Genomic DNA, 72,089 nt, shown 5'->3' on the forward strand with positions numbered 1-72,089 from the left:
CATGCTGACTTTGTCTGATGATTTCACCTCTTTCCAAATGTGCTGTTATCACATCTTTGATAACCGACTCTAGCATTTTCCGCACCACCAATGTCAAACTAACCAGTCTATAATACAGAACAGTAACTTTAATAATAAACTGCAAAACAAAAAGTGATGAGAGGCCACAAAACAAGAAAGAACAGAGACTAAACACCACAGATAACAAGGTAAATGAAGACTAGGAGCAACTGATGGAGGCTGACTAGTTTGATGGGTGAACAATGGCTGTGGATGAGAGCTGGGTTTAAATAGGCTGCAGGTGATAAGTTGGTAACAAATAGTAGGTGATCCGTTTTAGCTGGGTGAAAATTGGGACGTGCCTACCTGTACAGGCCTGACACATCCAGAGTTAATAAATGAATACATGAAAATGTAAGAAACAGGAATAGATGACATATACTCACGTGCGGCAAAACAACTAAGGACAAAGCAGGACTCAAGTCTCAGCAGATGCCTTCTGTAATCGTTCCAAGTATTGCAGAGCAGCAGTAAGAGAGATTGGATAAAAACAGTTATAGAGAAGATAATCAGCAAATTGTGTTATGTCATCAGACTAAGCCTTGAATACTGATCTGATCACCAAGACAAGGGAGATTTACCGATAGTAGAGCAAATATGGAGAAGACTAGCGTGGTATTGGAGGTCCAGGTTGTGAATAAAGAGTGGAGAAACATACCTTTCAACTAAGATGCATTTGTCAGAGAGTTGAGTTCAGAATATGTCCTTTTTGTTCAGTTAAGATGTTTCTATTCTACTAAATGATATTATTGTACACTTGGAGTGAAAGTTTTGAAAAGTTGAATCCATGGAATTAATTGCCATGTACATTGAAGAATGAATGTGACTATGTTAAAATGCAGATCTTTTTGCATTTAGCAAGCAATGAAGTGTAGTAACTGCCACAATCATAGAAAGGAATCTGCCAGGTATCCAATAACCCATTTATTTTACTGGGTTTAGTTGGTTTAATACAAAACAGCTCACTGTGAAATCAGGTGAACCTGCCCAGTCTTTTGGTCAATGAAGAATATGAAGAGACACAAAATCACTCTGGCCAATTCAATGCAGCCACCTCTTTGTCAGGAGTTTGCCAACTAGGAAAGTGGTGGAGCTGTTTATAAACCACGAAGTATAGCTTTGAAATGAACTGATAACACAAACATTCTCTGTCCTCTCAATTGAACATAATATTTGTCAAACAAGAGCGGGGAAATATTTTAACTTTATGGGCAACATTAATCAATGAAGTGGATTTTATAATCTTATAGGTGTTTTTTAAATAATATAGTACGGAAATTGACCGCAGCGTTTCAATGCATTTTGTCATTGTAACAGTGCATAATTTGCAATGAGAACCTTTGGAATTTATAAGTAAGTACGGTATACAAAAGGTATAGCTTATATTTTCTTACAACAGTGATAGGGGTCACAGAACAGTTCCATCAAACCAATTCCCTCACTTATTCCCATGTAGCCTATTCACTCCTCCCTCCTACAACCCCATCAACTTCACCCTAATTCTCCTACCACACTCCTACACTAAGGAACAATTTACAATGCCAATTAAGGTACCAACCAGCCTGTCTTTGGGATGTAGGAGGAAACCAGAATACTCCAGTCACCTGGGGGTCACTCACAGAGTTACAGTAAGAACATGGAAACTCCACACAGAGAGGTTAAGTTCACAATGTTTTCTGACTTACAATCCCACCTCCTCCTAGCCTTTGTCCTTTCAGGAACCCTAGTGCAGCCAGAGCAGGTAGCTGGGGCAGAAAATAGGCAGTGATGACAAAGACAAGTTGTTGCATAATTCCATGATCATAGCTGCTGTCACTAGGTAGAATGAGACAACTTCTGCACTCACTGAGGCATCAGGCTGGCGGCTTTCAGGCATGGCAGGTACAATGAACAGGCAGCCTGCTGTAGCAGCAGTTTGAGTGCCAGAGTGCAAGCTCAGAGCACTGACTTGAAAACATGGATCTACATCACCCAAGGACTTGCTGTCATACAGTTTTGGATTCCAGCACTTTTCAATATGCCAACTGTTGTGTAGTATCGCAACAACCCATAGATCTGTCCTCCAAAAGTTTAGGACTTCTGAGCCACCGGCAGTAGCTCCATGGAGCTTTGATTTGCAGTCCTGTCAGGAAACAGCATTTATCTTTCTATAATGACACACAAAGTGCTGGAGGAACACAACAGTTTAGGTAGCAGTGCCCTGCCCAGCACCTGGCAGTCAAGTTTGCACAAGCTATTACAGCCAAAGCTGAGATCAGATAAAGCCCCAGGTTCTCCAGGCTTGAGGCTGCTTAAAATCATATTCCAGCACTATTCCATCTCAGAAATATCAAAGCAGAGGAGAAACTAGGCTCTAGCAATGGTCAAAGGAATTGTTGGTTTTAGAAAGGTTAAGATGGAGTGACCATCATTCTTGCAAAGTGACAGGCGGAAGGAAAGCCATAAAACTTGGTGATTGGGGGATTGTCAGTCAGTAGATATCTTCATGAGCAGTCTGAGTGACTGTTTGGGTTGCTATCTCTTTCCCCTCCTCTTTTTGCACCTCCATCTCATATATTATTCACTGTAAAGCAAATGGCAAGAACTCTTCTGCCAGATAGTGAGTTGGTGTAGTGCACAGAAGGTGATCTCAGCTGATTTATTTAAGCCTTCATTCACATTAGGCCCAATGGACATTGGAAACAATTAAGAGCACAAAACAATAGCAGGAGTCAGAAAAGAAATTTATCAGCAGTTAATTGCAAGTAGTAGACGATCATTTTAAACAGATTTGAGGATTTAGCTAAAACCAGACATTCGTTAGAGGGAGGAGCTGCAGTGTTGACATTAAATCAGCAAGCAGCCCAAAATGGCTACCGTTCTGCATACTTCAAGGGGAATGTTTTTGTGTGCACACCAACTCCATTATTAAATGGTGTCTGTCTCCAGTACTACAGGTGACATTTTGGTGCTTTAATTAGCTTTGAAGGGCCTACAGAAACAGGCACTGACATGAGTATTTAGTTTAGTAAAATGTTTGATGAGAGGTAGTATTTTTGGGTGTAATTACATTAGACCAGAAGATATAGGAGCCCCTCAAGTCCACTCCACCATTCCATCATGGCTGATCCCGGATCCCATTCAACCCCATACACCTGCCCTCTCACCATATCCCTTGATGCATCCACAAATCTGGAATCTATCAAATTCCGCTTTGAATATGCTAACAGCGGTAGCCTCAACCACTCTGTGGCAAAGCTTTCCACAGAGTCACAATTCTTTGGCTAAGAAAATTCCTCCTTACTCCTAAAAGGTCACCCCTCAGTCTTGAGACAGTGCCCTCTAGTTCTGGATATCTCCACAGATATCCAGAGGAAACATCCTCCTTATCTAGTCCTTTCATCATTTGGTAGGCACCATTACTATGATGACTGACTCACACTACCTCAAGGTGTCAGAGAAACAACTGATGAGAAAGAGAATTGGTGCAATGGCTGAAACTTATTTCTTAAAGGGAGCCTAATGGTGATTGGATTAGGTGTCAGAATTCCTGAGGGTACAATGCAACTATTCTGTGGCTGAGGAAAGAGAAGGTACAAAAGACAGAGCTACTTCTGGGGCTGGAGAAGGAGAGTGAAGATAGGGAAGAATAGAATGTGATTTAAAAAAAAATCCCTTCAATGGGAACTATTGAAAGTAGTCACTGCAATCTTCTTAGGAGCTATATTGGATTTTCTGCAGTAAGCTCAACAGCACAGCACTGAAACATAATGATAATATTAGTTGCTAAAAATTAAATTAGAAGAAATTAATTTGATTCTAGCTTGGCTGCAGTATTATCAAAAAAGTTAACATAGTTGATACACATTTTTTTTACAGGCAAGGAATTACTTCACAGTCCGTTGAATGTAAAAATTTTTATTACATATTCTTTATATAATGTACATGTTAAAGTCTTAGCAATACAAAACTGTCACGTAAAAAATTACAGTATACAAAGAGCATTACCAGTGTACCCTTGTAATGTAAACAAATATATATTGTGACGATTGTGTACACTGTATAGAAAAAGATGCATTCACCAGGCACCTGTCAATAGCCATAAAAAGTCTTTTGGCACACACCTGTCAATAGTCAGGCATTTATCTAAGCCCTGCATTGTAGCATGTGACAACTGCTTGCCATTAGTTACACTTCCACTGAAAAGCAGTTGTTAAGGTTCATATTAACAGGTGCTTCAGCACACAGCTTGCCCGTAAACAGGAATTTTGTTTCAAATAGCAAGCCATGTCTGTTAAACCCATTGCACAAATCTTTACACATTGCAGGGCTTCATTGTTCCACTGAGAACATTTTATGTCAGCAGCCCTCATTTACCATTTTATTGCATAGTTACACCATAAAAAAATCTCCCTGTTTGGTGGTTTATACTGAATCAAATACTGAAATGATTGAGACACCTTAGCCAGTCTGTTCTGTCCTCCCTCCAAAAAAGGCGATAGCTGCGATTTACAAAAGTGGAATGTTAATATTCATGTTCTAATCACAAAATAAATAAAAACCAGCATTAGTCCAACATAAAAAGATTCAGTCTGTACCAACGGGCTGAAATGCACACAGAAGTTGAATGACCGTCTTTCTCAGCGAGCTGCACAGCAACCTGTTTCTTCGTGCTTGTGAAGAAGAGACATTCTGGAGAAAGTCTTGGAGCAGTTTTTGCACTGGTACTTTTTCACATCAGAATGAGTCTGAAGATGGGCTCTGAGGTTGGACCGATCTGCAAATGCTCTGTTGCAATGAGGACAGGAAAAAGGCTTCTCTCCTGAAAGAGCAGAGGAAAAAAAGCTGGGTGAATTTTCATAGGAAATTAGTGTTTTCAAGTCTCTCCTATTTTTATAACAACATACTTTAAAGACTCATTTACTTTAATTACATCTTAGCTCTATTTATTGATTATAATCAAGTTTTTATTCAAATAGAAAAGGCTGAAAGATGAAACAAGTTAAAACAAATTAATTAAGCTTTGAAATGCTGTTAAATCCTATATGATCAGTGTAGCCACACAATTAAAGGAAACAAGTAAATAATGGAATATATTCACACTTTAAAAAAAACACAGAACAGGGATTTAAAGTGCCCTGTTCTCAGTACATGCTAGATTGTGTGAAATACTAGATGGTTTTGCAAAGAAAGTTTAACAGCATTTTGGTGAACCAGCTATCAGATGAAACAATGTTAGGTTTGCTGCACATGGAAGTCTGAGGTCTTCAACCACAGGTGAAGGTGAAAACGTTGGAGCTAAATTTTAAGAAAACAATTTCCAAAGCAACTGTGATTAAGAAACAACTTACAATCAAAAATTTTAAAAAAATGTATTTAATTAATTCCTTTGAGAGCATTTGCGTACTTAAGAAGGTGTGAAATCAACAACAAAGTCAGAACTAACCCATGCCAAAGGCTGGTAAATAGATCTGGAGAGGCGGCATTGTGAAAAGTGATAATTGTTGTATTTAAAACTGATGGCCCAAAAGGTGACAGCTGGAGCCTATAGCTGTGCCTGCAGTGCACTGTAACAGGTGCACTGTACAAATTGCACTGCTACATCAATGCACCTGCCCCATGTCTGTCAGTCATTCACATACATGGCCCTTCGCAGGACAACACCACCACTCAGAAAGAATTAAATGCAATAGTGGTGAAACGAAGAATCACAACAGGGTCTTTTTGTTTCCCACTAAGAACATCCTCTTTTAGCTGGTGGAGACAATGTACGGAACAAAAACGCAGTCTGGAAAGCCACCAACAATGTTTTGGCTGAAAGGTGGCTTTATTGCACCATGTGTCCCTTTTGTACCGATTCAATAGAGAATAACTTGTATATCAGAATGTGATAAATGTTATGCACATAAACATTCAGGAAGAGCGAGTTACCTTCACGTTTTAGAACGACTATGTAGAACAAAAGTAAAGTAGGAATGGTAAATATTCTCTCAACTACATGTTAAAATTGGGAACTGTGGGCAGATTTTTCGGCTCCAATGCGCTTAACCGTACATTTCTTTAAAACGGCGGTAAATATCCCGGAATGGGACTTTAGAAGACAAGGCTAGAAAGGTTACCAGGCACATAATTCAACTGTAACGTGGTCTAATATCGAGTAGGCGAGTCGCTTCCACATTTATTATTTGGGGAGGAGCAGGATTTAGAAAATTCCACTTGGGCTGAAGACCCACGGAATAAAAGTCTATGAACAGAGAAGGTCCCCTCTACTCACCAGTGTGTGTGCGGATGTGCCCCTGCAGCAGCCAGGGTCTGGAGAAAGCCTTGCCACAGATTTTGCAAACACAAGGAAGCGTGTGGCTCCTGATGTGCATCTTCAGGGCTCCCAAACTCACATACTCCTTCTCACAGTACTTGCAGTTAAAGGATTTCCTGGCCTGGACCTCGCAGTGTAGCTGTTTGTGCTTGGACAGTCCGGCGAAGGTGGAGTAAGACTTGGTGCACTGACTGCACTGAAATTTCTCTGCTTCTGTCGCTGAGGAGTCGGGACTGGGAGGGTCCGATGTCTTCCCGTCCTCTTCCTCGCTCGATAAGGATGCGAGGTCGTGAGATTTGCGTCGTTTCACGTTGTCCGCTGTTGGCGAATCGATTTTCTTGCTGGAAAGGTTGGTTTCGATATCAGCCGAGCAGAAGCTGGAGATCAGCCCTGTGTCCCAGACGATGGTGGGGTAATAGGCGGCCGAGCTGAGGATTTCAGGCTGAGGGATGGCGGGGACTGGGTACTTCTCATAAATAAACGGGGAGATGATCACTGAAAGATAGAGCGAAATATCCATGAACATTTCGGGGCCGTTCGTGGAAAAGCCATCTCACATCAATTCATCTAACGTCTGTCCTACATTTATCCCGTACACATTACCAGCAAAAATACCGCTTAATTTATCGGAAACCGCAAACACGTGCAAATAGTATCGATACTACTAACGCCCTGAAGCTAAGTCTTAGTGACTCTTTTACAAATCCTGACTTTGATAATTATCCTTCCCATCTCGTCACAGTCATGGACACCCTTAATACAGGGGAAACCTCTTCCCTTACCTGTCTGACTGTCCAGTTCACCGTAATTGGGTTTCTTATTGGTTGAGAAATGCTTCTTAATAAGAAAAGACCTAGGCATCTTGAGATTCCGGGCTGCCTGTAGACTCCCAAGTCCAGTTTAAGCAACGACTGCCTTGACGAAAACTACCACGTCCTCCCTTTTAATGCAGGGAGTTCACTTGTGGAAAATGTGCGCGAACTGGTGTAAATATTGGGTTCTGGAGCCGGCTGGAGGAGGAGAGAGAACACACATTTGTCCCACTGTTGTCCAATAGGATAGAGGCAACAGGGGAAGCGAGAGACGAGGAGGGGCTTCAGCGTCAGGATTTGCTTCCAACAGGTGTCTGTACAAAGCTCTAAAACCTCAGGATCTCACTATACAGACTGCCCGAGAAAGACCGATCGAAGCCCATTGTTGTGCACCAGGGCAACGGTTCACAGCCGTTTAGGAGTAAATGAGTTTCAAATTGCTGCTCACACCACAATGTATTTATAGATAAGCACTTCAATAAGTCTCAGCACACTAAAGCGATGTGCATCAGGAGCAAATGATGCAAAGAAGAGCTGAAAATACTTTTAAAACATTCTTGAGGGATCTCACCGATTAATTTAAACCTTGGAGTCAAAGGGACAAGTAGTCTGTCTTTTAACCGCCCTTCTGCCTTGGCTAAATGTTGAATTTGGAGCGGAACTGCCAGTTCTGTGAATGTTGTCAGTTTTGTCAAATATACTCTTCATTCTAGCGCCATTAACTTGTCGGGCTGAGAATAGTGCCTTCGCGGCCCGTGCAAACTAAGCGCTGGTACTGTACTCCGCCGAGAGTTGGGTAACCGCACCTTCACCCCTCCCTCCCTCAGTCTGGCATCTGTACAAAGTTACAGATCTAAAGGAAAGATGCCTAGGTTAGGCAGGAGAACTCAAGTGCGAATCCTGATGCATAACTGGGCTTCACTCGAATATAAATAAATATCCCCTGTTAAATGTAACATTCTCAGGTACTTGTTGGTTATTCCGTTTTGAAACGCATCTCAAACACTCGCTAAATGTTTCAACTACTTGATGCTTAACGGTTGGAAACAGAGTTACAAACTTTATCACAGTTAATATAAAGACAGATGAAAGACCTTTCTTTATTTTAAGGCTGATGAAGCCTCGTTCGTGAAAACCTAATGCTTAAGTTTATTTCACGTGATACTTTGTAAAATTTAAGGGGTCACTTTCCGGAAAACATGGAATCGAAATTCTGAACTCATTCTATCGTGTCTTGTGGATTTGCAGCGCGCAAAGATCAAAATGCGCACAATACCATGGATGCCATACAAGTCACATCTTGCTTGTTTAAAGACAGTTTGATTCTTATTTGGAGTCATTGGCACGTAGAACAAAATCCACGCAAACAAAACATTGGCTTGTGACTCAGATTTCCTCAGACATTGTCCCCTCAGGCTTCGAGCCACGTGTCGGGACAGGATGCACCTGCCTGGCGTTCCGCTGTTGATGTCATTCAGGTGTGAGGCAGGTACGGCAGACGTCCCAGTACAGGTGCAGACTGCGAAGAGTCGGGGGCACTTGGACGGGAGTCGATACAAGTGCAGAGGAAGTCCCTGCCTCCGGGACAGATGGTTGAAGAGATTGCGCACTGATTCATCGAATCAGCAACGCAAAAATATTTGAGAAGCTCTTTGTTTTCCATGCGGCTAATGCCAGAGTTTGACGCTATGGTAGCATAAAGCAAAACATGTTTAAAAGGCATGCGTCTGCAGACACCTTTGGCGACACTTTCGAGGCATGTTGCCCATATTTGGAAATCGGGCAATATTAATATAGAGCAAGGCATCGATTTTTTAATTGTGTGGTTAGAATAACATTCGTATTGAGCAACAACACTTTTTCAAACATCGTCTTGGGTTACAGCAGTTTAACGATTTTCCCCTCACGATTCTCGACTTATGGTCGAAGTAGTTTTCAAAAATAAAATTAAAACACTGAAAAGACCAAGGTAATTGTGTATTTTGCATTTGTTAACAGAATTAGTTGCAGTATTTAGTCTAGAATAGAATCAGCCCTTGAAGGTCAACGCACCAGCGCAATGCTATCGAGGCTCATCTTTTGCCATCAACGGTCGTCTTTAACTTCACATGACTATTTTCGTTTCATATCTAAACTAAACCTGTTATCAGATTTAAATTAACCTAGTATAATTGCGGAAGGAAGTTCTAAACTTTTACCTGCACCTCAGGATCAACTTCTGTAAGACTTGCCTTGATTTCCCCTTTACCTCAATTCCTCAATCAATGGAAGTTGTTTCTGTCTACCAATATTATTGGTTCTCTTTAATACAGTATCTTGGAAAACTTTGATGAATTCACTGCACAGCTTCTTAAATTCCAGAAAACTCATTCCTAATTCATGGAATCTTTCCTCATGGTCTTTTGGCCTCAGGTATAAAGCTATGCTATACTTCCTTCAAGGCCATTATGCTGTTATCTGGTGCGAGGCTAAGAAATGTGTGCAGTATTGTACTGTAGCCTAGCAAGGAGATTTGTATAGCTCTGAAATTTAATCCTCTCCCTCTCTCTCAGTCTCTCTCTCTATATATCTATATCTCTCTCTATATATATATCTCCATACACACACAGCTGGGCAGTATGCTGGTGTAGTGGTTAGCTGGTTAGTACAAAGGTACAATGTTTTACAGTATCAGTGATGCAGGTTCAATTCCTGCTGCCTTTGTATGTCCTCTGCGTGACTCTGTGGGTTTCCTCCGGGTGCTCTGGTTTCCTCCCACAGTCCAAAGATGTACTGGTTGGTTGGTTAATTGGTCATTATAAGTTGCCCTGTGATTAAATCAGGGTTAAATCTAGGGCCTATTTTGGACTGTATCTTAATAATTGAATATCAATCCAACATGTTTTTTACTTTTCCATGATATTTTAATGATCTAAGCACTTTTCGTGTCTCTCTTGGGCAACCCTTCCTAGTTTCACCAATTCATAAGTACATCCGTACATTCCTCTAACTGTTCTCAATTCAATGTGGATGAGTTTATTTGTTTGTATTGAAATACGCTTGCAATGAATTTGTCATTTCACTAAATCTATTAATATTTTGTCATTAAATGTTTCCCTCTGCACAGCTTTCTTTATCATGTCTCTTTACTGTTTGTTTCAAGCCCAACTGTGCTCTGTAGATTAATACTTGGGCTGTGTGGAAGGGGTGGGGAATACTGGGGTGGTGATTATATGGGAAAATGGCAACCCAGATTTCTCATACACAATCAATGTTAGAACCCTATGAGGTTATATGGAAGAACAGAACAGGCCTTAGTCAGTGTTCAGTCTCACATGCAAAGTGTGACCATTCAATTGGAGTACCAAAGACTGGTACCTGAGGTAGGGCCTTGCTGTGCTGTGCCGAACTCAGCATCTTTTTCATAGTTAAGGTGAACCAGGATTCTGAGTTACTAGTATGTTGTTGGAAGGAAGAACCAGCTTCACTTTAGTCTGAGATTATACTATGCAAATTCCTCAAAAGCTATGAAACGGTTTCCAGAATTCCAGGCACTGAACCAATGAAATGTTGTTCTGAAATACTGAAATAAACCAATCTATTGTTTTGCAAATAGGTAATTATTTCCATAATTATGGATCCAGATTGTGGTAGATATTTTTTAAATGCAATATTAGGGACATTCACAGAATGAACTAATTGATGAAGATGTTCTTGTACTAACAAAATAAATTTAGGATGTCAACATTGATTATTTAATAAAATTCTAAGAATTTATGATGAAGCATGCATTTTACAGGTTGTATGGTTTCATTTCAAAGACTGCCAAGGCTGACACCTGCTGGTTAAATTTAGTATAACATCTCACCATTAATAATTTCAGTTTGAATAGCAATTAATGTAATCTTGTTGTTAATGAACCCAGTAGTCCAATTAAACACTTCCCATATAAAAATGATGAAAATACCATGATTAGTTTCTATATCACGATGAAGCAAGGCAAAACTTTCAAGACAGCATCTGGAAAAATGTATTACTGGTACTTATTAATAAAGTTCTTGAACATGGTTTGAAATTTGCAATCAGACACAAAACAGGATTTCCCATTGAACCCATAAAAGGTATCCATAAAAGTCGAGAACATGTCATGAAAAGTCATGAGACCACGATCTCTAACACCAACTGGTGTAAATAACAATCATAATAAATCATTTTACTGACCCTGTGTTTCCAGTTTCTCATCACTTTGATTTTCTACCCCATTCCTACTCTGGTCTCTCTGCCTCTGGCTAAAGAATGAGGAACAGTCTTTTTTCATCCTTCTAATCTGTAGCCCTCAGAACTTAACAGGAACAGCAACAATTTTAGGTAACCAACCATGCCAACATGTAGTATAAATTCTGTTTCCCTCACTCCACAGTTGCTACCTGACTCTGAATATTTCCAACATTTGCTTTAATTTCTGTGTTCTCATAAATGCTGTGTGTTTTAACAGCTCCAGCATTGCTGACCCACCACCCCCACAACCACATTCTCTAATCTCATTCACCTCCGACCATTTACACCTCCTCTGAACAAATCATCACCAGTTATCTAGACTTTAATACTCTCTCAGCCCTGTCATTTGGTCTTTCTTGCTCTCATTCTACAGTCATTCCTATTGTTCTCCCCAACCCTCCCCCTTCTCTGCAATCCAAAACATGTTGATAATTTATACTAGATATGGTGAAAGGCCTTTGACCAGTGCTACTTACTCGACTGATTATTTCCAGTCTTTTCTGTCTCACATACATACAGCAAACAAGGAAGAAAAAGTTAATTATTTTTAAATATTCTATGCCAAATAATGATTATAGTAAACATGAGTGAATCTGCAGATGCTGGAAATAAATAAAAACACAAAATGCTGGCAGAACTCAGCAGACCAGACAGCATCTATGGGAGGAGGTCGTGACGACGTTTCAGGCTGAAACCCTTCATCAGGAGGGTTGATGAAGGGTTTCAGCCGGAAATGTCGTCACTACCTCCTCCCATAGATGCTGTCTGGTCTGCTGAGTTCTGCCAGCGTTTTGTGTTTTTAATGATTATAGTAAGTTGGACTGCACCCAATAAGTGAATGGGAACACAAGAGGATGAGGCAATTTCACATACTTCTGTGATTGGAGCTTGAAAAGGCAGTACTTCAGGGCAGTTTTCGGAGTTGCACTGAGCCTGATCAGTGAACAGGTTCATTAGAAAGGGCAAATAAAGTTAAGGCAGAGGCAAGCAGAGCGGCCATTGTGTGAGTGGGCCAGTGTTGAAGTGGCTTCAGCAAGCTCAGGCTTGGGTGAGCTAAGTATCTTGTAAGTTTCTTCTTCTTTATTCCTCATCTATTAGGACACAGTTATGAGTCCAGGGGCTGTGTTTTGTTTGGTGTGCGAGATGTGGGAATTCTGGGAGACCTCCTGCCTCTCAGGGGCACTGAACTGCAGCTCCTCAGAGAATGTGTAAAGAAACTGGAGTTACAGCACAGTGACCTTCGGCTCATATAGGAGACTCAGGAAGTGATAGATAGGAGCTACAGGGAGGTAGTCACCCCTAGGTTTCAGAGACTGGTAGGTGGGTGACAGTCCAGAAAGGAAGAGAAATACACAGCCAGGGCAGAGCATGCTTGCGGCTGTTCCCCTTTAGGTACTATTGAGGAGTACAACCTACCAAGGCAGAGCTGCAGTGGTCGGGTCTCTGGCACTGAGTCCGGCGCCATGGCTCAGAAGAGCAGAGAGGTGAAGAGGAATGCAATGTTGATAGGAGATTCCATAGTTAGAACAAGATTCTGTGGGTGCAATAGAGACACACAGTTGCCAGGATCAGGGATGTCTCAAATCAGGTCCATGGCATTCTCAAGGGTGAGGCTCCGCAGCCAGAGGTCTTGGTATGTATTGGCACCAATGACGTTGGTAGATGAGATGAGGAGGTCCTGAAGAGAGATTTTAAGGAGCTAGTTAGAAAGTAGAAAAACAGAACCTCCACAGTACTAAGCTCTGGATTTCTGCCTGTACCCCATGCCAGTGAAGGTAAGAATTTCATTATTTGGCAGATGAATGCATGGCTGAAGAACAGGAGCAGGGGTTCAGATTTATGGATCATTTGGATTGCTTCTAGGGAAGGTACAATCTGTACAAAAAGGATGGATTACTCTTGAACCCAAGGAGGACCAATATCTTTGCAGGCAGGTTTGCTAGAGCTGTTCAAGAGATTTTAAACTAATTTGGCTGGGATCTGGGAATCAAAGTGATAGGGCTGATGATAGGGCAAAATTGCAGTCAACAGGATGAGCTGCAATATAAAAGGGGGATTAAATGGAAAATGGTGATGATAACAGGAATGAATAAGTTATATCTGAATGTACACAGTATACAGAATAGTGTAGATGAATTTGTAACCCAGCTACAAATTGGCATGTATGATATTGTGGGCATCACTGAAAAGTGGTTGAAAGAATATTATAGACAGGAAGTTAACTTCCAGAGTCACACATTGTATGGAAATGCCAGGCAGGTATGCGGAGGGGATTGGGTGGCAAGGTTGGTAAAAATTGAAACTAAATCAATTGAAAGAGGTGACATGGGATTGGAAAATGTAGAATCATTGTGGATGGAACTAGGAAACTAAAGTCAGCTGTATCAGTATTACAGTGGAGTAAAGGGAATTATAGAGGCATGAGACAGGATCGAGCCAAAACTGATTTGGAGGGAACATTAGCAGGAATGATGGCAGTTCAGCAATGGTTGGAGTTTATGGGAACAATCCAGAAAGCACAGGACAGATATATCCCAAACAAAAAGAAGTATTCTAAAGTCAGGTGGATGCAACCATGGCTGACCAGAGAAGTCAAAGACAACATAAAAGCCAAAGAGAGGGCATGTAATAGAGCAAAAAAAAGTGGGAAGTTAGAGGATCGGGAAGCTTTAAAAAAAACCAAAAGACAACTAAAAAGTCATAAGAAGGAAAAGATGGAATATGAAGGTAAGCTAGCCAATAATATTAAAGATACTAAAAGTTTTTTCAGATATATAAAGTGTAAAAGAGAGGTGACAGTAGATATTGGTCCACTGAAAAATGATGCTGGAGAGGTAGTAATGGGGGAAGAAGGAAATAGCAGATGAACTGAATAAGTATTTTGCATCAGTCTTAACTGTGGAAGCCACTAGCAGTATCCCAGAAGTTCAAGAGTGTTGGCAGCAGAAGTGAATGAAGTTGCCATTACTAGGGAGAAGGTGCTTGGGGAACTGAAAAGTCTGAAGGTAGATAAATCACCTGGACAGGATGGTCTACACCCCAGTGTTTTAAAAGAGGTGGCTGAAGTGACTGTGGAGCTGCCATGATTCTGGGATTGAAAGGTTTATCATACGAGGAGCGTTTGATGGCTCTGGGCCTGTATACACTGGAATTCCCAAGTATGAGGGTGATCTTATTGAAACTTATCAAATGTTGAAAGGCCTCGAAAGAGTGGATGTGGAGAGGATGTTTCCTATGGTTGGGGAGTCTAGGACTGAGTCTAAATTGAAATATTTTAGATCTAATTAAAAAGTCAGAACTTCACTATATTTACAGTTGAAGTCAAAATATAAATATAAAATCCATTGTATTTTGAAGTATTTGTGTGTGGTACACATAAAATTACGGGAGACCAAAATTGGATAATGAGATCATATTAAGAATATTTCATTGGAGTTTAGATGGGTTGTTCTATCAAGAAAGATTAAACAGGCTCATAACCTACTCACTGAAATTTTGAATACTGAGAGGTGAATTTTAATGTACATATGACATATAAAATCCTTGGGGGAACGGCAGATAAAGTAAAAGCTTTGAGGATGTTTCCTCCAATGGGAGAGTTCAGAACTATAGGTGAATGGTCTTAGCATATGGGCTATCCAATTAAGACCAAGATGAGGAAGAATTCCTTCATTTGGAGATTTATTTGGACTTCTTTGCCACAGGGAACTGTGGGGGAACAGTCAAAACATAGCAGATACTTTCTTCTCCAGTCCTTGCCCTTTCCCACCCACCTGGCTTCATCCATCACCTCCCAGCTAGCCTTTTCCCCTCTCCCACCTTTTTATTTTGGTATCAACCCTCTTCCTTCTCAGTCCTGACCCAAAAGGTCGACTGTTTAATATTTTCCATAGATACTGCCTGACCTGCTCAGTTCCTCCAGCATTTTGTGTGTATTGCTTAGGATTTCCAGCATCTGCAGATCCTCTTGTCTTTGTGATTATCCTTCCAGGAAGGGAGAACATTCAAGATTTAAGATTTATGATTGTTTAATGTCATTTCCTGTACACAAGTATAAGGAGACTGAAATAATTGTTCTGACAGATCTGATCTACACGAAAAACCACAAAAAGAATACATTAATTATAATAAAAATAAATAAAAATAAATAAAAATACATAGGATAGCTTATATACATAGATTGATTGTATGTACATAAAGTGACACCAGGAAGTACATAAGGTGACAAATGGGAAATAATAAATCAGTGGTTGAACTTGTAGGTTTAGGTGTTGATCAGTCTTACTGCTTGGGGAAAGTAACTAGTTTTGAGTCTGGTGTTCCTGGCAAGGATGCTACATAGTCTCCTCCCTGAAGGGAGTCAAACAAACAGTACATGAGCAGAATGGGTAGGATCCTTTGTGATGTAACTGGCCCTTTTCTGGCACCCTTCTATATATTTGTCCTTGATGGTGTGTAAGCTGGTGCTGGTGGTGTGTTGTGCAGTCTTGACTAACCGTCTGCCGCAGTGCAGTTTCCGTACCGTGCAGTGATGCAAATTGTTAGGATGCTCTCATATACACAAGTATAGATGTGCAAAATCCGGCTCTCTTCAGCCTTCTCAGAAAGCAAGGGCATGGTGAACTTTCCTACTTGTGTATAGTGTGCTCTGGGACTGAGAGGCCGTGTGAGATGTGCACTCCCAGGAGTTTGAAACTACATGCAGTTTCCGTTGCTGAGTGGCCGATGAAAAAGGGCGTGAGTGGTGCGAGCTCTCCTCAAGCTGATAACCATCTCCTTTGTTGACATTGAGGAAGAGGCTTTTTTGCCTGGCACCAGGCCTCAGGCTCTTCCACCTCCTCTCTGTAGGCCACGTACAGCGGTGGGCTCAGCACACAGCCCTGGGGTCACTCCTGACAGGGAGGGAGGAGCAGTTGTACATCCTGACTATCTGATGTCTGTTGGTAAGGAAGTCCAACACCCAGAGATCTATTTAGACCAAAGAGTAGGAGTAGGTGTCCAGAAACAATGTTCTGACATAAGTGTCCTTGTTTTCTAGGTGTGTCAGACCAGGTGCATCTGTTGTAGAGTGATTCTAACAGTAAGCATATTGGTGAGTGTCCAGTGTGGAATGAATGGAGATTTTAATGTGTGCCATTAGCAGCCATTACAAGCACTTTATCAAGATTGACACAGGTGCCACTGGGCAATAGTTCAAAGGTGTGGAGTTCTTTGCTGCAGGGATGATGGTGGCTGATTTGAAGCAGCAGCCTGGATGGATGAAGTGTTGAAGATGCCCATGAATCTGTCAGGTTGCTTGTGTGCACATTCCCCGAGTACCTGGCCTGGGATGTTGTCTCTCCCAGCCACCTTATGGGTGTTGGCTCTTTGCAGAGTCCTTCCCACGTCTGCTGCTGATAAGATAGTGGCTGCTCTTCTGGGCTGGGGGTATAGTTTTTGCCACCAGCATTGTGTTGCATGGTTTGAAGCATAAATAAAAGTTGCTTAGAGTGTCAGGGAGGGAGGCGTCGCTGGTCAATGCTGCTTTTCCTTGTGTAGTCTGTAATTCCCTTGATGCCCAGCCATGTATGCTGGAGAGCATTAATGTTTTGTGCAGAGGCATTCTTTGTCCTCTTGATGCTCAAGTTAAGATTTCTCCTGGTTGCTCTGAGAGCTGTTCTATTACCAGACTTTCCAGGCTCTTAGTAAGGAGCACACCTCTGCATTCAGCCAGTGTTTCTGGTTGGGCCCTGAGATGACTGTTCTTGAGGTACCAACATTGTCAGCACATTTACTGATGCAGCTGAAGCTTATTCCTTGAGGTCTGTGCCTACTCTGTTTGTAGTACCTCCTTGAACATCCACTAGTTGGTCCATTCAAAACCACCCTGAAGCCTAGAGATTGCTTCATTAGGCCAAATAGTGATGGTGCTCTTGACTGGTTTACCCATATTCAGCACTGGTTGGTATGCTAGGATTAACAATACAAACACCTGGCCAGGGATGAGGGTGTGAGATGACTCTGATGAGTAAATCTGTTTGTATAAACATGGTCCAGTCTGTTTATTACCCTTGTGGCAATCACAAGGGATTGGTGGAATTTGGGTAAAATGTCTGGCTTGGTGCCACAGTAGCATAGTTAGTGATTAGTGTGACACTATTTCAGAGCTTGGGCCATTCCAGAGTTCCCAGTTCAACTATGACCCCCTTCTGTAAGGAGTCTCTGTATGTCCTCTCCATTATGTGTGTGCTTTCCCCTGGGCGCTCCAGTTTCCTCTCACAGTCCAAAGGCACGTTAGTGATTCATTGTAAATAGTGCCGTGATTAGGTTAGGGTTAATCGGTGTTGTGGGGTTGCTGGGGTGGCATGGCTTGAAGGGCCTACTCTGCTCTGTATCCCTGAATAAATTTTTAAAAGGTTACCTTGATTTAAGTCTCCTGCAAATATTAAGAGACCATCCCAAAGCTGGTTTTGTAGAGGACCCGGTAGCTCTTACAGTGTGTTTTTGGCATTTGCACTCGGGGGCGGGGGGAGGGGGCGGTGGGAGATGTAGACAGTGGCGCTGAACACAACAGTATCTCCATGAAGTAGAGATAACCAAAGGCTACTCATCAATTTAGAGATACATAGCTGGAGTCAGAGTCTGATCTCAGAATCACTTACATCCAGCTCCCTCTGCTGTGCTGTTTGGGGAAATTACATTCAGTTTAAAATGTGGAATGCCGTTTCTGAGGAATCCTCCTCAGTCGGCATTGGTGGAAGAACCATTTTCTAAGATCCAGTCAGGGTTGTTAGCCCTGAGCTGAACCCCCGAACTCGGGGTTTTCAAGAAAATTATTACCATATAACAATTACAGCACGGAAACAGGCCACCTAAGCCCTTCTAGTCCGTGCTGAAAGCTTACTCTCACCTAGTCCCACCGACCTGCACTCAGCCCATAACCCTGCATTCCCTTCCTGTCCATATACCTATCCAATTTTACTTTAAATGACAATATCGAACCTGTCTCTACCACTTCTACTGGAAGCTCGTTCCATACAGCTACAACTCTCGGAGTAAAGAAATTCCCCCTCATGTTACCCCTAAACTTTTGCCCCTAACTCTCATGTCCTCGTTTGAATCTCCCTTACTCTCAATGGAAAAAGCCTATCCATGTCAACTCTACCTATCCCCCTCATAATTTTAAGTACCTCTATCAAGTTCCGACTCAACCTTCTACACGCCAATGAATAAAGACAATGAATGTTCAACCTTTCCCTGTAACTTAGGTGCTGAAACCCAGGTTACATTCTAGTAAATCTCCTCTCTACTCTCTCTATTTTGTTGACATCTTTCCTATAATTCAGAGAACTGGTCCTCCGGTTGAGATTCTAAGCTGGAATAAGACCAATCTTGATGGCATCAGATCTGGCAGGCATGGATTGGGATAGTTAGTTTACCAGCAAAGAGGTGCTTGGTTAAATGGGAGGCTTTCAAAAGAGAAACATTGAGAGTACATTATCTGTATACTCTTGTTTGAATGAAAGGCAAAGCTAACAGGTTTAAGGAACCTTGGTTATTAAGGGACACTGAGGCCCTGGTAATAATGTCTGTGGGTCTCATTTGCCACCACAAAACCAAGTGGAAGTAAATCACATTTACTTGAAAGAGAGTATTTGAGGAAAATCAATGTAGATAAATTTATGTGAAAATCAGGTATCACTTGAGGAAATAGAGAATAAAAGAATAAAAGATCAGATGTGCACAGATAGGGGGAAGCTTGAACAGTTCTCACATGGTTTGGCTGTGGGACTGGAGGTTGTCATTGTTTATTCCTATGGTTGTGTTGCATTCCTGAGGATAGAATAACAAATTTCTTTCTACTCAGAAGCTGACACTGCCCTAGTGAAGATGTTTTATAAAAGTACCAATTAAGTCATGAAAGAGTGAACTTTACGCATATAAAACAAACTTATTAGTAGTAATAAAGAAGCATTAGCCAATTCAGTTCATACCTGAAATCCAACTAATATTTTATTGATCTTTTCAAAAGCTATTTCAAGCTGGGCATTAATACAAATTACAAGGCATTATAATGGGGATTTAATCAAAAGTAATTATATCCATTACCAAACATCAAGATTTAAGTGCTGTAATAATCTTCAGATAAATATTTATTTGATATAGTGGGTACCTTAGTATGTTAGATCTGCTAATATAATTCCCACCCCAACATATTTTTACGTGTAACTGATGGATCATCAAAAGTGCACAGGAAAGATTTAATTACATATAAAACCTATAGGGCAGTACTCATTCGATGAACTTCAACTGTTACTTTGTGAGAAAAATTAGTTCCCTAATATCTCATACTTCTATCTTGAAGTGATAGTTCAATGGCTTCCTGGAGCATTTCATCTTCATCCACATTATAATCCTGTTTAAAAAAAAAGGAGTATATTATACAGTCATTCGCTTAACAACTTGGTAGTTATTGAGAGGTATAGATCGCACAGCTATTGATGAGGGCTTTGGTTCGATAAATTCTTTGGATGAAAGGCAAAATGAAAACCAAATCTAATTTAAAAACAATTTACAAACAAGGTCAGTTTAAACTGTGACATTCACACAGGACCACACCCAAAGTGGCAACCGAACAAGTTTGTGTTTAAATTATGCCTTTCAGATAGGACTACACCCAAATAGTTGAAAACCAATTTAGTACCTGTCAATTGCATTTATAATTATGTAAGGAATATAAGCAACTAGATATCTAGATAATCAGTTAGGTTGTTGATTAATGGACAAATGCCAGCAAAATATTACTGTATTATCTTAGGTCATTGAGAAGCCAGGCAGAATCTCTATTTATTTCTTTTGAAAGATGGTATTCTAAAGTGCAGCACTGTGAAGAAGCATTACACTGTACTTAAGTGTGAGGCTTCAGAAAAATAACACTCCACACCTGCTACACTCAAGCGATCAACATGGAACTGCCTATGGGAAATTCCAGATCTCCTGCCATAGAGACACATTGGAACATTGTTGTTTAGCATAAGAAACAAACACAAGTTATGAGAAATAGATTATTAGCAACCTCAAAAGGGGGTCACAATTATATCCTCTGATCTCTATGACAAAGGGAAGGGCAAACACTTCCCTGCCTTCATTCCAGCCTCCAATCTTCCGTTGGAGTTTACAGCCTCTCCAAATGACCAATTTCCCAGATGTACCCTTAGATGGCACGAGTACCACCTGAATGTAAAGGGACCCCCACAGCCAAGACATTTCACCAAGATTAGTGTAAACGTGGCCCACTGTAAGAGGGCTTTCCTTTATTATTTACACTCAAGTTATCTGAAACAAGAAAGTACATACCACAAAAGTATCATATGAAAATCTATGACGAATTTTCAAATGTTGTATCAAGTCTGCACTTTTGAAGTTTGGGTCACCCCACGGCATGGAAGAGCAAATAGGGCAAACCTTGGAAGAAATAAGAGCACAACAGTAGCTACACAGCAGGTAAATGGGTCCTCCATGCTAGTCTCATATGTCATGTTTGGCCCATATCCCTCTCAACCTTTTCTATCCATATACTTGCCAAAATATATCATAAACATTATAATTGTACCCACCTTTACAACTTCCTCTAGCACCTTGTTCTGTCTACCCACCACCCTCTGCATGAGGAAATTTCTCCTTGAGTCCTTTTTAAACTTTCCTCTTTCAACTTAACCAAAAACCAAATAAACAGGAATTGCACAGTAATCATTTTCAGAGAACTTTAAAAAAGTCAATTGCAAAGATGTGTGAAGAGCAAAGGATCGGTTTAAGTTCAAATACACTGAAGTTGCTAACTTCCGGGAATTTCCTGCAAAATTAGAGTTGTGCAAAGATAAGTATTCTGCTGGAGTACTGGCAAGGTCATGTTTCCCTGATAAAATCACACACAAGATCTCATATGTGTGAATAAGGCCACCATTCATTCTTCTAAACTGCAAAGAATACAGGCCCAAGCTATTTACTGTAGACTCTTTGATAGGACAACCCTCACAGCCCAGGAATTAGCAGGATGAATCCCTTTTGTACAGCTTCCAATGTTACTGTATCCTTTCATTTAGGTAAGAGAACTAAATATGTGCACAGTATTCCAGCTATACAACCGTAACAATATCTCTCTTATTTTTAAACTCCAACCTCTATGCAATAAAGACCAGAGTGTCATTTGTCTCAAGTATCTGTTGGACCTGTCTGCTAACTTTTTGCAATTAACTTACCAGAAATGTTTAGGTTCCTGTTTTTCACTCACTTGTAGTTTCTCTCAATCCAGAAAATAATCTACTTTTTAATTCTTACCATAGTGTATGACCTCACACTTCTATCTGTTAAACTCTATTTGTCAGTCTTTTGCTCACACATTCAAACCGTATCACAGTACATCTCTCAAAAGACCAATTTCATATTATCTACAAATCTGGAAACACTAGATTACTGTTCGTTCTTCCATGTCTTCAATTCATGGAGCCAAGAAATGATCCTTGGGTTAATCCACTGGTTACCTATTGCTATGTCTATTAGTAATTAAAATCCATGTCAAGAACCATTGAGAAATAGGCCATTCCGTCCTTGGAGTTTGCTATCCTATTCAATAAGATCATGTCCATCTGTCTCCAGAAAGTTTCCCCTTCTTAATCCATTTTTAAATCCAAAAATTCCGATGCAATTCTATCAAACTTTTGCTATCCTTTTCTGTATAAAGGAAAACAACCTCAGTTACTCATATTTTCCCCCTATCTAACTGAAATTTCTAAAACCTGCCATCATTCTGGTAGGTCTCCACTAGAGACCCTCTAAGGCCTTGTCATTCTTTCAAGAGCACAACAGCAAACATTGTACACAGTACTCCAGATGTATCATGACTAATCTTTTATATTAAGATTTTTCACAATTTCCATGCTTTCTGTTAACAATATATCCTTTAGAAATTCTCAATCTTGAGAACCTCTTATATAGTACGTACCTGCAATACAAGCTGCATGTGCATCCCCAATATTCCCATATTTCTTAGATCTCAGAAAATGGTTATCATCACATAATGCTTTTCCCATTCTCCTTACACCGCTTCACTACGTTACACTGTAGTCCCCTGTGTCTTAGGCCTTTTGAAGGTCATTATTGCCTTAAATTAAATTCAATCCATCACTCAAATCCAGGTACATCTGAACAATAAATGTGGGCATCAATAATGACCCTTAGAAACTTTCATCCCAACTGGAAACCTCTTCAGTTCTATACTCAGCTTTTTGTTTTTTCATCAATTTTTATCTAAACAGCTACTAGCTCAACATACATGTAGGCACTGAATTATGTATATTAACACACAAGGCACATCTGAAATAATAATCTTGTCAACATTTAGAATGGGTAAAATACAGCACAGAAGTTGTATGAAATGGATTAAATTGATTCTTAAGCACCCAATGGAAACTTATACTTTAAGAGCATGGATTAAAAAAATGCAAACAATGTTGTACTCAATGTTCAGCTGTCAATTCAAGAACAGGATAGATCTGAGCTCTAAGTAATCCTGAGAGCAGTGATTACAAAATAAATGTCTTACATTTATTAAATCAATTAAAATGTAACTTTTGTTTTTACAAACTGAACTCAATCATCATCAATATTTAGATAAAGACACTTCAAAATAGTTTATCATATCACGGTGACTCAGAGGGCAAATATACTGCCACCAATTACATCATACCTCAAGCTAAGGGCAGTTTTGTGTTAAATTTGAATATTATAATTAAATTATATGCTCAAAAATTAAATTGTTGCTTCAAGGAAGAGCAATATTATAGCAGTAAAGTATCTTGAGTCAACCCATTCAATAAGTTTTCTTTGTAAAATCTTACCCGTTTTGCATATTCTCCAGTATGGCTTGAAATACAATGTTCAACCAAGCTGTCTTGGTCCAAGTTTTTTGCATTGCAGAATGGACAAGTAAAAGTAAATCGATTGGGCATGCTATAAAAAAAAAGGCAAAATGTATGTAGTTATAAAATCCAGTAACAAAATCCAGAAGAGGAAAAGTATAGTCTTCATTTACAACCTGTTTAGAATTAAATGATCTCAACAGCTGTAGTAGTTACAGCATTAGATGCTTTTATTGTCTGAAGGGGTGGAAAATGGGTAGAGCACCTTGTGCCACTCAATAATCACAAGATAACCCCCGTTTTGAAACTAAAAAAGTGCACAGTCTTGGCTCCAATGCACCTCCACCCAGTCTCTTATTATTATGATCACACTAATACCAATTCCAGTGTGTTTAACACATTAAGTGAAATTTCAGAAGTATTCTCAGCAGTACCATCTCCATTTCAATTCAATTGGTATTTGTGCCAATAATAATGCTCTACCTCAACAGAACTTTTGACATAGCACAATGTTTATATGAGCCACAATATAATTTTTATATTATATATATAAACTTTTGCTTAAACTGAAGGCTATTTGCCATAAGGATGGAAGTCTTGAGATTTTCTTTCTGGCTCCTTTGTGCACCTGACACAGTAATGCATGGAGATGGTCAAGTATGCCCACTGGCAACCCATGCATGTTCAAATGCAATTTCCATGCTCTTTTACCATCCCAATGGCCCACAGATAGTGCAGACCATGTTGGAAGTGCAGTTTTTCATGACAAGCAAAATCCTTTCTAATATTAAATTATGTATCCTGCCTTGTAATTTGTTGTTGAAGTATTCTGTAGCACTGAACCTTCAGTAAGTTGTTCCACTGCTCACAACTGACTTTCTACATTTTTCAGGGGGTCAAAGAGTTTCCAGCCCCATGTTTCTAAAAATAATCATTTAATTAAAAAAAGGACATCCAACTTACAAAATCCTCTGTTGAAGCTTATTGTTATTTTTTTTCCCCGTTGAAGTTTTGATGCACTGTAGTGTCTTTTTTCCTAAAACTAAACCCTAACTAGATCATTCCTGATAGGAGCAGAGTGTAAAATAAATATTTAAATATCATTGCTAAGCAGTTTGAAAAGGGAATAACATTTCTGAAATCTTCTGGCATAATTATTTCCAATGGCTGTAGTGCTGAATTAATGGGAAGTTCATAAAAAGCCTGCAAAGCAACTGCACAGTCACAAAAGTCAGATCCTGTTATAGTATAAATACCAATCCTTGTAAAGTACAAACTGAATGGATCATCTTCTTCATAACTATAAGAATTCTTAGCCTCTTTAAACAATGAAGACAATTGCCCAACAATCAAGCAACAAACATAAAATTCAGTCTAATAAATACTGCAGTCCATTTGTTTAAATTATCCTGAAAAGACTGCCTCTGAAAAAACAAAGCAGAACAAAATAAGATTATAGTTCAATAGCTGTGACTTAGAATGAAAAAGAAGCTATAATACTTGAAAATAGTCACCTAAGACTGGGATGCTGATCTTTCATGGAAGCTTTCACTCCCTCCGAAATAAAGTCCTGATATTTTGGACATGATGCATTATGGGATCGCAACTTATTCATGTAAACCTGGATCAATTTGAAAAAAAAACATTCAAGAAAAGACAGTCACAGAGTTAATCTGCACGAATGTTGGAAAAAAATCACCTAAGAATGTCACTATCTTCAGATTGACATATCTTGCTGCATATTACACTTCTGTACGATGTCAGTTTGCAAACCCAAGTACCAAATCTATAATAAATGCAAATATAGAGTAAATTCAAGCACAGTTGCCGCTGGTTATATAACCACTTCATCAGCTGTACTGGATACCTTCTGCCGATGTGCAAGGTGCTAGTTGAATCAAACACACTGAAAGTATTTTTAAAATACTGCATCAGAAGACACAAATAGCTTGCAATTTTCCTGAATGGGAATGAACACCAGCTCAATAGCCAAGATAATTCAACAAATTTGCTGTTTGGCTTGAAAATATAAGTGTGGTGGCTTAAACAAAGTGATGTATTTTTTGCATTATACTAGTTACATTTCTCTGAACTTCCAATGGTTATATTTCTCTTATATTTGCCATGATATGGATAAAAGCAGAAGTGTGTACCACAGAGTATTCTGCTAATTTGGTTAGTTCTTTGGATCATTAATGGAACAAATTAGGCATGGGAACTGGAGCCATTCTTCATCATTATTTTTGAAATCAGAACTGATGCATGAGACAGTGGATGCAAGGTTGCTAACCCTTTTAAAAAAAGGTACTTACCATTTAAAAATTCTTCTGGCTGCCAGGGCCCATTCTGAAGTTATGAAATTATGGAGATTAATTAAAATGAGAATCAGCCTTCAGAGAAAAAAACTACACATTATTTAACTTCTGTTACTTTTTGCTAGTGAAACTAATTACTGGGCGTGGGCATTCAGATGCTGTCCCATTCAAACTAAATGAGGAAAGATAATAGCAACACACACAAAACGTTGGTGGAACACAGCAGGCCAGGCAGCATCTATAGGGAGAAGCACTGTTGACGTCTCGGGCCGAGACCCTTCGACCTTCCTGATGAAGGGTCTCGGCCCAAAACGTCGACAGCGCTTCTCCCTATAGATGCTTCCTGGCCTGCTGTGTTCCACCAGCATTTTCTGTGTATTGCTTGAATTTTCAGCATCTGCAGATTTCCTCATGTTTGCCAAGGAAAGATAATGTACCTGCTATTAGCACAATATTAAATTATGTATCTCTACCACTTCAGGCACAGTTCAGGACAGATCTATTTTGACATTCAGCCTTCTGGTTAGCCATCCTTCAACACTAACAAATGGGGTATATTTTGGGTGTCTGCAATTTGCACTGAGGCTTTTGGAACAGGCACCAGCAGTAAATATCCTAAAAGGGTTCTGCTAGTTGGCATGTGTTGCCATTATAAATATATAACTGTAAATCTACCTGGCTAAAATACAAATGTTAAAGTTAAGTAGCTAATTATAGCAATTAAGACTGCAGTTAATCATTCATCTTTTTTCTCTTTGTGCTCAAGAGGTACAAAACATTGCACTGGTAGAGTGAGATGCTCTAGGATTCTCTCCTTCTCTCTCCTCCTCTCCTGAAGGTTTGCTGTGTAAATAAAGTTCTTTTTATATATTTCCCAATTATAGCTTCCGTGTGGCTGTTTTAGTGAAACACGACACCTGCTCTCAAGAACCTGCCAGCCCTTCTTGGATAAAATGGTTAAAGGCATCCAGACACATATGTTATGGCCTGTTATTTTTAAAAATTAATCCTGTAAAAATGAATGGTGTCATATATTTTATATGACGAGACAACATATCCTGTATTCAAAGTAGATGACATTCATCTTGTAACCCAATGAGGTATAATTTACTTCCAAAATATTAAATGCACAAGCCAATAAAGTGATCCAGAATAATCAATCCATCCAGTCTTTCTGTTTATACCATCTAAAAAGACAGCACTGACCTGAGTTCCACAGCCACTGCAGCTTGTAAGGGTGACTTCTAATTTCCTCTCAATTTCAACAGCTCTGGTTGCACCTTTCAGAGGAAAGCGACATACAGCACAAATTGGCTTTTTTGGCTTCTGGAGTGCAGATAGGCAATTGCTGCAAAATCTACACAAAAACAAGATTAGATTTTACTTCAGTTTGAAAAGTTAATGTACGATCAGAATCAGTTATTCAATAATGGCACCAAATGTCAATTAAAATAAACACGCAAGAGATTCTGCAGATTCTGGGAATTTTGAGGAACGTGCAACAAGTCAGGCACCATCTATGAAGGGCCTAGACCCTTCATCAGGTCACTATTGATGAAAGGTCTCAGCCTGAATGTCAACTGCCTAGTCCGCTTTGTAGATGTTGCCTGACTTGCTGAGTTATTCCAACATTTTGTGTATGTTGCTAGTTAAAAGAAGTTTTTGAGTAACTATAGAAGTAGTAAGTGAGTTAGGAAACAGCATTGTAGACAATGAAAGTCAAAATTATTTTCAGAAGATTAACAATTCAAAGGAGAATGGATAGCACTAATTGATTAAATGCAAGACATGAAGAAGGCACCACCACTAGTTTTGAGACATAATCGTAAGAAGCAATAAATGAAAGGGCTCAATGGACAAAAACAGAGGAAGGTCAGGTTGAAATGTAGATAGAGGGAAGAGGTCAATGGCAAGAGAGATGGAAGGAAAGGGATAGAGAGTAAGAGAGATGGCAGGATGAAGGAGAAATGGTGAAGAGAAATCTTGGTTTTCTGGAACTGGGAAATGAGTGATGGAAGTTGAGAAAAAATCATGCTGGGGATATGAGAATGTCACACAGGATTATTTTGTTTATTTATTTATTTATTGAGATATAGCATAGTGTAGGCCTTTCCAGCCCTTCAAGGTGAGCCACTCAACAACTCTAACCTAATCATGGGACAATTTACAATAACCAAATAACCTTTCAACTGGTACAACTTTGGACTGTGGGAGGAAACTGAAGCATTCAGAGGAAACCCACACGGTCATGGGGAGAACATACAAATTTGTTACAAACAGTGGGAATTGAACCCAAATCGTTAGTATTGTAAAACTTTATACTAGCCACTACACTACCATGCTGTTTTCTGTAAGTTTTGCCTTTAAACCTGCATTGGTCTGGTGTATGTGAGCCCCTACCCCAGTGGTAACACGATTTTTTCTATTTAGGCATTGCAATTTTGCTCATGGTCAATTTCATTGCTGACTGCAACTACATGGATACCGAAACAGGCAATGTTCTACTCCCACCTCCACCTATTATAAAAAGTTGTCAGGGCATTCTGGGTGTGGCACCTCAGTAGAGTGCCTCATGATGATTTCTGATACCTGCTTCAATTACCTCCAGGGACTGGTGGCTCAGTGGGGTCAGTCTACACCTAGCCCAGATAGTGTGGACAGGTTGGTGGATCTAACATTATTTCACCTGTTCCTGTCATTACCAATTTTGTTTCAATAGCAGAAAGTGACATAGAATATAGAACAGTACAGCACAGGAACAGGCCATTCGGTCCACAATGTTGTGCCAAACCAGCTAAAAAGCAAATCAAAAGCACCCAAACACTAATCCCTCCATCTTCCTTACATCCATATGCATATCCAAACATCTTTTAAAAGCCTCTAATGTATTTGCCTCTCCCACTATACCAGGTATCGTCGACCCTTACTTGCCCCTGATACTTGCCCCCTCTCACCTTCAATCTATGCTCTCTGACAAACAGACAGACATACTTTACTGATCCCAAGGGAAACTGGGTTGTTACAGTCGCACCAACTAAGAATAGTGTTGAAATATAGCAATATAAGCCATAAATAATTAAATAATAAGTAAATAATGTCAAGTGGAAATAAGTCCAGGACCAGCCTATTGGCTCAGGGTGTCTGACGCTCCGAGGGAGGAGTTGTAAAGTTTGATGGCCACAGGTAGAAATGACTTCCTATGACGCTCAGTGTTGCTCTCGGTGGAATGAGTCTCTGGCTGAATGTACTCCTGTGCCTAACCAGTACATTATGGAGTGGATGGGAGACATTGTCCAAGATGGCAAGCAACTTGGATAGCATCCTCTTTTCAGACACCACCGGCAGAGAGTCCAGTTCCACCCCCACAACATCACTGGCCTTACTAAAGAGTTTGTTGATTCTGTTGGTGTCTGCTACCCTCAGTCTGGTAGCCTGGTAATACCCTCTGGTATTAGACATTGCAATCCTGGGAAACAGGGTTATCCACTCTACCTATGCCTCTCATAGTCTTGCAAACCTCTATCAGAGATCTCCCATCACAAACAAGAGAAAATCTGCAGATGCTGGAAATCCGAGCAACACACATAAAAATGCTGGAGTAACTCAGCAGGCCGGCCAGCATCTATGGAAAAGAGTACCGTCGACGTTTCGGGCCGAGACCCTTCGGCAAGCCTGCTGAGTTCCTCCAGCACTTCGTACGTGTTGTTTGTTCAGAGATCTCCCCCTCAGCCTCCCGGCGCTCCAGAGAAAACAACCCAACGGCCTCTCGAGGGAGCATGGAAAGTGAAAGTGAAATAGACAATACACAAATTTTCCAAAGAACAATCCAGAACTGATCCCAAAATAAAATCTCAATAAATCAAGTCCTACTTATCCTCCTTTATGCAGAATACAGCCACTAAAATGAGTCACCAGCTTTCAGGGTGTTGCGTGATAGAATGAAAATGCGATTGAAGTACTCCATACTTTCAAATGCGTCGAAACCAAAACCAACTAGATCACTGATCCGATAGCAGCGAATTTTATATATTTAGTATACCAGTAACTATAATATTATCTTATAGGATTTACAGAGCAGAAACAGAGAAAGAAAAATTGCAGTTCCCCAAATCCTTTGTCAACCTAACAGATACTGAAATATTAGCGCACTCACTGCGACATACTGAATGTTATATTTAGCTTTAAACATCCACTGAAGAAAGGAGACTGTTTGTCGTGAATTTTCTCCCACAGACAAATATATTTCAGCAAGTTTAAAGGAAGCTCCAAGCTGGCTTCCAACCAAGACGGGTTTAAAGAGAAAAAAATAACATAAAATGGTTACTTACATATGGTTACATTCGATTCGCATTGGATTTTCAAAAATTTCTAAGCAAACGGGGCAGGTTAAAGCTTCTTTGTCATCCCCTCCTGTTTCATTAGGACGTGAGGCGTCCTCTTCGAAATTCATCGCCATTTCTACTGCGGTCTGTTTCCGCAAATGGCAAACGTCAAATGGAGGCGGAGCGGGTCTCAACATATGAGAGCAAGCAGCAAAACCCGGCAAGCCACGGGGACAATATCGATTACAAATGATCAGGAGTCATTTCATATGATTATATCTGAGAGCAACCTCCTGTGTGCAAGGGAACGTTCCAGCTTCAGGGGTCCATGATTGCAACAACCGTCCTTAGATGTCACCTTAAATAACTCAGTCGTGTTTTAAAAGTAGTCATTGTGATTTTAGTAGTTGAATTGCCAGCATGCTGTTTGCACTGAATGAAAAGGGACTGCAAATTTTTATTGTCCTGAACAATGACAAGAAAGCTTTAGAACATAGAAATCTACAGTTCATTACAGGCCCTTCGGCCCACAATGTTGTGCCGAGCATATAACCTACTCTAGAAACTGCCTAGAATTTCCCTAGCGCATAGCTCTCCATTTTTCTAAGCTCAATATACCTATCTAAGAGCCTCTTAAGGGACCTTATTGCATTCACTTACACCACGCTGCTAGCAGCCCATTCCACGCACCCACCACTCTCCGTGTGAAAAACTTACCCCTGTCATCCCCTCGGTACCTATTTCCAAGCACCTTAAACCTGTGCCCTCTCGTGTTAATCATTTCAGCCCTGGGAAAAAGCCTCTTACTATCCATATGATGAATGCCCCTCATCATATTATACACCTCTATCAGGTCACCTCTCATCCTCCGTCATTCCAAGGAGAAAAGGCCAAGTTTGCTCAACCTATTCTCATAAGGTACGCCCCGATCCAGGCGACATCCTTGTAAATCTCCTCTGCACTCTGTCTATAGTGTCCACATCCTTCCTGTAGTGAGGTGACTAGAACTGAACACAGTACTTAAAGTGGGTTCTGTGGTCTTATAAAGCTGTAACATTACCTCATGGCTTTTGAACTCAATCCCACGGTTGATGAATGTCGACACACCATACACTTTCTTAACAACATTGTCAACCTGTGAAACAGCTTTGAGTGTCCTTTGGACATGGACTCCAAGATCTCTCACATCCTCCACACTGCCAAGAGCCTTACCATTAATATTATACTTTGTCTTCAAAATGAACCACTTCACACTTATATGGATTGAAGTCCATCTACCACTTCTCAGCCCAGTTCTGCATCCTATAAATGTCCTGGACAACCCTCCAGACTATCCACAACACCCCAACTTTTGTGCCATCAGCAAAATTACCTACCCGCCTTTCTGCTTCCTCATCCAGGTCATTTATAAAAATCACAAAGGGGAGAGGTCCCAGAAAAGATCGTTGTGGAACACCGCTGGCCACCAACTTCCATGCAGAATACAAACCATCTACAACCACCCTTTGCCTTCTGCAGGCAAGCCAGTTCTGGATCCACAAAGCAAGGTCTTGTTGGATCCCATGCTTTCTGAATGCACCTTGCATGAGGACCCTTATCAAGTGCCTGAGTAACTAACATTGTTTTTAACCAAGGTAAAAAAGAAAATCTGAAAAATAAAATAAAAACTGCAAAATAAAATCAAAAAATGTACTGTATTGTGTTAATTTTCAATCTGGAGGCAAATTCATAAGTTGTGACAAAAAAAGTGATATTGTTGCACACTTAATAGATGGTGGCCTTTTGATGTATGTATGTCACTGACATATTGTAATTCACACGTTAATTTCAGTCTCTATTCCAGTCCTCAGGTGTACAATGAACCTTTTGTCTGTTTTATTATTAAATGTAAGTTTCCCTATTTTTCACTCTTATGCTGCCGTTTGCATGGTAACGAGGTCAGCCAATGGCATCTTCAGAGCAACAATGTCATTTGAATTATTCAAAAAATGCATTTCATTTGCAATTACTGGGTATTCTATTTTTGGATAGTCTTGGGGAAAAGCAGTTTTGATGTTGTTAAACTGGTTAATCACGTGGAAGAATGATCTCAGACAGAAAAAAAGCAAAGCACTATTTTTATCCAATATCTGTAGCAAATTTCATGGTGAAAAATAGGGTTGAAATTTAAGATTATGATAGAAACTAAAATATACTACATTTAAAATATAATGGATTTAAAAATGGAAAATATTTTGTTTTGAATTGGCGACTAGGAATTTTTCCATGGGTAGTGGAGTCTAAAACTAGTGGCTGTGAGATTAGGCTGAGAGGTGAATAGTTTAAGGGAACCTGAGGGGCAATTTTTTTTGCAAAGGGTAATAAAATAAGCCGTCAGAAAAGCAGTGTTTCAAGAATGTTCGAACAAGTACATGGATAGGAGAGAAAAACAGGGATATAGACTAATTGCTGGAAAATCGTTTTAATATAGGTATGCATGGATGAGTTAGGCCGCAGGTCCTGTTTGGCTGCATGGACTCTAGTAATGCAGCTACTGTGCACCTTTTGGAAAATACTGAATCAATAACAACAACTTTGGGATATTGTGGTTAACTTGTAGAGTCCTTGATCGTGAGTCCATAGGTTGTGGAATCTATTTAGAGTGAAAGTATCCTCGCTGGTTCAGGGCCCTGATAGTTGAAGGGTAATAACTGTACCTGAAACTGATGGTGTGGGACCTAAGGCTCCTGTCTCTTTGCATCAGAGTCCACCAAGATTATCTACTGATGAGTGAGCATTCCTTCTAAAAGATTCAGAGCTCCCAGTGTGGTCTGCATCTTAAGGAAGAGGATGGCTTAAGTTGAATGTCCTAATTTGTGCACAGAGTTGGACATATTGAAGTTCTGCAAATCCTTCTATAATGGTCTGTGCAATGGGAAGGCGCAGACAGCATAACCTCCTGGAATGTCCTGAGCTCTATCTGGGAGGTTTGAAGTGAAAACAAGCAGCAGAGTCTGGATCAGCCTTCAATCCTAGAGCACTTACAAGTTTTATCTGTTACATTGATAAGAATAAAATTCCTGGAAACAACAGATCTTCAGATAGAATGGGCCCATACTTGCTACAATTTAGTGTACTTGTGTTTCTATCTAGCAGCAAGTCAGCATTAATGACGAAGAACATTATCACTTTCACCTATAAGTAGAAGGGGGAAAGGAGATCAAAAATTGGTGACCACCTCACTGTTGAATGTGGATTACATGATGCTATTCAAGTTACTGCCAATCAAGCCAAGTCTGCCTTGAGGCAGGAGATGCACCAGAACAGACATGTGCTATACCTAGCAATAAAATCTGATGGTGCTATGCTACCATGGGATCTGGTCACCTACGTAGGTGTGGATGAAAGGTAGACACCTGCCTGGTCGGCTTGAACTGGAAGAAAGCCTCTTAACAGACATGCAAGACATTCAAATTTAAAATTTGCATATTCCAAAGTGGGAGGCAGTTTCTTTGGCAGGAGTCATCTCAGTAAGGGAACGGGAAGATGCTGTAAGAGACATTTTTCTAGCAGCACAAATTTTGATTTCAAATATGCAAATTTTTGTCCCCTAAAACCCTCACTAATTTTTATAAGTGCACCATAGAAAGTATTCTTCTAGGGTGCATCACAACCTGGTATGGAAGTCGTCTTGTCCAAGACTGGAAGAAGCTGCAGAAGATCATGAACACAGCCCAGCACATCACACAAACCAATCTTCCATCCTTGGACTCACTTTACACTGCACGTTGTCGGAGCAGTGCTGCCAGGATAACCAAGGATACGACCCACCCAGCCAACACACTTTTTGTCCCTCTTCCCTCTGGGAGAAGGTTCAGGAGCTTGAAGAATCATACGGCCATATTTGGGAACAGCTTCTTTCCAACTGTGATAAGACTGCTGAATGGATCCTGACCCAGATCTGGGCGGTACCTTCCAAATATCCGGACCTGTCTCCCAGTTTTATTTATGATTTATAATTAAAATTTTTATTATATTTACTATTGATTTATACTCCAGAGAGTGCGAAGCGCAGAATCAAATATTGCTGTGATGATTGTATGCTCTAGTATCAATTGTTTGGTGACAATAAAGTGATGATGATGATGATGATAATAATAATAATAATAATAATAATAATAATAATAATAAGAGACATCGTCTTCAAGATGGCCTTTGGGGAGAAATCTAGTCATGAAATCAGGTAAGGCTGCACACTGTACCTTAACTTGCTTGGGTGTCGCACTGTGCTTTTTGCCAAATCCATCAGTAAAGGCGCTCACAGAAGAGGAGTGACAAACCCAACATTCAATTCAAACTCAACATCTACACTGATAAATTGCCCCCTTCTGCTCGTTCTGCAGATTGATCAGTATCTGCCACCATTTTGAACAGACCTCAGGGGCCACAGCCAATTGAAGCACAAGCTGGGGCATAACCTTTGGAAGCTGGTCCCATGATTGGCTGTTCCCTTCATCATCAATCAGATCATCAACTGCTGGAAGGTGCTGAGAAATCTGGATTCAAGGAATGAGGGCTTGCAGTGAGAATTGTTTAGAGCCAAAGTGGAGCAGAAGTTGGGAATCTAAGAACAATGTTCCATCTTAAAGACAGTCTTCAGGTATGAAATTACAGCACACATGTGGATCACTCCATGCTCCTGTACTGCCGCGATCATGAGAATCATTTTCCATTTCATCTGGAAACCCAAAATGGATGTCATCTGTCAGTAGGTGGCATACAGATCTCAAAATAGCATAAAAACATAACTAATTATAGCTCTCATCCTGAAGGTCACATTTATGTGTTGGCTGCATCAAGATGCATGTGCATTCTTCAAGGGCCACTAAGTGCTGAGGTTCTACTTGTTCCCAGGGTTGCGAAGTGTGAGATTGACTTCCTTCTGGTGGAATATTCTGTCCCTTAAAGTTTGTGCAGACTGCAAGCCAATCAGGTTGTGGTCCATATGGAATATCTTGGACAACCTGTAGTAGAAGAAGATAATGAACCTAGTGGGATAGCTGCCCAACGCTGTTGTCAAAATCAGTTGGTAAAATGCCTCATATATGGAACTTACAAAGCATGGTTGGTGATGACAAGAGCCCTCTCAGTCAGCTCCTTCATGCAGGAGCCTCAGTCCTACCATGAACTGCCCACAAGATGGATGTAATGTAGATGAGGCACAGTTCACTGCTTTGTAGATTGTTGATTATGGCCAAGGTTTGGAAAAGGATGCAGGGGTCTTTGTTGAGGTTCGTTGGAAGCAGCTGAATAACACAAGACTCTGTGCTCTGTACAGTGATCCTAAAGTCCCAAAGCGAGATAAAAATCAACTCAATGAAAGACATATTTAGATCTGCCTGAAACCTTTTGGTCTTCCAGTGCAAGGTGAAGTCTCCAAGTGAATGTTGTGAAAGGGCACATTCCAATGTACAACAGTGTTGTCAAGTGAAGCGCAGAAGCTTAATGATGCTACTGAAAAGGCTGCATGGAGAAAAGCACACTCTCAAATCCTGCTACCAATGGACACCTTGTAAAATGTCATTCCATTCTCTAAGAAGGGAAATTATAGGTCAGTTAGACTAACCTCAGTGGTTGGGAAAGTGTTGGAGTTTATTATTAAGGATGAAGTTTCAAGGTACTTGGAGACTAATTATAAAGTAAACCAAAGTCAACATGGTTTCTGTAAAGGGAAATCTTGCCTGACAGATCTGCTAGAGTTCTTTGTGGAAGTAACAAGCAGGGTGAACAAAGAGGAAGAAGTGGGTGTCATTTACTTGGTTTGATAAGGTGCCACACATGAGGCTGCTTAACAAGATGAAATCTTATGGCATTACAGGAAAGATACTGGCAGGGATAGCGGAATGGCTGACAGGCAGGAGGCAGTGAATGGAAATAAAAGCAGCCTTTTCTGGTTGGCTCACAGTGACTAGTGGTGTCCCTCAGGGGTCAGTATTGAAATTGCTGCTTTTCACATTGTTTGTCAATGATCTGGATAACGGAATTGAAAGTTTGTGGATAATATGAAGATTATATGGAGGGGTAGGTACTGCTGAGGACTTAGGCAAATTGGAAGAATGGGCAAAAAAGTGGTAGATGGAATACAGTTTTGGGAAATGTATGATAATGCATTTTGGTAATAGGAGCAATAGTGCAGACTATTACCTAAATCGGGAGAAGGTTCAAACATCAGAGGTGCAGAAGGACTTACCAGTCCTTGTGCAAGACTCCCAGAAGGTTAATTTACAAGTTGAATCTGTGGTAAAGAAGGAAAATGCAATGTTGGCAATTATTTCAAGGGGAATAAAATATAATAGCAAGAAGAAAATATTGAGCCTTTGTAAGATACTAGTCAGTTTGCACTCGGAGTATTGTCAACAGTTGTGGGCCCCTTATCTCAGAATAGATGTGTTGTCATTGGATAGAATTCAGAGGAGATTCACGAGAATGATTCTGGGAAAGAAGGGGTTAACATAGGAAGAACATTTGGCAGCCTGTAATCATTGGAATTTAGAAGAATGTGGGGCATGGGGGGGGGGATCTTATTGAAACCTACTTAATGTTGAAAGGACTATACAGAGAGGATGTGGAGAGGTTGTTTCCTATGGTGTGGGTATCCGCAACCCTTTAGGACAGAGAAGTAAGAAAGAAGTTTTTTAGCCAGAGAGAAGTAAATCTGTGGAAAGCTCTGCCACAGACTGTGGTGGAGGCCAAGTCTGTGTGTATGTTTAAAGCAGAAATTGATCATTTCCTGATTGGTCAGGATATAAAAGATATAGTGAGAATGAAGGTGATAGGGTTAAATGGAATCCAGGATGGAATTGCGGAACAGATTCGATGGGCTGAATGGTCTAAAAGGCAATCAAATGTTTCACTAATGCAGTGCCTAGGGAGGAAGCATTAGTGATATTGATATATTGCAAAGGAATGTATTGAATTGCTTGGTATAGTGAATGACGACAAATATTTAATGTCCATTTCATGAATAATGTATATGTTTTGGGGAAAAGATTGCTCTTGATGAAGATACAGTAGGGCATGTAAAGAGGGCTTGCATTTAAGGTGAGAGGAAGTGATTTCAAAAGAGATGTCAGGGGCGAGATTTTTTACACAGAGCATGGAACACGCTGCCTGGGATTGTGGTAGATGCAGAAACATTGAAGAGTTTTAAGAGACGTTTAGATAGATACATGACTGTGAGGAAAATGTAAGGATATGGACATTGGGTAGGCGGAAGAGATTAGTTAGCTACTAGTTTACTAATTACTAATCCGGCGCTGCACTGTTCTATGTCATGGCGACGGAAGCACCTTCATTGTTGCGTACAAATGGAGTGGCTGATTCTACAGTAAAAATAATATATTGGGGTCTTCATCAAACCACGTTAAGATGCAAGTTATCAATTTAACGACGACCGTACGTACCAATCTAATGAATTCCTTGCAAGCGATGTGCGCATGTGCGGGCAGACACTTCGGACGGTCACCTCTCACGCAGGCGCGCTGAACAGCTCATGTAAATTCGGGGGGGGGGGGTCTCCCGGTGCGCAGGCGCATTGTGCGTTTCCTCCCGAGCACGCGGAGCCGGAAATGATTTCCAACCAATTGGAGGTGGCGGGTACTTGTCCGCCGTGTTGTTGCTGGCGGTTGGTGATCGAATGGCTGTGAGTGGTCAGTGAGCCCGTACCGTGTGTGACCTGCATCGGTATCTCACTGCGGCGGAAGAAAAGAGCCGGTTGTTACGCGTAAGGCAGGAATGAATCAAACTGAGGAGTAAGTGATGATGGCTGAGGCAAAGATGGCGCCGTCACGTTAGAGGACAGCTTTCAGTGATTCAAATGGCAGTGGGCCTGTTGTGACTCTGCGTGAGGTTCTTGCCTTCCAGTAGCTGCTCTTATATTTCTGCTTGTGGTCAAGAGAATTTCTACCCGCTAATTGGTGTCTTAAACTTAAAAACCGCCAACCAACTTACCTAAGCAATCAGGAAGTCTAGATAAAAATATTGTGGACTGTAATGTGATGCCGAAAAATAATATAGTCGTTCAATATGAAATCATGTTAATCTTGGGGACTGTAAATAGATAGGGGCATTTAATCCATGTCGAGGGAGCGAGTCCTACTGTTTGACGAACATGATATTAGAACAGCTCGGATTTAACCTGTTGAAATAAAAAGCCGCCGTTCCAGGAATCCAGTTTTGGTGAACAGTATCAACAGGAAGGGTAGACTTGTATGCTACAGTACAACAGCATTCAGAATCAATTTAAAACTTATTTTTGCTGTTGGGAATATTTAGGTGATCTAGAATACATTTCCAAACACAACCTTCCACCACCACCACCTTCTTACTCTGACCTTTTTTTCTCCAGTCCTGATAAAGGGTATTAGTCTGAAACGTCGACTGTACTCTTTTCCATAGATGCTGTCTGGCCTGCTGAGTTCCTCCATCATTTTGTGTGTGCTGCTAGAATACATCTCTATGTTTAACATGGTAGTGCTCTATCTATGATAACCCTTTTCTTTTCGATTACGTCCAAACTCTTTCCTAGGGTTGTGGCTTAATAGATGCAACCTAAGGACTTGTAGATACCAAAAACCAACTAGTTTAGTTTTTGACAACACCCCTTGAGTTTTGAAGGATGATAAACCTGTGTGATGCTTCCTATTTAAAGAAATTGTAATTGATATAAAATATGCATCTTCTGTACAACTCTTCAATGATGTTTTATTTCAGTTGTGCATTTGGAAGATATATGAACTATTAAGGTCTTTAAATTATGGATGGGGAAATAACAGTAAATGATCCAAAATCTACCTTTCAGGGTAGTAAATGAAACCTTAAGAATTACATAGTTCATAACTGGTTATACAAACAGATTAGATATGTATTAGAATCTTAAGAAATGTTTCAATAGTGTTTATGACTCCTAGCTCAATTCTTATTTTACTGTCAAGTGTGGCACAGTTTGGTGGTGGCATCCGTCAGTCTCAAGAGACCATGGATCTGCACCTGGAGTTTCCAGGGTGCAGGCCTGGGCAGGGTTGTATGGGAGACCGGCAGTTGCCCAAGGGCCTTCCCCTCTCCACGCCATCGATGTTGTCCAAAGGAAGGGCACTAGGACCCATGCAGCTTGGCACCGCAGAGCAATGTGTTGTTAAGTGCCTTGCTCAAGGACACAAACAAGCTGCTTCAGCTGAGGCTGGAACCAGTGACCTTCAGGTTACTAGTCTGATGCCTTGCCCAGTAGACCACGTGCCAACACAGTTTATCATTAAAAATATTAATAGATGATTCTTTGAAGTGCTTATTCCTTAATTACAACATTTGGACCCCAGGAACAAAAGCATATTGCATCTCAATTTGAACAAAAAAAAACTGCATTGCAGTTTAACTGCAGAATTCATTTTTTTTGTTGATATTTCCTGTCGTGATCTTGATTGGTCAGTCCATGAAGGGATATGGTGAGAAAGTACCAGAGGGAAAATGGATCAGCCATGATAAAATGGTGGAACAGAATCCATGGGCCAGATGACCTAATTCTGCTCCTATAAAGTGCAATTAACTGTTTTATTTACCAGTTTCTGTGTCAATTTGTTGATCTGGAATGATAGTATGCAGTGTATTTTTTTAATTCATTATCCTTTTATGTTGCAGGTAGATCAATCAGTATACCAGGTATTTGAATTATAACATTGAATCCACTCCTTGCCTGAAAACAACTTGAGTCATGGATGAGTTGTAGGAAACGTCAGACCACACAAGCAGCTCCTAATGGATCCAAGTAAAATCAGAGACTCACTGTATCGGAAATACATACAGATTTGTGAATTGAAATTAAGTGAAAATGATCTCGTAGAGGATGCAAGCCTTAAGAAGATGGCTACATCCTTACTTGACTTATATCGCCAAGAACCATCAGAAAGATTTAAGTTATTCAGATTTTATGATATTGTGGAGAATTCTTTGAAGGCGGTCAAAACATCAAGCTTAAATGCAATTCTTACCGCCTTTGGAGTTCTGGAAACCTTCTGCATCAACCTCTTTCTTTACCCTTGGAAAAAGGAATTTAAAACTATAAAGGTACAGTATTAAACTTAATGCCACAAAATAGTTTTGACAGATTAATTATAGGATAAATTCTGTAATTGCAAATTACATTAAAAAATTCAAATGCCACCATGGCTATTTTGGGTTTTAAATTACAGTAATAAAAACTTGAATAAAAAGCTATTAAGCTATAGAATTGTACAAAAACATTTAGTTACCAAGGATCTGTATTGTGTTGTAGGTTTTCTATGTTTCTATTTATCAGAGAAGGCAAACTGTCATCCATAATAATAATAATAATGGTCCGCTTATAACTCCAACCTATAGCAGTGTGCCTGACTCAAATTGTCATCTTGATCTGGCTTCCTCGGGCAATTGAGAATACAGTGATGTCTAAATCTAAAGATTAGCTTTATGTCACATGTACACAAAGATAAACAGTGCTGGGCAGTCTGTAAGTATTGCCATACTTCTGATATCAACGTAGCATGCTCACAAATCACTGACCCTGACCCCTGACCCCCTTTGGAATATGTGAGGAAACAGTTGCACCCTGAGGAAATCCATGTGATCACAGGGAAAATGTACAAACTCCTTACAGGCAGTCACGGGAATTAAGTATTGGTGATCGCTGGCACTGTAAAATGACAGGCTAACCACCAGGCTATCATGAATAAATTAAGAAAATATTTCTAAAATGTGAAACAATTCTTTCATTCCTGAGGTATCGAGTCTTCACAGAAAAACCTATTGTCATTCCTGTTCACTACAAACTGTTGCTTTTTATTCAAGTTTGAAACCCCTGGATATTCTGATCACTCTTTAAAGGATTAGAATTATCCACTTCAATCATGAAAGGCAACTATGTGCATAGAGCATTCTTACTTCACTGAAGCCCTTTGACACAGTTGAATGTACTAGTTTCCTCTAATGCTTTTTTCTGTTGTCCATTTTGATAAAACTGCCTTCCTTTAATTTCACTTCATATGACCTATTCAATCATGTCTTCCATCCCAGTGATTTCCTTTTTATATTCTATATTTCCCAGTGATCTATCCCTCTTCTTTTGTTGCTATATCCCTTTGTTAACATAACTGGGAACACATAGGGCAAGGATTTGTATATGTACAAATGGCAGAATTTCAACACCCCATCACTGTTTCTGTGCTGTGAATTTGTATGTTTAACATCTGTATAATCGTCCAGTTAAACAGTACAACATTTTTTTATGGAAATGTAGAAAACCTACAGCACAAAACAGGCCCTTCGGCTCACAGTGCTGTGCCGAACATGTACTTACTTTAAAAATTACCTATGGTTACCCATAGCCCTTTATTTTTTAAGCTCCATGTACCTATCCAGGAGTTCCTTAAAAGACCCTTTCGTACTGCGTCTACCCCCGTCGCTGGCAGCCTATTCCACACATTCACCACTCTTTGCGTTTCTAAAAAGGGAAAGAAAGAAAAAAGCAACAACTTACCCCTGACATCTCCTCTGTAACTACTTCCAAGTTGTCCAAGTACTGAGACCTTTTGTAACTTTCTTGGTCGCCAGACTTGAAATTCTCTGATCTGGCCATTAGAGATCCAGGGCTACTGGTTGAGGAAGACTCTGAAAGATTTTATGGGGACAGAGTCATCTACAACTATTACAGTCTGTGACAATCATGGTGTATTCATTCAAATCCACAAATGAGTCTAATAGCAGCTCTATTACCTCTTTGTTGTCCCTTCTTGTTTCTAACTTCTATCCAGCGAGACTCGGACAATCCCTCCTTGACTTCCTTCTTTTCTGCAGCCATGACACTATCTCTGATTAGCAGTGCCACACCCCCACCTCTTTTGCTTCCCTCCCTGTCCTTTCAGAAACATCTAAAGCCCGGCACTCTTTTAAGTAACTATTCCTACCCCTGAGCCATCGGAGTCTCTGTAATGGCCACAACATATTAGCTTCAAGTACTGATCCATGCTCTAGGCTCATCTGCTTTATTCATGATGCTTCTTGCATTAAAATAGACACTTCTCAAACCATCGGTCTGAGCGTATCCCTTTTCTGTCACCTGCCTATCCTCCCTCTTGCATTGTCTCCAAGCTTTCTGGATTTGTGAGCCAACCACCCCTTCCTCCATCTCTTCATCCTCCAGCCATTCTAGTTTAAACTCTTCCCAACAGCCTTGGCAAACCTCCCTGCCAGGATATTGGTCCCCTTGGGTTCAAGTGCAACCCGTCCTTTTTGTACAGGTCGCTCCTGCCCCAAAAAAGGTCGCAATGATCCAGAAATCTGAATCCCTGCCCCCTACTCCAATCCCTCAGCCATGCAATTATCCTCCACCTCACTCTATTCCTTACTCACTGTCATGTGGCACAGGCAGTACTCCTGAGATTATTACCTTTGAGGTGTGCTCCTCAACTTCCTTCCTAACTTTCTGTAGTCTGTTTTCAGGACCTCCTCCCTTTTCCTACCTATGTCGTTGGTACCAATATGTAGAGGTTATTCTGCACTACAACTACTATTGCCACTAATTTGCCCTTTAGTTTCACTGAGAATCATTGTTTGCAGTCATATCATCCTACCTGACCATGATAGATTGGTTAATCTTCACTGATAAATGTCAGAAACTCATTCCTTATTTCTGTAGGTTTGGCTTAACCCTTTCTTCAGCTCTTTCTCATTCAAGTATTCTGTCCTTTTTGGGTGAACTATTGCACTGTTCTCCAAAATGATGTTGTAGAATATCAGTTCATTTTGTATGAAGCTGTATTTGTAACATCCTAATTACAAGTTCTACTCAAATTTAATATTCTCTTATTCACTATTATGCCCTTTAATGGATTTCTCTCTATATACTCACAGCATTACAAAATGCTCTGCTTGCACTGTACATATTTTAAAAAATGCACTAATGGAATAAATCAAATTGGCTGTATTATAGCAAAACTATAGCAAAATACCCTTTAGATATTTGATATTGTTGAGCAGGACTGGCAAATTTTCTGGACTTTTTAAACACCAACACATTTTAAATGCACCTTTTTGAGCTGTTGCGTGGCAGTTTAATAAATTCATTTGCTTTCACTGTGTTAGACCTGATACTTTTGTGATCTGAAGATACTTTGGAAGTGAAGAGTTAGGCATAAAAATTGTTGCTTATGATCATTCAGTGTTACAAAAATAGAAAACAGAAGAAAGAGGAGCAGAGAGAACAAAGAAAAGACTAAGGAAACAGCAATTGTCAACTCATAGTCAGACTATAAAAGGAGCTGAGGGGCCTGTGAGTTACAGGGATAGCGGAATCAAGTTCTGAGTTTAAAATGAGTTTAAATTATTTAATTCCCTCAGTAACTGTACAAGATTGAAAACAAGCCCTTCAGCTGACCTCATTCACACTAATCATTACACATCCATTTATACTAAACCCATTTTTCCTCTTGCATCTTTGTCAACTCTCCTGATTCTCTGCGATGCACCTATATTAGGGTCAATGTTCAGTAACTACTCAACATACCAATCATTAAGTCTTTGGCATGTGGGAGAAAATGGAGCAGTCGGGTGAAACCTAGGCAGACATAAAAAATGTGCAAACTCAGCATGGACGTTATCATTTTAGAGCAAATGTTTGATCTGTATATTTATACTTTGGCAACAAGATGTCCTAAATGTAGAAAAGGCATTTCCTGCTTGTTTTTATGGAACATACAGTGCTTTGAAAAAGTATTCAGCTCCTAACCCTTTGTTCACATGAGTATTAAAACCACAGACTTCTGATAAATTTATCTAAGCACTTTTATTCATGAGTCACATGTTCCTTTTTCATAACACAGCCCAAAATACAGGGAAAATTGTAAAGCATAAAAATCAAAAAGTACAAGAACTGAAATGTCAGCAGTTCAAAAGTATTCATTGCTCAATATTTAGTTGATACCTCTCATATCTATTACAGCCAGTAGTCTTTTTGAATTGATCTCTATTAGCTTTGCACAATGTGATGGAACAAGATATGCCCATTCCTTCCTTGCCAAATTGCTCTAACTTTGCCAGGTTGGGGAGTGGCAGTGGGCAGCAATCTTGAAGTCTTGACAGATAAGTTCGATTAGCTTAAGGTCAGGGTTCTGATTTGGCCACTAAAGGACATAATTTTCTTAATTTGAAGACACTTCATAGCTGCTCTGGCAGTGTGCTTTGAGTCGTCCTGCTGAAAGATGAATTTCCTCCCCAGTTTAAGCTTTGTGTGAGAGGTTTGGAATCTCTCTGTATTTAGCAGCATTCATCTTCCCATCAGTCTTGACTAGATTCATAGTCCTTGCTGCTGAAAAGCATCCCTATAGCATGACGCTACCTCCACGATATTTTACAGTAGGGATGATGTTACCTGGCTGATGCACAGTATTAGATTTATGTTATATATTCTGCTTAGTTTTGAGGCCAGAAAGTTGCACTTTTGTCTCTTCCAACCATTAGACCTTCTTCCACATCTTTACAGCATCTTCTAAGTGATGCTTTGAAAAGTCGAAAGGCATGGATATGCTTTTTTTTTAAAGCCAAGTTTCCTCCTTGCCATTCTTCCATAAATATTCTTTTTCTGCAATGCCTTAGAGATTCTGGAGCTATGAGCTTCATCTCCAGCTGCATCTTGCAGCTCACTCAGTGACTGGTGTCACAGTTGTTTCTCAGAAGGGCAATTCTTCTCCAGCTACTATGTTTAGAGGGGTAGTCTGATTTAGGCAGATTGGTTTCATATTTTCCCACTTTATCATGATGGATTGCACTGAGTTCTGTGGTATGTACAGTGCCTTTGAGATGGTCTTGTACCTTTCCCCAGATTTGTGTTTCGCTATTATCATTTCCCTGACTTGACTTGAATGCTCTTTTGACTTCATTTTGGTGTGTTCTGTTGAAAATCTATCATACTGTTTGTCCTCAGAGAGTGGTTATTTGTTCTTATGAATTCATTGAAAACAGATGATCCAATTTTTTACACCAGCAAATTCTTCTCTCCTCTTCCCCCCCCCCCTGCCCCCCCCCACTAGGTGAGTTAGTCAGGTAATAAATTGCTATTGAGGAAGTTAGTGTGGTAATTACAAGGGGGATGAAAATACTATTTCAGCTTCACAATTTGGGTTTCTGATTTTTAGTGAATTGTTAACAGGCTTTGGAATTTTTCATTTGATTTGACATCATGCGTAATGTTTTGTAGATTAGCTCAAAAATCCTACTTCAATATATTTTAAAGTTAGAAAATGAGGTAGTAATATGGGAAGCAACACACACAAAATGCTATGGAACACAGCAGGCCAGGCAGCATCTATAAGGAGAAAGTCCTTCGTCAGGACTAGTCTCGGCCCGAAACGTCCATAGTGCTTCTTATAGATGCTGCCTGGCCTGCTGTGTTCCACCAGCATTTTGTGTGTGTGTTGCTTGAATTTCCAGCATCTGCAGATTTCCTCATGTTCAGTAATATGGGAAGCTAGTTGTGGGGGCTGAATACTTTTTCAAAACGCTGTAAATTGTTAATAACTTACCAATTTTTCACATTCATAGTTGAGTTCAAGTTTGAAACGTTCCTGGTTAATGCCTGTTTTATCAATTTACCTTCCCAACTTAGTACAGCTACAGGAAAATGACAGTATGTAGATTGCAGGTAAAGTTAACAATTGTAATGTGATTAAGAATACCATTCATTTACTTTTCTTTCTGTTGTAGACTTTTACAGGGCATTTTGTCTACTATATCAAATCCGCAATGTGTGAAGATGATGTATTTAATATCCTGTATTTCATAGGATATGACTATGAAAAGGAAATGTATGAACTGAAAAGCAAAGTAAACACTAACCATGTGAAATTCATTTCTTTTGAACTTTTCTTGGCTGGAATTGAGTGTGAGAATTTACTTGAAATTTATTCACAAATTAGAATGAGGGGTTATTCAGAGCTTAATGTAGTGCAAGAACGTAAGAACAGCACAGATGATGTGAAAGGTTGCATAGACGCCATGAAAAGACAAAGAAGGTCAATGGAAGGCTTGCATACATCAATGGTTCAAATGGATTTCCGCCGATCAGACAATGAACGGTTAACAAACAATTTCGGAAAACACTTGATGTACAAAGCTTCACCTGTCGATAATGATGAAACTACTTTGGAAAAGCAGTTAAATAAAATTCATTTGACACCTGCACATCGTAAAAAAGAAGCAGCTTATGACTCTTCTGATGACATAACTGATGAAATTTTTCGTCCTACTCCATCACTTCTTGCTATGTCAAGTTCCCCTCGTGGAGGCTCAGAGGAATACTTGCAATCTCCCAATGGTAGCTGGAGAGCAGAATCCAATTTTAACACTCCTTACCATACATTTGATGATTTGGATCTTTACACAGCTGAAGATCCCAGAAGCACTTTACCACAAAGATGGACAGAAACAGCAAACAGTCACAGTACAAGGTTGATAAAAAGTAATGAAGCAAGAGCTCTGTACCATGAAGCTCCACGTACTACCAAAGAAAGTATAGCAAGCACAGTTGCATTGAAGTGCCAAATGTGTGGAATATCTAGTGGAACCTCAAGTTGCCAAAAATGTGACAATGTTCTTTGTAACCAGTGCCCTTGTAGACACGAATATCCAAAAACAGTGAGTATCTTAGCACGTTCTTCATCCTTTCAAACTGACCTGTCTGCAACTTCTACACTGAAAGAGAAATGTGCACATGGTACCACATCACCGTATCAAGAGCACTTACCCAGTTCCAAGAGTACCAATATGTTGCGCTGTGGATTTTGTGACAAACCTGGTGCAAAGTTCACTTGTATGAACTGTTCTAAGGTCTCCTGTAATGATTGTAAGAGTGGTTATCATTTGGATTTATGCAGCAAAAATAAGTCGCACAATTTCTTTCCCAACAGCCAGCTCAGTTTCAAATCTAGTAAAAATTATTCTGTATACCGATAAATTGTATAATCTGAAAAAATGATGCATGATCAGCCCTGGAAAAATCTATGCAAGGAATATTTTGAAAGCTGGCAGAATGAAAATTTTGTTGACATATAATTGCTCACTGTGATCTCTTGTCCTACAATATGCACCTTAAGGTATTTAAACTGCTGCTATATTTTTCAAGGGCTGATATGTGTACATAAAAGCTGCTTTGATCTATTAATTCATACCAGCGATGCAGAAGAGGGTACTTCAGAATCTTCAGCAAAACCATTTGTAACTACAAGTGAATGAGAGAGAACAGTTGATGTTGGATTTAACATAATGCTGTCAAATGTTTATACAAACAAGCCTTGGTATTGATGTGCAATTTTTCTTTTGTCTTTTTCTAATGTGATGGTGTTTCATAATTATTTTTTACTTGCAATAGGTGAACAAGTGTGTTTTCTGAAGGAAATCCCTATCTTGCTTTCGGCTTATCATTTTTTGTTGAAAACTTAAATAATTTTATGACTGCTTATATGAATAAAACATTTGGCACTGCTAAAATTTGAGGGTTTGTCTTAGCCCAAGGTTGAATTGCGTATGAACTTGGATAAACACATACTCTGAATTATGTGTTTACATTACTGAGAGCACTTTTTAAAGACATTGTGAAGTTCATAGATTTTTTTTCCATAGCTGGAATGCCATGTACACCAGATCTCTGACACTGAACTAAATTTAATGTATTCCATTTACAATGCATATTTTTTGCCATTTTGATTTGAACAAGTTAAACTTTTGTTTACTATAACCTTGTGTCAGGTTCCAATTGATCTTTCAGCATTGGCTTTAATACATAACTTAACACTAAGGTAACTGTAAGATGTTTTTTATACTTGTTCTGCTTGCAAAATCACTGACTCTTAGGGGTGTGTTTATATTGCGTCTTGTCATTACTGAGGGCTTATCAGATTGCTTTTGGCTTAATGGAGAGTGTGCATAAGGAATAAAAGATCTGACTCCACTCAGATCAAAAATCTATAAATGCCTCTGCTGTTTGTGGTGCGTGGCATAGAATTATGAGGTAGTGACTATACTCCTGAATTTATATGGAAGCTTTCACAATGTTCCTATTGCTTCACAGCTAAAGAAATATTTTCCTAATATGCAATAATGGTAAATGTGGCAGTCAGAAACAATTTGCTACAGCCAGACATGTGACAATAACCATCCAACCTTCTAGGATGTTTAAGGAACGAATGTAGGCCAAGTCAGAGGGATAATATCTTCACTGCTCTTTAAAACCATGTTGGAAACTTTTGCATCCCAGGAATGCAGCGGTGGCTTCAGTTTAACAACAGATAGCATCTCTAATAGTACTTAACTGTGTTCTGGAGTGCCCACATGGAATTTTGTATTCTAGTTTCTGGAGTAGGACTTGTGAATATATTACAACTATACTAAACATTTTGGAAATGGAATTTCCTGTTTACTGTAAGTGAATGCAGAATGTTTCCATACACAATTTGTACCTTTCTGTGGAATTTTGTTATCTATGTATCTAGAATCTATACACTTGACACAATTTATGCAGTCCACAATAATATTTTTGACAATCTGTAATGCAGTTGATCTGAATGGGAGTAGTTAATTTTGGCCTTCTTGAATGTATTAAAGTTCTGTTGCTTCATAGCTAACCAACAAGAATATATCCAGGTTTTGTTATATTCAGTGGACTTTTGGGCTCAAACTGATTATAGGAGAAATTAAAATTTCCCTTGTTTTCATAAATAACATCACCTTTGAATTGTCCCAAGTCTGAAAGTTAGGCCTTTGTGTTCAGGATTCTCCCCCATCAGCTATCTTAACATCTCTATTTGATCATCACTTAATATTCTGTATTTAAACTATGACTCATTTTCTTGAACCAGAGAAGATTGAGATGTGATGTGATTAAAATAGGTAAAGATTATCAGAGATCTAAATTGAGTTAAGGTTAGTTGTTTCCATTGCTAGAAACATCAAGAACTAGAGAATATCGAATTAAGGTGACAGTCATGATAGACTTTCTGAAAGTGGAACAGCTGTCTGAAAGTGCGGTGAAGCAGATTTGATTGAAGCTTTCAAAAGGGCATTATTGGGTAGATATTTGTAGGAGAAAAGAAGATTGTGGGGAGTAACTAATTGGATTAAAATTGCAGAACTGTTGTGGGCTCAATAGGTCAAAGGATCTTTCTTGCTTAAATAATTGCTATGATTCTATATAGGATACTTGAGCTAGAGTGATCTATTTTCATAAATGAATCCTTTTAGGCCATAAGTGAATATTAAATATGCTCTCTGTATATTCTTTGGATTCTTGTGCCCTAACAATGTAATAATCTAAACCCAGTCTAACCAGAGTTCTGTACAATTATAATATACTGTCATCCTGCTTACTGAAACTCCTTTTTAGCTCAATGCAATTCATTTCAATGTACAATTAATACTTTTCTGCAGAACCTTTAATTGCCTGCATTCATTGGATTTGTGTAGTTTATGTATGTGATGTGTTTAGTGTTTTGTTATGGGCAATGTGGAAAGCAGTTTAAAGGAGCAGGAAGTCCATTCTGTTTCTCTGGACTGTAATAAATTAGTCATAAAAACTACTCTTGATATTCATGCCTTCTGTGATTTCTCTGCATGGACTCATATTTCTGTTCCTACATAGTTCTTTGATTTTTAATAATAAGGAAATTCTCAGATCTGTCTTTCCTTCCAAGGAAAACGATTCCACATTTCATCACTCATGTTTTTCCAGTAGTGACCCTCACTTTGCAAAAGACTAAACAGTATTGTGGACTGCAAAAAGCATGTGACAGATTGGAGGTATAAAGCATGATGGTGGAAGAGGCACAGCACTTGAATTTTAATGTAAAAAAATAAAGTAGTGGATTTTGGAAGCAAACATGAGGAAAGGCAATGCAGAATCGATCTGAAAGGGAAAAAACTAAAGGATCTGTGAGAAACAAATCGCTTGCCACAGCAGATTGAGAAAATGATTAGTAAAGTAGTCACATTCTCAGCCTTGTAAGTAGAGGCATTGAGTACAAAAGCAATAAATTCATGCTAAACTTTTATAAGACATTTATCTGGCTTTAACTATTATTATGTTCAATTGTGGTCATCCCATTTGTAGGAATAATCAGACATTAGAGAAGGGTTCACAGAAGATGTATAAAAGTTCAAAGGTGATTCAGAAATACTGTGATTTTGGAGATGAGAAAGCTGAGAGGCAATTCGATATAAATAAGAGTGGATGTTCAATTCTGAAGATAGAGTTGTTTAAATAAATATGGAAATAACAAGTTAAATAGCGGTATTTCATTTGCCATTTTCCAATCCAAAGAGGGACCCGAAAAGAGCATTATAGAAGACCGTGTCTGAAGTACAAAATGTTTATGATGAGAAACAAAAATAGAATGAGAATGTTTAGGAAGGGGATTCCTGAAGTTAGACCCTTGCATTGCTTAAGATAGGATTGTCATTGATGGGCAAACAAGTGGTGGTGTCACTGAGACCAGACCTGAAGGAGTGAAAAGTTTGCTGAGTGTTTTAGGATGGAAAGGTCTAAGATCACCCCATCTAGAAATCTCCAGTTTGCTGCTTCATTCAGTTAAGCCAGTTGTAAATCCTATATCTCATCAGATTTCCTGCCCAAAACCTTAAATTCCCCTAGTTCCCTATAATCAATTGCTTTCATTCTTGCATCCTACCAAGCATGTCCAGTTCCCAGATGTGATTTGCAAAGATAACCCTCTATAAACAAATTGTGGTTGACTCCTAAGAGATGTCCCTGGTTCTTGACGCTCATGTATAAGCAACTGGCATCTTTCAGAATCCTGCATGCTTAAATGAAATTAGTTCTCGGTGTCCTAAATTCCCATAAATAAAGGCCATTTTATTTGATCTGCCTTCACTTTTCAGTTCTTTGATTCAGAAATCAGTCACATGATGTTCTGCACCAAATGTATCGGTTCATGTGTGCAGGAGACCAAACTGTTGCAGAGCTGATTGTCGAATTCAGGAAGGGGAAGGAGGGTGAATCACTGGTCAACATTGGGGAATCAGTAATGGAGACAATCAACAGCTTTAAACTCCTGGATATTAACATATTAGATCAGCTGTCTTGGCTCCAGCATCTCAATGCAATGATTTGAAAGGTGTGCTAGCATTTTTACTTTCTTAGGAGGCCAGTGATGTTTGGTATGGCAATTCAAATGCATGGAAATATAAACAGCTGCAGGCATTAGTGGACGCAGCCTATTACATTACAGACAACTCTATTCATTTCAGCAACACTGACGATTTCGATCATCTGGCATTAAAATTGACTTTTCTAAATGTTTTTTTCTCGTAAATATTGTGTATAATTTTTGTTTTATATATGTATTTCTGTGAATGCTGCTTATATGATGCTACATGTCTGTGAGGCTGCTGGAAATAAGTTTTTCATTGCATCTGTACCTAAAGATAATTGAACATATGGCAATAAACTTGACTTTGACTTTCACATGGGGCTCAAGGTATGTTTGGAGCATCATTCTATGGAGAAACAACAAAACTTATTTATATTTGTAGTCCAAGCTTATTAGTGTAAAGACTAATGTATCACTTGCATTTTTGCCTGTTTTCTGCAATATTCACATATTTAGCATTTCATGAACTAACTATACCAAATTTACTAGGTTCTCGCGGCTTTATTTAAAAACAGAATATTGTTCTACCTGCCAGAAGGAATAAGCCTATTCTCCAACGTTGTTTCTACATTATTCCAATCTGTATTTTCACAAGTTTTGTTTGCTTCCCACCCACTTTCACTTCCTTACCTAACATTGTGTTATCTGCAAACTTGAACTGGTTGCACTTTCTGTCTAAGTTATTAATGTGGAATATCTGACTGCTGAGCAGTGATGCTTGCAGGACCCCACTAGTAGCAGTTTGTCAAACTGGAAAAGGTTTATTTAATCCAATTTCTTCTGTTCTTCAATTATTCATCTATGTTAATATTACCCTCATCCTGTGAGTACAGTACTCATATAAAATATTAAAGGTACGTGGACATCAGCAACAATGTTAGCTTTTCTTGTCCATCCCTAATTGGCACCAAACAGAGTAGGCAATTAAACACTAATCGCGTAAGTGAGCATGAAATTGTATGCAGGCCAGAACAAATGAGAACATCAGTTTTTCTTTCCCCAAACTTCAGTGAGATTGATGCGTTTTACTTAAATTCCAGATTTAGTTAATTAGCTTGAGTTAAATTCCTTAGTTACTATGTTGGGATTTAAACTAGTTAATTATCTAAGCTGTAGGATACAGTCTACTATCAGGTACAATGCTACCTCCCCTGACTTAATGCACCTTTAACCTTATAAAATACAATTTGAAAATCCTCAAAAGTTTCTCTTGTGTATTCTGCTGATTATATCCTCAAGATAAATTGATTTTATGAATGGAAACCCATGTTAAACAAATCCAACAATGCTACTGTATCCTGTGGTCTTGGGATGTGGGCTATCAAGTCTTAGGGATCTAACTGGCCTTAAGTTCCCTTTTAAACATGAGATTCGGCAGATGCAGCAAATTCAGAGCAGAACATAATCGCTGGAGGAACTCAGCAGGTCAGGCAGTATCTATGTGGAAGAACAAACAATTGACGTTTTAGACCAAGACCCTTCATCAGCACTGGAAAGGAAGTCGGGAGAAGCCAGAATAAGAAGCTGAGGGAGGGGAAGGAGAACAAGTTAGCAAGTGATAGGTGAAACCAGGTGAGGATGGAAGACAGGTGAGTGGGGGGAGGGGTGGAATGAGAAGCTGGGATATGATGGGTGGAAAAGGTAGAGGGCTGAAGAGGAAGCAATCCAATAGGAAAGGAGAATGGATCATGGGGAGAAAAGGATGAAGAGTACCAGAAGGAGGTAATGGGCAGGTGAGAAAAACAAGGGATAAGAGGGGAGCCGGAAAGGGGAATGGAAAAAGGGAAAGGGAGGAAAAATGACCAGAAATGAGAGAAATCAAAGTTCATGCTGTCAGGTTGCAGGCTACCCAGATGGAATATGAGGGGTTGTCCCTCCAGTCTGAGGGGGTCTCATTGTGGCAGTTAAGGCCATGGAAAGATGTCGGAATGGCATCAAGATGTAGAATTAAAATAGCTGGCCTTTGAGAAAGATTGCCTACTGTGAAAAGGTACTATTTAGTAATATTAAAGTTTCTACTTGCTTCTAGTTGGCAAATATCAAAGTAAAACTGCATCAAAAGTCATTGCCAGTAGGGATCTGCTTGTGCTCTGTACTGACCTACTTGATAAATATGTGCCTTTTGTGTGTAAAGGGGGTTTCTTTTTTCTTTGTTACTGTTGGGAAAGGGTTTCTTTTTGTTAACTAGCAGGAATGCTAATTTACTGATAACGAGAATGGTATTCCTTTGTAAACCAAATGGGGATTAATGTTCTTTCTTCTGAGTCTGTAAGCTTTTGTTGACGGGCTTTTGGGAGATCGGCGTGAGGGGGTCAAGAGAGAGGACGCAATGCTCTAAGCTGGGCGAGGATCGGACCCCAAAGGGGGGTCCGAGGCCGGGAGATTCTCCGAGGAGGGGGGGGGGATGAAGCTAGATGTGCTTGGTTGACCACTCGGAGGGTCCTGAGCTGTTTGGAGAGTCGAGGAGTTCGGAGGGGATCGAATGGTGGCCAGAAGACTTCAGAAATTGAGCTCCAACGGCTGTGCACGAAGTGGTTTGGACTTTGATAAGTTTGGCGCCTTTTCTTTAATTTTCTCTTCATATATACTGTATCGTTATTAATCACTTAGTTATAGTAACCTTTATAAATTGTACTCATTTAATCGCATATGGTGTACTGTCTGTTTGTGGGCGAGGCGGGGACATCACACAGCATCCACACCAGCTGATTACCCTGTTTGGCGGGGCCGAAGGCTGCTCCCCTAGACGAAACGAGCTGAGCGAGCCTGAGGCGACCCAGGGAGTTACATTGTAGGGTGCTCGTCCGGGGTTGATTTCTGTGGAGGCTGTGTGATCACCCTCTTTAAATTGTGTCTGCGGCGAAGAGCTGGTGTGCCTTTGTGGGTGTGCGATTGCTGGTTATCGCTGCGTGTGTGTGGCTGCTGTTGGTAGCAATTGTCGTTGTTCGAGCCAACTAGTGCTGACGAAATGGCGGTGGGACCATGGGTTGTCCGTACTGTTTGGAGATTGAGGAGTGACAGGTTGGGATGTTTCAGCAGTGGTGAGCTCCGCCCGGTTGGTGGAATAATGTCCAGCCCTAAAGGGGCGGAGGCGTGGGCGGAGCGGACCCCTCAGTTGTTGGGTGAGTGGCAGTGCTTGGCTGAGGAAAAGCGACAGGGACGGGTTGAAAGTTTGAGTAGGCGGGCTGGTGACTTTGTTAGAACTGTCAGGCTCAATTACCTCGAAGTGACCGCTGCCAGTTCTGGGAAAGTGTGGGAAAATGCGTGTGGTTCGACTGGAAGTCAAATGCCTCAGCTGGGGGGCTTATTATATCTGTGGCAGGAGATTGGTGGGAAGTTTTTAGGGTATCCCTTTTTGACAAGGGGGGCAGATAAATTGCTTGCGGTGCCAAGGGGATCAGTTGTTCCGTTGATTCGAGAGGTGTCGGGAAACTGAGAGGAGGCCCAGTGGGGGAACGGCTTGGGGTCTCTGGGGGAGCACGGTCCCAGCAATGTACCAACAAACTCCCGAAAGGAACAGAACCTATTCCTGAAGGCTTAGAGGGGCCAAGCGCACAGGTGTTATTACGGATGGATGGAAGTCAAGTTAAAGCCATCCTCGGCACCGGGGCGCCGGTTAAGTTGCTGTACAGTTTGTTTCATAACCGTTATTGGAAACATTTACCCTTGACGACATTGAGGACACTGGAGATTTGGGGTACCAGTGCCGGTGATTATCCAGACGACGGTTGTTGGTCAGTGAAAATGGAGTTCTTAGAGGCAAATGTGGAGGAGACTGAGGTTCATGAATCGTTAATGCTGATGTGTCCGGACCCTGTTGAGACGGGCAGCGTTTCTGTTCTAGAGAGAACCAATATCCTGCTGGTGTGCTTGGGGGCCTGCCCGGAGGAGGCGGGTGAGCGTTGTTTGGAGGCATTGTCGATGCACCCAGAGTTTCGAGCTGCTTGTGTGGACGTGTGTAGCAGCATTGGGCTGATTCCGAATTCAAACAAGAGCCAGTGGTGGTACGGCCTGGGGGACGTAGCTGAGGGTGAGACCCTCTTAGTGGACGCTGCGAAATACCACGAGGGAGCGGAGTTGACTGCTGAAGACACCTCGGAGAGAGAGAGGTTGCGGCGACTGGCCCCTGAAGCCGTGGAAGACGTAGGCAGCGTGTGTGTGGATTATATTGCATTGAAGAGGCGCACTGTCAGTGACCAGAATATGGCCCTGAGGGCCGGAGAGGCGATGGCCTGTCTGAGTGGTGCGAAATGGTTTAAGGTGCTGGATCTGAGGAGTGGATGTTGCCAGATCCCGATGAGTGGGGCCGACAAGGAGAAGACGGCCGTTATAAATTCCGTAGGAGTCTTCGGGTCCGAAAAGATGCCACAGGGCATATCTGGAGCCCTTGCAACCTTCCTGCGGGGCAGGTGGAAGACCATAGGGGATGTGGAGGCGTTTGGAGTTTTGGTGTATGTGGATGATCTCTTGGTGTTTGGATTTGCCTCAGGAGAATATGAAGTGAGGTCGTTGCAGGAGCAGCTGAGAACTACCGAGTTAAAGTGTTTTCGGGACACGTGCCAGGGCTGGCGAAGGTCGCAGCTCGTGACTTACTGTCTCTACAGAATCAAGTTTGAAATGAAGACAGAGAGACTGGAGAAAGTGATCTGGAACCATTCGGAAGACTTTCAATTTGGAGAGAATGAAGAAAGTTGTCTGACTGAGGGTAATAGCAAACTGAGAACCCGGAGAGGGGAGTTTGCGGAGGTGAAGAAATTACAGACGAATCTCAGAAGAGAGAAGGGGAAGTTTGAAGGGAACCTGAAGATGACTGTCGACAGTTCAAATGAAGTGCAAAATCTGAAAGTTGATCTGGAAGAAGTCATGAGGAAGAAAAAGCTGGAGAGAAGTGCAGTGAATACTGAACAGGAGGCTGAAGAGACTGCGGGAGCAGTGCAGGCCATATGTTTCCGTTTGGAGAAGATCAAACAGCAGCTACCGATCACAGGAATGAGGAAGAATACAGATTCGATGGATGATGTGCTGGATGTGTGGTACATGCTGCCCTTTTGCTGACTTTCCCTCGATTGAGGAAGAGACCTTTGGCCCTTCTCCCATTGAGTCAGGTGTAGCGGGGAGGGTTAGCTGTGTGCAGTGTGGGGCATGAGTGAGAGGTTGAGAGAGGAGTTGGTAGTGGGCCCAAGGTATTCCCAGTTGTGTCCGAGCCTGAAGGGTTTAGGTGAGGGGGTACGGAGGCCTCAGAAGGGTTAGGGAACTCCCAGATAGTTGGCCTAAGTAGCGCCTGAGGAACAGGGCGTGAGGGTTACTGTGTGGGGAGGAGATGTCACTGTTTGTGCTTGGGTTACGGTGTGTTGGCAGGAAAGGTGGCGAGTTATTTAGTAGTCATGAGGACATGACTTTTATTTGGTGGAGGGAGAGTGTAAAGGGGGTTTCTTTTTTCTTTGTTACTGTTGGGAAAGGGTTTCTTTTTGTTAACTAGCAGGAATGCTAATTTACTGATAACGAGAATGGTATTCCTTTGTAAACCAAATGGGGATTAATGTTCTTTCTTCTGAGTGTATAAGCTTTTGTTGACGGGCTTTTGGGCAGATCGGCGCAAGGGGGTCGAGAGAGAGGACGCAATGCTCTAAGCTGGGCGAGGATCGGACCCCAAAGGGGGGTCCGAGGCCGGGAGATTCTCCAAGGAGGGGGGGGATGAAGCTAGATGTGCTTGGTTGACCACTCGGAGGGTCCTGAGCTGTTTGGAGAGTCGAGTTTGGAGGGTCCTGAGCTGTTTGGAGAGTCGAGGAGTTCGGAGGGGATTGAATGGTGGCCAGAAGACTTCAGTAATTGAGCTCCAACGGTTGTGCACGAAGTGGTTTGGACTTTGATAAGTTTGGCGCCTTTTCTTTAATTTTCTCTTCATATATACTGTATCGTTATTAATCACAGTTATAGTAACCTTTATAAATTGTACTCATTTAATCGCATATGGTGTACTGTCTGTTTGTGGGCGAGGCGGGGACATCACACAGCATCCACACCAGCTGATTACCCAGTTTGGCGGGGCCGAAGGCTGCTCCCCTAGACGAAACGAGCTGAGCGAGCCTGAGGCGACCCAGGGTGTTACATGTGAATTTTCTGATGTTTACTTTCTGATAATTAATGTCCTGATGCCACTTTAGATCAAGACATCACCTTGGGGGAGGGTCTGCAGCCAGAAGGAACAAGCAAAGCTGAAAAAAACTTGATAAGTCTGGCTAATATCTGGTGCCAGTAGCAGCTGTCAATGCTGTCAAATGCTACCGCTGCTTAACATTTCCTATTTATGTGTGTTTGGTCTAAGGATGTTTCATATTAGTGGAAGGTCAAACTTGTTTGAACGACAATGCAAGATGATCTTTTGTTGATGCAACATGAAAAATGCATCAAAACAGAACTTGATCAATTTGAGAAATCAGGGCCAGAGCCTTCTTTGCAGACAGATGGTGCAATGGATCCACATTTCTACCAGAAATTAAATTACAAGGCAAAACAGTAATATTTTTCTTCTTCTTTTGTTACAGAATTTTATATATGAATTTTCAGTGTTTAAATATAGCATGGTCCTTTAAGTTTTCTTATCAGGCCACTTTAACTTATAACTTATAACTTCAGTTATAAGTCAAATGTTTAAAATTCAAGTTAAGCAACTACTATCACTTTAAATACACAGGTCCACTGTGCATCAATAAAGCATATAAAAATGTTGTAGAAAACGTGACAATAAATGTCTAAGACATTTTGACCATATCAGTTACCTCCCGTATCTCTGTCTCTAAATCTTCACAAGTACATCAGCAGCCATCGGTTCCTACATTAGGTTGCTAATGGAAATATGCAATTTTCTGCACAATGTACAATCTCTGTATTAGGGTTATGGTTCGTCCTTTCAATTTACAGGTTATCAAATCTTTGTTATCTACAATTACAGCGAGAATACTTCAATAGTACTGCATCTTCAATGATAAGATTTGCATTGCTTTGGAACCTTCTTGACAAAGGGGTTGAAACAAGATCACAGCAAATTCTTTTTTTTTGCATAATTGTTGGCTGTTGGTTTTCTTGGAACAAAATTTATTTTGATTTTCAGAGGTGAATTAAGTAACCTTGCTCTGAGAACATGGCATCTGGAGTAGCCATTATTCACAGGGACCTAAAATTACATCTCTTAGTTCAAAACGTGCCCTTCATGATGCATCTCTGGAGATTCAAGAGTGGCTTTTGCACATCTAATGAAGTGTTCTGTACGGGCAGCATGCAGAACAAAGATTTTCACTGTACTATTACAAACCAATTTATCAACTTTAAACACAAACAAGCAGATTATAGTTTTTACCCAAATTTCTGCATTGTGACATTAGAATATAATTAGCAGAAATAATACGGGGGAACCAATGGATGTAGTGCATTTGGGCTTTCATACGGCTTATGATTAAGATCCCAGTCAAAAAAGATAGTGTGCAAAATTAAAGTATATTTCATAGGTGATAATACACCAACATAGATTGAGAATCAGTTGACATGCAGGAAATAGGGAATGTCAGGCAGGGACTATTGCAGGAATCAGTACTTGTTGCCAATCTATTCAAAATACATATAAATAATTTGAATGAGGGAATTAAATGTGATTTTCCAGATCTGCAGTTAAGAATGTCCTTGTTTCTAGACTTGAGTACAGGAGCGAGGCCATTTGGCTGTAGCCTGGTGAGACCACATCTGGGGCTCTGCGTGTAGCTTTGGTCTCCCTGTTTGAGGGTAGGTGTTCTTACATAGAGGGAGTAAAGCAAAAATTTACCTGAATGATTACTAGGATGGCAGAACTGATTTATAAGTAGATATTAGATTGACTGAGCCTTTATTCACTGGAGTTCAGAGGCCATGTATGTAAATTTATTGCAGTTGTGGACACTGGGGGGTGTATCGCCAGTTCTGGGGGGGGGGTTATGCGGCAACCCTCTTCCTAGCGCACTCGAACCGGCTCACAAATAGCCAGCATGCAGGCACAAAGGCCAGGTCCGCAACAAAGGGAGAAAAGCCTGCGGGGATTTGTGAGTATGTGTCTCTTGGAGCATCCGCGCCCAGGGAGGGTGGGATGAGGGAGGCTTTAAAGCAAGGCTGTGAAGTTCGAATAAAATTATCTTTGACTGCAGTTTACCGACTCCGTGTCATTATTTTAGCGCTGCGTGTAGCACACCGCTACAATGTTACAATAAAAATAAATTAATAAATAGTGCAGAAGAAGAATTGCGAGATAGCATTCATGGGTTTATGGACAGTTCAGAAATCTGGAGGCAGAGGGGAAAAGGCTGTTCCTAAATCACTTAGTGTGGGTTGTCAAACTCCTGTACTTCCTCCCTGATGGTAGCATTGAGAAGAGACATGTCCCGGATGGTGCGGGTTCTTAATGATGAATGCTAGCTTCTTGAGGCACTGCTTTTGGAAGATGTCCTCAATGGGGGTGAGGCTTTTGTCTATGACGGAACTAGCTGAGTCTACAATTCTCTCAAGCCTCTTGCGACCCTGTGCACTGGTGATGCAACCAGCTAGATTGCTCTTTACCGTACATCTATAGAAATTTGCTGGAGTCTTTGGTGACATAGCAAATCTCCCTAAACTCATGAAGTTTAGCCACTGTTGTCACTTGTCATTAATATGTCAGTATTGTGGACCCAGGGTTGGTTCTCTGAGATGTTGATGCCCAGGATACTGAAGCTGCTCATTCATTCTACCACTGACCTCTCAGTGAGAATTGGTGTGTGTTCTCCCCATTTCCCTTCCCGAAGTTACAATCAATTCCCTGCTCTTGCTGATACTGAGTGCAAAGTTGTTGTTGCAGCACCACTCAGTCATCTGAGCTATTTCACCCTTGTATGTCTCCTTGTCACCATATGAGAATCTGCCAACAATGATGCTGTCATTGTTGGCAAACTCATAGTGTTTAAGCTGTGTCTGCGCATACAGTCATGAGTGCAAGGAGAGAAGAGTAGTGGGCTACTAATCAGCATCCTTGAGGTGACATGCATTGATTGTCAGAGGAGATGTTATCAGTAATGCATTCTGACTGTGGTCTCTCAATGAGGAAGTCAAGAATCCAGTTGCAGAGGAAGGTACAAAGGCCTACGTTATGAAGCTTGTTGATGAGTACCAAGACTATGATGCTGTTGGACGCCAAGCTGTAATCGATAAACAGCAGCCTGACGTAGTTATTGCTGTTGCCCAAGTGGCCCAAAGCCCAGTGGAGCGCCAGTGAGATTGCAACTGCTGTAGACCTAACAATGCTCTTCCAGAACAGAGTATTTCTACTATCTTCTGCTTTTTGTCAGGCAGCATCGGCAACAAAAATGCACCCCTTTTCATTGAGCTTAATGCATTCTATTCAGCGCTCAAACAGAAGGGGATTGGAATGTCAGCAGCCACCAATGCACCTTTATGTGCAGTCTCACTACAGACACAAAACCAGTTTTCCAGAAAGAGAACCCACAGCAAGCACTGGACCCAGATGGTGTCCCTGCCCATGTCCTTAGATTCTATTAAGATCACCTGGCAGGGGTATTTGCAGACATTCATCAGCTCTCTCTGCTTCAATCTGAAGTTTCCACCTGCCTTAATCATCCCAGTAGCTATGAAAAATAAGGAAATATGCTTTAATGAGTACCGTCTGGTCAATCTAATATGCACCATCATGAAGTGTTTCAAGTGACTGATCATGCATGTGTCAAACCCCAGTCAATCTCAATACACTGTAATTCCTCTTCTGTAGAAACAGGTCTAGAGCAGACACCATCTCCCTGGCCCTTGCACTCATCATTGGAACATTTGGACAGTAAAGATACCTACATCAGACTACTCTTTATCGACTATAGCATCACCTTCAATACTGTAATTCAAAATAAATCTCCATACTCCTGGACCTGGACTCAATACCTCGCTTTGCAACAAGATCCTTGACTTGACAAAAAGACCACAATCAGCATCAGAAAATCAACTCTACCACAATTATCATCAACACTAGGGATCCAAAAGATTATGTCTGCAGCCCCCTACTCCACTCCTTGTGCACTCACAACTATGTGGCCAAATGCTGGTCTACCTCAGTCTACACGATTGCAGATGATAGACGGCATATCTGAAACAACGAGTCAGAATATAGGAAGGGGATATACTGTAAACCCTAGTGATGTGGTGTCATAGCAAGAGTCTTTCCTTTATTGTTGGAAAAACAAAGGAGCTGGTCAAGAACAGGGTGGGGTCCTGTTAATTTCAATGGTGCTGAGACCGAGAGTGTTGAGGGCTTCAAGTTCCTAAGAGCGAACATCAGCATGTCCTGGTCCAACTACGTTGATGACACAGCCAAAAAAGCTCAACCATCCTTATTTCCTCAGGAAGAAATTTGGCAAGTCCCCGTTGGACTTCACCAGTTTTTACTGATGCACCATGGAAAACATCCCACATGGATGTACCACGGCTTAATATGGCAACTGCTCTGCTCAGGACTGCAAGAAGCTATGGAGAGTTGTGGACACAGCTCAGCACACCACTGAAATCGGCCTCCCCTCAGTGGACTCTTTCTATACTCATTGTTCAGTAAAGCAGCCAGCATAATCAAAGATTCCACCAACCCCAGACATTCTCTCTTCCTCCTCCACCTATTAGACTGAAGATACAAAAGCCTGAGGGTGCGTACCACCAGGTTCAAGGGCAGCTTCTATCCCGCTATTATAAGACAATTGGACAGATCCCTAGTATGATAAATTTAACTCTTGACCTCACAATCTATCTCTATATGACCTTGCACCTTATTGTCTACCTGCACTGCATTTTTTCTGTAACTGTAACACTTTATTCTGCATTTCATTTTTGTTTTCTCTTGTACTACCTCAATGCATTGTGGTAATGAATTGATCTGTATGGACAGTACGCAAGACAAGGTTTTCACTGTCCCTCTGTGCATGTGACAATAATCAAGCAATTCACCAATCTACAAATCTGAAGTATTTTACATTTGGTACAGCTTAGCGTTCGGTCACATGGTGTCCAGTGATTTCAATCCATTTGGCTCTTATAAAAGTTCAATTTGTATTTATGGTCTTATGACTAAAGGCCTTCAGGCGAGTTAGACTACATTTGCCAGAAAGACAAAGAATTAGATTGTGAACTAGATACAGTTTTCAGATTGATGTTGGACAAATAGAAGACCAAACTGAGATGGTATATATTAGACAGTATGATAACACAGTGTTTGCCCAATCCAAAAACCCCAAAGACAGTCAGGAGCTCATTCTATACTCACATCCGCACGTAACTCCAGACATCCACCCAACGACAATGTTCAACATTGGGTGTCAGTAGCCCAAAACAATCTATAGGAGTTGGAGTGTGTTCTGGCTATATAACAATTCAATGCATTATAGCACATTCTGCCAAATGGACATAATTTATTCACATACAATAAATTTGAAAGAAATTTCTAATAAATGAATGAGGGATTTTTAGTTGGATAGGCAATCTTTGCTCATTCAATACAAATTCATTTCAGTAAGAGGTTCTTCAGCAGATGTTAGGTTCCTCTCTCACAAGTGCATGTGGAAGGTTAATGCTCGTTATACACAGATGCACACAGCCCAAACAATGGGTTCAACTAATTTGGGCAATGATTCAGGGAATCAAGAAATCATCACTGCTGCCTAACAGACAGGAAAGCTGCTATTAACTTCATCAATAAAATTGCCCTCAGTACCTATCAAATCAGATGTTATTTTTAGTGATTGATTTCAGTAGAAAATTGTTTGACTATATGCTTAATCATATATTGTTAATCAAAGGATGTTAAAATTTCTCTCTTAAAGTTCCAAACTGATTACTTAGGTGATTTTAACTTTTTTTTATTGCTTTAATCCATATTTTTAAACATATGTCAATATGTACTATTGAAAGATTGAAAGTGAATAAACAATAGGTAATATTTATTAAGTTATGTAGGGCAGCTTGTGTGTCTATGTTGCAGAAATTTGTGAGTTTTCAGAGAGCAAAACTCTTCCACGCAAATATGTATTGCACAAATACTTTCAACTTGGCTCAAGCTTGTTGAATTAGACTGTAAGCTGACACAAATGGAAGATGAAAATGCGGGTAGATCTTCAGACTTTGATTGTCCATTTCACCTACATCGCCACCCCAGACAAACAACAGAACTTTGAAAAGGATTTTTGGCTACAATGCAAATGGTATCCTTGACAGAAAGTCTCTGTTGAACTTTGAAATTTGGACGTTCCCAAATTTGCATCTACTATGTCTAGGATAAAAATCTCTAGGGAACTCAGATGTTCTAAGTCCGATCCACATTTAGGAAAAGATTATGATAACCAGAGGATTTCCCTGCTGAGTGTCACGTGATGAATCATTGCCAGAGCTGTCCTCAGTTGACATTACTCCAAATCAGTGTGGATTCTATCCATCCTAGAGTCATAGCAAAGAAACAGGCCCTTCTGCCCAACTGGTCCTACCGACCAAGATGCCCATTCACCCTGGCCCTACTTGCTAATGTTTGAACAATAACATTCTAAACCTTTCCTATTTCTTGAGGAAGCAGAAAGCCTGCAGAGAGACTTAGAGGAATGGGCAAAGAAGTAGCAAATGAAATACAATTTTGAAAAGTGTATGTTCATGCACTTTGGTGGAAGAAATAAACGGCCAGACTATTATTTAGATGGGGAGAGAATTCATAATACAGAGACTTGGCAATCCTTGTGCAGGATACCCTAAAGGTTAACCTCCAGGTTGAATCGGTGGTGAAGAAGGCAAATGCAATGTTGTCATTCATTTCTAGAAATATAGAAAATAAGATGTGGTGTTGAGCCTCTATAAGGCACTCGTGAGTCCACACTTGGAGTATTGTGTGCAGTTTTGGGCTCCTTATTTTAGAAAGGATATACTGACATTGGAGAGGGTTCAGAGAAGATTCATGAGAATGATTCCAGGAAAGAAAGGGTTACCATATGAGGAACATCTGGCAGCTCTTGCGCTGTATTCCCTGGAGTTCAGGAGAATGAGGGGAGATCTCATAGAAACATTCCAAATGTTGAAAGGCCTGAACAGATTACATATGGCAAAGTTATTTCCCATGGTAGGGGAGTTTAGGACAAAAGGGCGCAACTTCAGGATTGAAGGATGTCCATTTAGAACAGAGATGCAGAGAAATTAATTTAGTCAGAGGGTGATAAATCTGTGGAATTTGTTGTCATGAGTGCTGAGGAGGCCAAGTCATTGGGTGCATTTAAGGCAGAGATAGATAGGTTCTTGATTAGCCAGGTTTTCAAAGGGTATGAGGAGAAGGCAGGGGAGTGGGGATGACTGGATCAGCCCAAGATTAAATGGCAGTGCAGACTCAATGGACCAAACGGTCTACTTCTGCTCCTATATCTTATGGTCTTATCCGCATACCTGTCTAACTATCTTTTATAAGTTGTTATTGTATCTGCCTCAACCATTTCCTCTGGCAGCTCATTCCATATACATACCATCATTTGTGTAAAATTGTTGCCCCTCAAGATCCTACTAAATATTTCCCCTCTCAGCTTAAACCTCCAAACCATGGAAAAAGGACTGAGCGTATCTACCTTATTTTTGACCCTCAAGATTTTATACACCTCTATCTCTCTGCTTGTCCAATCTCTCTCTATAACTCTGTCCCTCAAGTCCTGGAAGCATCTTGTAATTATTTTCTGCACTTGTTCCAGTATAATAACATCATAGGTTGCCAAAACTGAACACAGTTTTCCAGGCATGGCCTCAATAACATCTTGCACAACTGCACCGTGACCTCACAACTTTATACTCAATGTGTTGACTGGTGAGTTGTGTGAAAACTTGTGAGTGAAAGCCTTCTTCACCATCCTGTCTATTGAGACTTTACGTTCAAGGAACCATATATTTGAACTCCAAGGTTCCTCTGCTCCATACCATTCTTCAGACCCCTGTTCTTCACAGTAAAAGTCCAACTGTAATTTGATTTTCCAGAAGGCAATACTTCATGCTTAACTGAATTAAACACCATTTACCATTCCTCTGCCTACTTACTCAGTTGGTCAAGATCCCTGGTTATGACCTTCTTCACTGCCCTCAATGCCATCTATTTTAGTGTAATCTACAAACTCAATAACCTTGCTTTATATATTCTCATGCAAATCATTGATATGGATGGCAAACAATATGGTTAGAGGGGCAACAAACTGTATCTTCATTTATTTCAACCATTCCCATCGGAGTGAAGCTAGGAAACTATTCAGGCTCCAGCACCTTCATTTCAAAACCAAGATCATTCCAACTCCAGACACTGTTTCATGTTGGAATTGATGCATTTTTCAATTTATTATCTACTAAAGCTTGCAAACCCATGGGAAGTATATTTAATATTCTCCAACAACTTGCCCCAACTGTACACCATTCCCTCACCAGTAAGGGCTCTCACAACAACCCAGGACATTTCCATAAATGAAAACACTCTCTGCAGTCTTATTTATGCAATTCAGCAGGATGGTGCACATTTCAGGTGAAGCTAGCAGAATGGAACAGCTCTCTCCTTCCCCAATACTGATGTAAAGATTACCCTCAACCATCGGTGGTTACTGCTGCTAATGATTAATGAAATGTCCAGGTCTGAGGCGTTCCATTGGTCAGCATCGACCATGGATATTGCAGCCCAGCTGTCTGTGTGATACGCAAGCTGGTACACAGAGAAGCAAAGTATGAAATGGAGTGCAAGTGGTTACCCATGCTGCAGGCCCCAACCCCCTCCATGCTGCTGAAGAGTCGAACAGAACGGCAAAGACCCACCACCATCATTGCAGGAGTTGCCAGTTGCCAGTCAGCATTGAGCTCAATGTCGGACTGAGTTGGGGACGCCAGCTCCAGATTTTTCCTCGGGGATTACTCCCGAAGCCTTCCCCGTGAGTGAATATAGCCATAAGGTAGAAGAGGTTTGAGATCAAAGTTTTCCTTCTCCTAGATGAGAGCTGTCAACTACAAACGATGAATCCCATTTGCCTGAAGCAATTGGCTTTAAGGAGCCAGTAACTCATCTTTGCCTCTTCTCTTGTCAGGAGAAACAGTTCTGCCGAGATTAGTAGTTAAGCCACACATGAAGGCCAGGAGCTGGACTTGGTTGTATGAGGCTGTTAGAGGTTCATGCCATTGGGAGCATTTAAAAGGTAGTGGGGATCTTATCCTAACTATCTCCCCCAGCTATGATACTTTTCAGGCAATGTTTCACCTGTGAATCTGCTGGGGCCATCTATTGCATTCGGTGCTCCCAATGTGGCTCTTCTGCACTGGTGAGACCCAACATAAATTGGAGAACTGCCTTGTCAAGTACCACTGCTGCATCTACCAACTTCCCCGTGGTCAACCATATTAATTCCTATCCCTATTCCCATTCCGACGTGTCAGTCCATGGCCTCCTCTTCTGCCACAATGAAGTGACTTTCAGGATGAAGGAGCAGGAGAGAGCTGTTCCATTCTGCTAACTTCACCTGAAATGTGCATCATCCTGGTGAATTGCATAAATAAGATCAAGACATTATCATTGGGTTTTGTTTGAAACAGTGAGAAACATTGAACTGTCCATGTATTGTAAATAAGCTGCAGAAATAGTAATCAAAAATATCAGTTGAATCAAAGTTTACACTACCCATCTGTCAAAGCACTATTATTTCATCAAATGTTCAAAGAAATATTTAAAAAAGATATTGCTCTGAAATCTGTGGAACAATTGAACACAACTTGTGTGCTCCTATATAAATTGTGGTGTTGTGTCACAATGATGCTGTATCAGCAAAATCAAACTTATGATAATGCACCATTTAATTTTTCTGGTTAGAACCTTTGTGAAGCATTGCAAAAATTCATGCAAATGGTGCTGAGAAGAGCCCAGATCAGTCACAATACAGCATCCTCCAACATCTGCACACTGAAGACTAGGAGTTTGCAGTCAGCAGTACAGTGGCTTCTCACTGGTCTCAAGAAATTTTCCCATGAAGTCTGCTGATCTCGGCAGCAAGGACTTTTCCAATTTTCACTACTGGCAACTGTCCGAAGAGAAACCTAGGGCCCAGCAGCTCTGACATTATCAAGCCGGATGCCTTCATGAAGGAAGCAGGGAGAAACAAAAATGTCTATTTACAAACATATCTATTTATGCCAGTTCCCAGATCTCTGCTGTGTGAAAATAAAGATATGGGGTGGGGGTCGTCTGGCTGTCCTCAACAGGCTGTTGTCAGTGTGAATATTAGGAGTACAGGTATTTGTTTCTCCATCAAAGCATCATCAATGGTTTGACATCAAATATTTCTGCATCCAGCAAATAGGATGAAGGTGCTTCAAACAGATGGGAAGGTTTTAGCGATCAAACTGCCATGCATATTGTTTTTTTTGGATTATAAATAAATACAGTCAGAGGGAGAGGGGAATTTCTAAAAAAGCCACTGGGCTTACTGCCCATCACAATGGTTTGTATCCTAAATCATCTATAATTAGAGGATGTAATGTTTAAAGGGTAATTTGCATCTGAACTGCAGATAGCAGAAAGAGACAAACAGAGGGAGATTAGCTAATGAGGCAAGAGGGGAGTGAGTGGAGAGGTGGGGGGAGAGCAAGGGAGGTTACATTATTTAAAAAAATACTTATATTATTGTAGTGTTCTCGCTCAGGTGTACGAGAACGCAGAAACTAAACACCGAGGTAAATTGTAGTCAATGAAAACAGGATCGCAGTAAGATTAACTGTTTACCGTTCACTCTTCCTCATTAACATATGGGGAAAGCTGTTGATAAAACAATACACGATTTGTACAGCATTTGTTTCCTTCTTGATATCGCATTTACATTGTAAATACTTGCAAAAGTAAAACTACAACATCTACATTACATTAAAGTGCAGCATACAGTCAGAATCTACCTACGCCATTGACTGCTTTAAATACACTTCAACGCAAACTATCCGCAACTCTTTAACTAACGAAAACATAAACCTTATCAACCATCATTACTTTTAACAGAATCAGCGTTAACATTTTAATTCAACTTATTGACTATCTCATGAACTTATGGCGTTGCTTCACTATGTTTCTAGTGCGTAGAGAGACAACTTTTCTCGCGCTGATCCTGCACATGTGAGCCCCCTCCTTCCCGTTTCTCCAAACCAGTATTTTCCCACAGGATGCGGCGAAACCGGATGTGACATCTTCGCATGCCGCGATATATCACAGTCAACGAATTTACTTTAAACAATCCTAACTTTAACTAGAATGCTAACAAATGACTTACTAAAGCGAAAATATTATAAACTAAATAACTGCCATAAAGGCAACACACTCCCCGCTTGACCTTCGTAAGGTCACAATGAACATAATACAAACTTCAGTCTCTAAATCAGTCGTTAGATAGAAGTAGAATGACTTCTGTAACTGGCCTTTGGTAAATTTTCACATCACCTTGGTCGGTAGTTTTCAACTTGACCTTCCTGACATGTCCATCCCTACTAGGGAATGTGGCAGTGTTTCTGGCCATTGGCCAGCTGTTGCGGGCGATTTGCTTGTCCCTGAGCAGGACTAAATCTCCAACTTGAAGATTCCTGCAGGGTTCTGTCCAGTTTTGTCTGTGTTGCAACAAAGGTAGATATTCCTGTCTCCAACGAGACCAGAACCGATTTGCCAGAGCCTGGACCTGTCTCCATTGCTTTGTGTACAGATCCTTATCGGAGAAGTCCCCTGGTGGAGGGGGGGCTCCTGCCTTCTGCGTAAGGAGCATTGATGGCGAGAGTATGAAGGGGTTTTCCGGGTCAGAAGACACGGGTAGAAGTGGTCGTGCATTTATAATGGCTGTGACCTCTGCCATTAGTGTGCACAGTATCTTGTGGGTCACTCGGGTGCGTTGCTGCATCTCAGGTTTCCTTTTCAGGGTTTTTTGCAAGGACGTGAACCGCTTGACTGCCTGCTCTTTGTTGTTTGGCAAGCACTGGCGTGGTTCTCTGAAAGGTAGTGGGGCGACCCAATTGTTTGCTTCGTCTCTGAAGACCTTGGTGTCCTTTGTTTTTAAGAAAATGGCGTCTTGAGCTGATGGAGCAAGTTTATTATCATGCTCAGTTTGAGCGAAGACTGACTGACCCAGCGTCATGTCGGTTACTTTACATTTGTTAAAGCCTTGTCGTGCTTCCTTAATACACATGACACTTGTGCGGGGTTGAAAAATTGAATGGCGGCACTCTCTAGCACATTGGTCTTGAATGTGTTAACCGTTGGTTTGTGTACATTGCCAGGGCACACCTCTCCTATCACCACCCAGCCCAGATCCAGGCGTTGCGCAAAGGGGGCGTCGTGTGGTCCATTGACCTGCTGCCTAACCTTGTGCACTCGTAGAACATCTCTTCTTAATAGCAGGAGTATTTCTGCTTTTGGATCCAGTTCTGGGATGTGTTTGGTGATGTGGAGGAGACGTGGCTGGTGTAGCACCACACTTGGCGTCGGGATCTCAGTGCGGTTCTTCAAAATCTCTTCGCACTCTAATAGTGGAGGGAGACAGATGACGACTTTACCATCCAGGGACTCGAGTTGGAAGCCTTTTGCCTTCCTTCCATAAGTTTCCACGTTGCCTGAGCAAGTTCTAAGGTAGCATGGGAACTGATTACTCTCGATGTTGAACAGGTCAAAGAACTCTGGACTGACTAGTCAGCGATTGCTCTGATCATCCAGAATTACATAGGCTTTGATGGCCTTGTCTTTGGCTCCCTTAGGGTACACCTTAGTGAGGCAGATCTTGGAACAAGAACGGCTTGACTGAGCTTGACCGCAAACTTCTGTACAGCTCGAGCTGACAACCATTGTCCTGGAGTGAGCCTCTCCCTCCCCGCCGTCCTGTTGTGGGGGTGAAGGAGCTTCATCGGTTTGTGGTAACAGGCCGGGATACATGGCCCCATCGTGATTACTGCTACTACATTCCGGGCACTTCACGGCAATCGTACACTCTCTAGCAAGGTGAGAGGTCGAGGAACAGCATTTAAAACATATTCTTTTCTCCTTGAGAAGGGCCAACCTCTTCAAAGGGTTTTTCCCTAAACGTTCTGCATTTTTTTGAGGGGGTGGGGTTTGTTATGCAATGGACTATTTTTGCCAGGGTCGTTGTTAGTTGTAAAGGCTTCAGTCTTAAGCACTGAGACAGGTTTATTAATGTTGAAATTATTCGAAGAGGATTTATCTGGCTTGGTGTAAATTGTACTGCTTCCTGGACCCATGATGCTAGGGTCGTTTCACTTCTTCGCCTCCTTGCACACAAACCTAGTGAAATACTCAAAGGGAGGAAATCAACCATTGTTCTCTTCCTTGTACTCTGAAGCAACAGACACCCAGCTGTCCTGCAGCCCAAATGGAAGTCTGTCCGCGATTTGTCTAACCCCGGATGGAGTATCTAGGTATACTAGACCAGTTGAGTAGCCATCTTCTTTGGCACCTTGAATCTCCATGAGTAAATCTCCGAGCTCCCTTAACTTAATGTGGTCCTCGGCTGACACCTTGGGAAAATTTTCCAGATGTCGGTATAGCGCCACTTCAATAATTTCGGGGGCCACATAGCCCTCCCGAAGTCTCTCCCATGCTTTACTTAAGGCTAGCTTGGGGTTGTTGATGTACACTGAACGTATGTGTTTCACCTGTTCACATGATTCTTTTCCCAGTCATTTCGCCATAAGGTCCAACTCTTGGGTTGCTCTGAGCTGGACTCTGTTGATAGCGTTGGTGAATGTGGAGTACCATGCACGGTAATTTTCAGGTTTATCGTCAAACCGGTATAGTCCTGAAGTGACGAGATCTCATCGTGCTAAATACTGTGCCATGGTTTCAACTGCAAGTGGCATGTGGGCTGTGGGAATATGTCAGCGGGTATATGACTGAGGGCGTACATCTGTTATGGAATTCGCTGTTCTGAATTTGGCCTGTGCCTCTCTTCTCGCCAGATCTGGTAAGTTTGGTGTCAAGAAGTATTTGTCATCAGCCCTTTCGTTCTTGAATTCATTGCGGAGTTGCAAGGGTAAATTGTCTTCCTCGGATGGATGTGATGCAATTGGGCCTCTCTGAGACTCCGCATGAAATGGGGCATTATCAAATAAGTATGGAGAGGAAGAACGAATCTTCCAGTCTGTTTGAGCTCGGACATAGTCGCTTGTGTGTTCCAATCTGATTTTTTCTGAAGTAGATTTTACATCAACCAGATCATGCATTTCTTCAGCATCTTCTATTAACTCTGCTTCCACCCTGGCAGCTTCTGCTTCTCAGTGTAGCGTCAGCACTTCTAACTCTGCTGCTATCCTTGCCCTTTCCAACTGGTTTTCGGCTTCTCTGGCAGCCTTTTCTTTCTGGTTTTCAGCTTCTCTGGCAGCCGCTTCCATTTTCAATTTTGCTTCTTGTTTGGCATAGAACGCTTGCACCTTGGTGGCATCTGCCTTAGCTCTTGCATGGGCAGCCTTACTTAATGATGCCCTACTGCCCCTGTCGCTGGATGGCAACGACTTGATGCTGGATCGAGTTGTCATTGCAGCACTTGAAACACCTGATAATGCCGCCTTTTCACTGTAGTGTTCTCACTCGGGTGTAAGAGAACGCCAAACTAAACACCGAGGTAAACCATGGTCAATGAAAACAGGATCACAGTAAGATTAACCGTTTACTGTTCACTCTTCCTCATTAACGTATGGTGAAAACTGTTGATAAAACAATACAAGATTTGTACAGCATTTGTTTCCTTCTTGATATCGCATTTACATTGTAAATACTTGCAAAAGTAAAACTACAACAACTACATTACATTAAAGTGCTGCATACAGTCAGAATCTACCTACGCCATTGAC

At 40.8% G+C, this 72,089-nt stretch overlaps 3 protein-coding genes across 5 annotated transcripts; 1 reads left to right on the plus strand and 2 right to left on the minus strand.

Moving 5' to 3' along the window:
• Window positions 1-3,953: 3,953 nt before the first annotated feature.
• Window positions 3,954-7,484, minus strand: LOC132398913 (protein snail homolog Sna-like). Its single transcript, XM_059978746.1, has 3 exons — window positions 7,138-7,484; window positions 6,314-6,850; window positions 3,954-4,861 (listed from the first exon to the last, which is right to left on the minus strand). Exons 1-3 carry the CDS (start codon window positions 7,214-7,216, stop codon window positions 4,680-4,682), a joined length of 798 nt encoding a protein of 265 aa, XP_059834729.1. The 5' UTR covers window positions 7,217-7,484; the 3' UTR covers window positions 3,954-4,679.
• Window positions 7,485-19,390: 11,906 nt separating this feature from the next.
• On the minus strand, window positions 19,391-36,223 carry LOC132399779 (E3 ubiquitin-protein ligase RNF114-like). 3 transcript variants are annotated; one of them, XM_059980512.1, is made up of 7 exons: window positions 36,188-36,223; window positions 29,965-30,104; window positions 26,843-26,993; window positions 24,836-24,942; window positions 23,301-23,412; window positions 20,761-20,868; window positions 19,391-19,819 (listed from the first exon to the last, which is right to left on the minus strand). In XM_059980512.1, exons 2-7 carry the CDS (start codon window positions 30,090-30,092, stop codon window positions 19,742-19,744), a joined length of 684 nt encoding a protein of 227 aa, XP_059836495.1. In that variant the 5' UTR covers window positions 30,093-30,104; window positions 36,188-36,223; the 3' UTR covers window positions 19,391-19,741. The 3 variants fall into 3 exon arrangements, with proteins under 3 accessions (XP_059836495.1, XP_059836496.1, XP_059836494.1); XM_059980513.1 differs by lacking the exons at window positions 29,965-30,104; window positions 36,188-36,223 and adding exons at window positions 34,200-34,961; window positions 35,054-35,245; XM_059980511.1 differs by lacking the exon at window positions 36,188-36,223 and having other exon boundaries at window positions 29,965-33,953.
• Window positions 36,224-37,558: 1,335 nt separating this feature from the next.
• spata2 (spermatogenesis associated 2) lies at window positions 37,559-51,493 on the plus strand. The gene is made up of 3 exons (XM_059980515.1): window positions 37,559-37,748; window positions 39,631-40,056; window positions 45,724-51,493. The coding sequence occupies exons 2-3, from the start codon at window positions 39,748-39,750 to the stop codon at window positions 46,969-46,971; spliced, it is 1,557 nt and encodes a 518-aa protein (XP_059836498.1). The 5' UTR covers window positions 37,559-37,748; window positions 39,631-39,747; the 3' UTR covers window positions 46,972-51,493.
• The last annotated feature ends 20,596 nt before the right edge of the window (window positions 51,494-72,089 follow it).

Source organism: Hypanus sabinus, chromosome 9 (genome assembly GCF_030144855.1).
Source record: "Hypanus sabinus isolate sHypSab1 chromosome 9, sHypSab1.hap1, whole genome shotgun sequence".
NCBI lineage: Eukaryota > Metazoa > Chordata > Chondrichthyes > Myliobatiformes > Dasyatidae > Hypanus > Hypanus sabinus.

What these genes read in the sequence shown, in the direction of transcription:
- LOC132398913 (XM_059978746.1), bottom strand. Translation starts at nt 7,216, where the DNA reads ATGCCTAGGTCTTTTCTTATTAAGAAGCATTTCTCAACCAATAAGAAA. An exon ending in TGAACTGGACAGTCAGACAG is followed by an intron (nt 6,851 to 7,137) that starts GTAAGGGAAGAG and finishes TCTATCTTTCAG; the next exon opens with TGATCATCTCCCCGTTTATT. An exon ending in GCACATCCGCACACACACTG is followed by an intron (nt 4,862 to 6,313) that starts GTGAGTAGAGGG and finishes CTGCTCTTTCAG; the next exon opens with GAGAGAAGCCTTTTTCCTGT.
- LOC132399779 (XM_059980511.1), bottom strand. Translation starts at nt 30,155, where the DNA reads ATGTTGAGACCCGCTCCGCCTCCATTTGACGTTTGCCATTTGCGGAAA. An exon ending in CGAATCGAATGTAACCATAT is followed by an intron (nt 26,994 to 29,964) that starts GTAAGTAACCAT and finishes GTTTTTGTGTAG; the next exon opens with ATTTTGCAGCAATTGCCTAT. An exon ending in CTGGAGAATATGCAAAACGG is followed by an intron (nt 20,869 to 23,300) that starts GTAAGATTTTAC and finishes ATTTCTTCCAAG; the next exon opens with GTTTGCCCTATTTGCTCTTC.
- spata2 (XM_059980515.1), top strand. Translation starts at nt 39,748, where the DNA reads ATGGATCCAAGTAAAATCAGAGACTCACTGTATCGGAAATACATACAG. An exon ending in AGGAATTTAAAACTATAAAG is followed by an intron (nt 40,057 to 45,723) that starts GTACAGTATTAA and finishes TTTCTGTTGTAG; the next exon opens with ACTTTTACAGGGCATTTTGT.